The sequence below is a fragment of the Chanodichthys erythropterus genome, chromosome 11 (genome assembly GCF_024489055.1).
Source record: "Chanodichthys erythropterus isolate Z2021 chromosome 11, ASM2448905v1, whole genome shotgun sequence".
Classification (NCBI taxonomy): domain Eukaryota; kingdom Metazoa; phylum Chordata; class Actinopteri; order Cypriniformes; family Xenocyprididae; genus Chanodichthys; species Chanodichthys erythropterus.
In genome coordinates, this window is record NC_090231.1 from 40,227,554 (window position 1) to 40,290,402 (window position 62,849).

General features: G+C 38.7%; 3 protein-coding genes across 7 annotated transcripts; 2 read left to right on the forward strand and 1 right to left on the reverse strand.

The window, feature by feature from the left end:
- Positions 1 to 3,898: 3,898 nt before the first annotated feature.
- Positions 3,899 to 18,207, forward strand: vangl2 (VANGL planar cell polarity protein 2). 4 transcript variants are annotated; one of them, XM_067400998.1, is made up of 8 exons: positions 3,899 to 3,997; positions 9,635 to 9,889; positions 12,539 to 12,662; positions 13,120 to 13,727; positions 13,958 to 14,094; positions 14,986 to 15,121; positions 15,309 to 15,552; positions 16,496 to 18,207. In XM_067400998.1, exons 2-8 carry the CDS (start codon positions 9,819 to 9,821, stop codon positions 16,754 to 16,756), a joined length of 1,581 nt encoding a protein of 526 aa, XP_067257099.1. In that variant the 5' UTR covers positions 3,899 to 3,997; positions 9,635 to 9,818; the 3' UTR covers positions 16,757 to 18,207. The 4 variants fall into 4 exon arrangements, with proteins under 4 accessions (XP_067257099.1, XP_067257098.1, XP_067257100.1 ...); XM_067400997.1 differs by lacking the exon at positions 3,899 to 3,997 and adding an exon at positions 4,225 to 4,342; XM_067400999.1 differs by lacking the exon at positions 3,899 to 3,997 and adding an exon at positions 4,326 to 4,415.
- A 4,915-nt stretch (positions 18,208 to 23,122) lies between these two features.
- Positions 23,123 to 30,931, forward strand: si:cabz01074946.1 (SLAM family member 5). Its single transcript, XM_067401000.1, has 6 exons — positions 23,123 to 23,328; positions 23,577 to 23,891; positions 24,193 to 24,465; positions 30,087 to 30,215; positions 30,303 to 30,354; positions 30,447 to 30,931. Exons 1-6 carry the CDS (start codon positions 23,283 to 23,285, stop codon positions 30,532 to 30,534), a joined length of 903 nt encoding a protein of 300 aa, XP_067257101.1. The 5' UTR covers positions 23,123 to 23,282; the 3' UTR covers positions 30,535 to 30,931.
- A 13,056-nt stretch (positions 30,932 to 43,987) lies between these two features.
- Positions 43,988 to 58,502, reverse strand: si:cabz01074944.1 (natural killer cell receptor 2B4). Of its 2 annotated transcripts, none has more exons than XM_067401002.1 (7): positions 58,054 to 58,502; positions 56,772 to 57,077; positions 48,877 to 49,131; positions 46,991 to 47,110; positions 46,837 to 46,901; positions 46,557 to 46,631; positions 43,988 to 46,267 (listed from the first exon to the last, which is right to left on the reverse strand). In XM_067401002.1, exons 1-7 carry the CDS (start codon positions 58,115 to 58,117, stop codon positions 46,181 to 46,183), a joined length of 972 nt encoding a protein of 323 aa, XP_067257103.1. In that variant the 5' UTR covers positions 58,118 to 58,502; the 3' UTR covers positions 43,988 to 46,180. The 2 variants fall into 2 exon arrangements, with proteins under 2 accessions (XP_067257103.1, XP_067257102.1); XM_067401001.1 differs by having other exon boundaries at positions 48,871 to 49,131.
- Between the last annotated feature and the right edge of the window lie 4,347 nt (positions 58,503 to 62,849).

Sequence of the window (62,849 nt, forward strand, 5' to 3'; positions counted from 1 at the left end):
CTCATTAATGTACACACAGCACCCCATATTGACAGAAAAACACAGAATTGTTGACATTTTTGCAGATTTATTAAAAAAGAAAAACTGAAATATCACATGGTCCTAAGTATTCAGACCCTTTACTCAGTATTTAGTAGAAGCACCCTTTTGATCTAATACAGCCATGAGTCTTTTTGGGAAAGATGCAACAAATTTTTCACACCTGGATTTGGGGATCCTCTGCCATTCCTCCTTGCAGATCCTCTCCAGTTCTGTCAGGTTGGATGGTAAACATAGTTTGACATCCATTTTTAGGTCTCTCCAGAGATGCTCAATTGGGTTTAAGTCAGGGCTCTGGCTGGGCCATTCAAGAACAGTCAGAGTTGTTGTGAAGCCACTCCTTCGTTATTTTAGCTGTGTGCTTAGGGTCATTGTCTTGTTGGAAGGTAAACCTTCAACCCAGTCTGAGGTCCTGGGCACTCTGGAGAAGGTTTTCATCCAGGATATCCCTGTACTTGGCCGCATTCATCTTTCCCTCGATTGCAACCAGTCGCCCTGTCCCTGCAGCTGAAAAACACCCCCACAGCATGATGCTGCCACCACCATGCTTCACTGTTGGGACTGTATTGGACTTAGAATTAAGGCCAAAAAGTTCTATCTTGGTCTCATCAGACCAGAGAATCTTATTTCTCACCATCTTGGAGTCCTTCGGGTGTTTTTTAGCAAACTCCATGCGGGCTTTCATGTGTCTTGCACTGAGGAGAGGCTTCTGTCGGGCCACTCTGCCATAAAGCCCCGACTGGTGGAGGCCTGCAGTGATGGTTGACTTTCTACAACTTTCTCCCATCTCCCGACTGCATCTCTGGAGCTCAGCCACAGTGATCTTTGGGTTCTTCTTTACCTCTTACCAAGGCTCTTCTCCCCCGATAGCTCAGTTTGGCCAAACGTCTTCCATTTAAGGATTATGGAGGCCACTGTGCTCTTAGGAACCTTAAGTGCAGTAGATTTTTTTTTTTTTTTTTTTTGTAACCTTGGCCAGATCTGTGCCTTGCCACAATTCTGTCTCTGAGCTCTTCAGGCAGTTCCTTTGACCTCATGATTCTCATTTGCTCTGACATGCACTGTGAGCTGTAAGGTCTCATATAGACAGGTGTGTGGCTTTCCTAATCAAGTCCAATCAGTATAATCAAACACAGCTGGACTCAAATGAAGGTGTAGAACCATCTCAAGGATGATCAGAAGAAATGGACAGCACCTGAGTTAAATATATGAGTGTCACAGCAAAGGGTCTGAATACTTAGGACCATGTGATATTTCAGTTTTTCTTTTTTAACAAATCTGCAAAAATGTCAACAATTCTGTGTTTTTCTGTCAATATGGGGTGCTGGGTGTACATTAATGAGGGAAAAAATGAACATAAATGATTTTAGCAAATGGCTGCAATATAACAGAGTGAAAAATTTAAGGGGGTCTGAATACTTTCTGCACCCACTGTAGGTTGAAAACATTGTTTGGTATTTCAGATACATTTGTCTAAGTTGAGCATGAGAAAAATAAATGTAGAAAAAAGAAATAAAATGTAACAATTTTTATTTTTTTATCAGTTTAGGATAGTCTGCATATGGCATCAATATAGAAAAAAATCAAGCAATTGAGATTTGATATATAGTAAATAAGTATAAATTATGTAAATGTATAGCGTAAATGCACATGACACTTTTTTTAACATTGCAAAATGTATCAATATACAATAAATGAGGCAAAATTGAATATAAATTTAATTATTTTAAATACAAATAAATGGTAAAACTGATACAACAAAATCTAAAATGCATTTATACAAATCCATATGTATATATACATATATACACATTTCGTTAGCACTTAATTTATTTTACAGTCCTGTTCCCCATGTAGTTATAGTAATTACAATAACTGGGTAATAACCAGGTACTAGACTTGAACTTACCCCTAAACCTAACCCTTGTAGTTACCTTATATTAATCATATAATCTAATATAACATACACATACTATATTGCCAGAAGTATTGGGACACCCCTCCAAATCATTGAATTCAGGTGTTCCAATCACTTCCATGGCCACAGGTGTATAAAATCAAGCACCTAGGCTTGCAGACTGCTTCTACAAACATTTGTGAAAGAATGGGTTGCTCACAGGAGCTCAGTGAATTCAAGCATGGTACTGTGATAGGTTGCCACCTGTGCAATAAGTCCATTCATGAAATTTCCTCACTGCTAAATATTCCACGGTCAACTGTTAGTGGTATCATAACAACGTGGAAGCAATTGGGAACAACAGCAACTCAGCCACGAAGTGGTAGGCCACATAAAATCACAGAGCGGGGTCAGCACATGCTGAGGCACACAGTGCGCAGAAGTCGACAACTTTCTGCAGAGTCAATAGCTACAGACCTCCAAACTTCATGTGGCCTTCAGATTAGTGGTGTAAAGCACGCCATCACTGGACTTTAAAGCAGTGGAGACGTGTTCTCTGGAGTGACGAATCACGCTTCTCTGTCTGGCAATCCAATGGACAAGTCTGGTTTTGGCGGTTTTCAGGAGAATGGTACTTGCCTGACTGCATTGTGCCAAGTGTAAAGTTTGGTGGAGGGGGGATTATGGTGTGGGGTTGTTTTTCAGGGGTTGGGCTTGGACCCTTAGTTACAGTGAAAGGAACTCTTAATGCTTCAGCATACCAAGACATTTTGGACAATTGCATGATCCCAACTTTGTAGGAACAGTTTGGGGATGGCCGCTTCCTGTTTCAACATGACTGTGCACCAGTGCATAAAGCAAGGTCCATAAAGACAAGGATGAGTGAGTTTGGTGTGGAGGAACTTGACTGACCTCAAACCAATAGAACACCTTTGGGATGAATTAGAGTGGAGACTGCGAGCCAGGCCTTCTCGCCAACATCGCTGCCTGACCTCACAAATGCGCTTATAGAAGAATGGTCAAAAATTCCCATAAACACACCCCTAAACCTTGTGGAAAGCCTTCCCAGAAGAGTTGAAGCTGTTATAGCTGCAAAGGGTAGGCCAACTCCATATTAAACCCTACGGATTAATAATGAGATGTCATTAAAGTTCATGTGCATGTAAAGGCAGGCATCCCAAAACTTTTGGCAATATAGTGTGTGTGTGTGTGTGTGTGTGTGTGTGTGTGTGTGTGTGTGTGTGTGTGTGTGTGTGTGTAGGTATAGGTATATATACTATATGTGTATATGCAAATTGGAAAGATATTAAAAGATAAAATAAATCTCAAATAAATAAATAATAAAAATAGTTAAAAATTAGATCCTTCCTGCAGTTTCCAATACATAAATAAACATGTTCAAAAAATTGGGTCATTCATTTGGGTCATTTATTTATTTTTGATTTCTTTTTTTTTTCTTTTTTTTTTTAAAGAGGTCATTACTGCAGTTTCAAACAAACAAGCAAACAAACATCTTTCAAAAAATGGTCATTCATGTAGTTTCAAATTAAAACAAAACAAACATGTTCCGAACATGAGGTCATTCCTGCAGTGTCAAATAAATAAATAAACAAACATGTAACAAAAATTAGGTCATCCCTGCAGCTTCGAATAAATTAATAAAATAAATAATTAAATATAAGGTAATTCCTGCAGATTCAAATAAACATATAATAATAAACAAAATAAAAAAATAAACAAAAAATTAGGTCATCATTCCTGCAGTTTTATATATATAAACTACTTAATCTAATGGCATCCTCATGACTCGTGTATTGTGTGAAGGGTGTGATGATGGAAGGCGGAGCAGGAACGTGGGGGAGGTCGGGTCGAGTCGGGCTTCCATTCGGGGCGTGTATCAGCTCAGGTTTGAATGGAGACGGAAATATGTGAGTTTCTGTGAAGGAAAAAAAAAAAAAAAAAACACGGACGCAAAGTAGAGCCGCAGGCCAGAGGACATATCACCTTCATTTATCCGGAGCTCTTAAACAACAAGAAGAGGATTTTACTCATCTGCAAACTGTGAGTTTATCAAGAAAAGAGGATTTGGTTTTCTTTTTTGTATCGTGTGGATTATTGTTCTGGTGAGAAGAGATACAAAAACACGAGTGAAAGTGGTTGCTGCATGTATCTTATTGGGGATGCAGAGCGTATCATACTTCCGTTTTTGAAACAGTTTCTCATTAATGTCTAATTTGGATGGTTTCCTACCCGGACAGTCTATTATATTCAGTCTGGTGTTACATGATACATTTAAAGTAAAACAGTTGGCCGTGAATCTATCGTGGACTTTGCAATTAAATACACTGGAAAGGAACCTCAAGATTCGCTTTCATTGTTTTCTGTAAACTGGGCATTTGAATGAAGGTTTGTTTCAGAGCTTCTTTCGGACTCTTCTTTGTGTTCAGAGACCCACAAAAGCGCACGATCGGAAGAAAAGGTACGCCCAAAATAGCCCAAGACGATGTATGTTTTGAATCTTTTTGTAAGCACAATTAATAGTTTTAAACTGAAAGAAAGTGTTGGTTTTTCTGTTTAGTCTTATCTCGATGTAGTGATATTTAGCGTTATGATTCATTTTAGCGAATCGATTCGCTTCATAAACCGCTTCGTTTGAGTCATCGTTAGAATTCCCTCCCAGAAGCATTGCCTTTTTTAAACTTCCATTTAACTCTTTTTAAGTGTTATTTTGACATGTTTTCATGTCTATGAATCCAACATGTCACCCGCCTCACAGTCGAGCTATTTACTGATAAGAAGCGAATCGTTTCGACTGATTGATTTAAAAGGATCCGGTTCAAAAGAACGATTCGTTGGCAAATCGAGCATCGCTAGTGATATTTATTCACTGGATGCTGTTACATTTGATTTTAAGACAATGCAAGTAATGTAAAAGTGATATAAAAACATCCATAAATGTAACTTTGAGAAATATTTAGTTTATTTTTAATTGTCTGTGCTTTTCTCGAAACTGAACTCTAAATGCATACCTTTTTGCGTCTGAGCTTAGTGATTTCAACATTATACTTGCATAATTACGAGTTTGAATTAAATTTTTCATTCCATACACGTTTTAAACGTGATTTGTCATTGTTGTTTTATTTCGCTCTCAAGCACAGCAAGACCTCCCTAAGTAATGGTCGTAATATATACTCTTAAGTTTTTGTTGAATAAACCTTTTCTACTTGCATGCAGAACGTAAAAAAAAACGACATTTTTTCCTTAATTTTGTTCGTTCACGTAGTATTGAGGTTACTGTATCACGTCGAGTGCGGTTGCATGAAGGCCCGAAAGCCTCCGACTCTCGTAGGCGCGGGCGGCGTGAGTGTCGCGCATGTCACGCGGCGGTGATTGACGCCGCCAGTCCGAGGCTTTGAGGCCCGTGCGGTTCAATGAGCTCAGATGTCTCCTGTGCCGTCTCCTAGGAGATTGTAACCCGAGAACGAGATTGAAACATTCAATAGACGCACATTTAAAACATTTTGACGTTACAATATGTTTTTGAACCTTCATAAACGAAAGTGCAGTGTAGTTTATTTTTTTAGACTTCAGTTAGTACCTGTAATGTGTCTTGTGACACTTGAGCATGTGTGTTTGTTCAACTGTGTTGTTGTTTTAAATAGGTCAGATGAGACCTGGAATAATGGGTAACTGTATATCCAGGCAGAATACACACCTGGGACCGGTGTCTTCGTTCATAAATCACAACTGCCACGCCTAACCTTCACACACACATTACTGCAGCTGCTGAATGCACTGAATACCAGATGAACTTGGTGCAAAATCTAGTCATGCTGTCCTGGATTTATATTCAGTTGCTATGTTGTAGGATGCGGACCCTTATGTTGGTATCATGGACTTGGTCTTGAGGTCTGTCTACTTATTTTAATGATGTCTCATGTAGCTGTGCAGATTTAGTTTTTAATTTAGTTTAATCATTATCAGGTATCAATCTTTACTTTTGTATATTATATTGTTGTGACGTCCATTTTCTCTTCTATATTCACTATATAATCAGTCCTTTTAGTTAGGCTATTGGTCATGACATTAAAATGATACTTAATATCAACCAAGTTGAGCCAACATTTCTACATTTATTTATACAGCCAATACGTTTTTTTGTTTGTTTGTTTGTTTTGTTTCAGATTCTTTTACTCATCACACCTGTAGCTGAAGTGTTTACGAGCATTTCCCACATAAACACGAAAGTGTTTGCAGCTGTGTCCCAGGTGTGGTCACATTAGCGAAAAAAAAATGCTCCATTGTCTATAGTCAATAGTGTAGGTGGGATATATGAAGCACAGCTTGCACAAAATTCACTCTTGAACCAAGCGTCTTTTTTGGCTGGTTAATATGGTGAATCCGCTCGACCAACTTGAACCGTTGCGAAATCTGCAAGGGGATCTTTTGCCCTCACACACAAATTCCCATTTGTGTGGTTTCTGATTGAAATGACAATTTTGCCAGTGAAAAATTTGCTGAATGACGTAAATGTGACCACAACTTAAGACTAAAAGTATGTGAATGTCTAATAGTGGGAATCTTAAGGAATTTAATGGTTTGATTCATAATTCCACTTTTATGATTTCATGAACAATTATTTCATAGGGGTGTCACAATATATCGCAATACAAAAATGCAACAATATGTCTGGTGGATAGTGACAATATGTATTGTGCAGGCTATAGTTCACCCAAAATGAAAATTACTGTGTGAAGGGAAATAAATCAAGTTTACAGAGTGCTACATTGAACTACTATATATAATCTTGAATATAATGTATAATAATTCAGTGGGCGAATATTTGTGGGTCCTGAAAATGCTGTCTTATGGCACCAGTAAAAAGTGGCCTACATTATTTAAAATATATCTAGTCAGTGACAGAGTGGCTTATTCTTTTAAAATAATTCTGTATTTTCAGCTTCAGAATCATGGATATTTTTATTCTGGTGTGCACTGGGTTACCAGCACCAAGTCAAAGTCCCCAGTGTAATACTAAATTTAGCATTTTAATCAGCAGTATGTTTTTTGTTAACCTTTTACCATATGTCTTTATTATTGCAAAGTATCGCAATAATATCATATCGTGAGTTTAGTAGCATGATATGTATTGAATCGTGACATGAGGGTATCGTTACACCCCTATTCTTTCAGTACTTTTAAGCCAGGCAAGTAATTACCGTGTTTACCCCTGGTTTCACAGACAAGGCTTAAGCTATAGATTAAAATACATGTTTGAGTTGTTTTAACTGAAAGCAACTTGTACTGACATATCTTAAAATATGTCAGTGTCATTGTTATGTCTCAAGATGAACACCAGTAAATTGTACATTTATAAAAGACACTTAAATATCCTAATTGAACTAAGACCTAATCCTGGCTTAGTCTAAGCCCTGTCTGTGAAACCGGGCCTTTATAGGAAAAAAGTTGCATCTGAATACAAGTCGTACTGGGTCAAATTTGCATTATTGGGAGAAAAAAGAAACACAGATAAGTCTCATTAGTATTTTATTTTAGTTCCCCTCACTCTGCAAAACAAACAAAAAATACTTAAAATTCAATATAGGCTACAGAACAAAAATGATAAATACAAGTATAAAATAAACATACATTATAGTGGTTTTCCTTATAAACAACATTTAATAAGCTTAAATTTAAATTAAATTACTGGTGTGTGAGAAATGCGCTTTATACTGTAAATAAACTTGCCAATGATTGGCTTGTTGCATTAACCAATATTTACCATCATTAACTGAATTTGAAAAACAAAAAAAAGATTAGTTTGATTTCTGTTAGCAATGCAAGAACTGATCTGTTGTGTGTGAATATTTGGTATTAATTCGCTTTTGGAATATAAGAGGTTAGTTTCAGTTTCCAATTCCCAAATCTACTTGATTCCCAGTTTGGTTCTGAAGGACTGTGGTCTAAAGAAGAGCAGCGTCCCTCCTCAGACTGATGGGTGACACATGTTCTGAATCCGTCCTGGACAAATGGTGTCTTATCAGCTCTGTAAACAACTCCTGACGGCCCACACACACTCAGCATGTGTGTTTGTGCTTGAAGAAATGCTGTCTGTCTCGTTCTGTCTCACATGAGTCTTGTTAGGAGACACAAATGTGAGCGAGAAGAGCAAAAATAGATGCCACAGTGCCGGCTCTTATTTAGATAATCGAATTGAGCCTGTTACTTTAGAACGAGCAAAACACATCGACTCGTTTGTTGCAACCATGCAAAAATAGACTTATTTCCTAATACTGGTTTAAATTTCATACTTTCATATATGGGTGTATGTGTAAAGGTCAGGTGGCTATAGAAACAGAGCCCTTCACCCCTCTTCTGACCCATCACACATACCCCCACATTCATTCCCATAGTAACAGCCAAGCTCAGTTGCTGTGGAGATGACAGGCGATGGCTGGGGAATGTGTGTGTGTGTGTTATTGAGTAATGGGGTTTTTATGGAGATGCTGATCTCCTTGTGCAGGACGCTTGGCGGAGCTTAGTTACAAAGTGTTTTTGTTGTTCTTAAAGCATTACAGAGTGTTTTAATGTCACCTGTTTATCTCAGTAACATACTTGAAGTCATTTTGAAATGATTAGGAATGCTATTATATATGTGTGTGTATATATATATTCCTCTGAGATGTTTGAGTACAATGGGCTTTATTCATGACATGAGCAGAACGAATTTCTGTGGAAAATCGTTGTTGCTTAAAATGTTGCGTTTAATTGAACGAGACAATTTTGGTGAGAATGATTTAAGAACAATTTCCACATCCCTTGTTTGACAAATGAGGTTAAGTGTTTTTACATAAAGGTCAAATGTGGGGTTTTGGGTTTAAATATATGTAAATTAGGGCTTTGTTGGGACATTGATGAAAATATATACGATAACTTACAAAAAAATTATATAAGTGTGTAAAATCAATTTAGATTATATTTGTAAGAGTGTTTCCTCTTTGCCGATCATGATTTGCATGTTTTACATGTAACTTGAGTCTTTTAGAACCCAAAATACAAATATAATTGAGGTGCTTCATTGTTTTGGCAGAAAATTGTCAACTAACTGTCTAATACCATCACTTTCTGGGAAATTGGCACAAAATATCTGTCATAAAAATGGAAGATGCTCCAATCAGGGAAGAAACTGGCTCTTTTTTTCCTACTTCTTAAAAGACTTGCACCTGAAAGCGGCAGGTGAAATGTAATGCTGCTTGGTGTTTGGGAATGCAATTGTGAGACACTTCTGGGAAGGAATTAAATCAAATCATTTTGATGACAGACTTTGATTCAGACATTTCAGAAAGATCAAAACAACATTTGAGATGCTGTGTGATGGGATTGGTCCGCTGGTTAGTCCAGTTATCCAATCAAATCCTCTGAGTTTTTTTGTTGTTGTTGTTGTTGTGCATTGAGGGATTTATTCTGTAAATGTGCTTCTATTGTAGATTATGTGCATGTTTTCTTATTCTTTTTTTTTTTTTTTTTTTTTAATGTAATAACCCAAAATGCACAACACAAAATGTGTAAACTCAAAACTTTGGCTTTTTGTAACTTAAGTATTAAAATCATATTAAAATTTGGTCAATGCAAGCTGTTGCGATGTATGTTGATCATTTATTGTTAATTTATGGTAATCTGTTACCGTTTTCTTCGCAGGTCTGTCCTCTCCTTTCCGTCAGGCTCCAAGATAGATTCTCTCAGGAGTAAGGTGGAACTGCTGAAGTTGCCATTGACTCTGTCATCCAAATCCATCTCGGAGCGCAAGACTCAGCTGGGCGGAACCACAGAACGCTCCAGGGGCGGAGCTGGGGCCCACAAACCCCGCCCACCAGCCCCAGACATGGACAACGAGTCGCAGTACTCGGGATATTCCTACAAGTCTTCCCATTCACGCAGCTCTCGCAAGCACAGGTACATGCAAATCCCATATTCATTTCAAATGTACATCATATAGGGGTGGGCGAAATACCGGAGACTATCATCGTTGCTGTGCTGCGCGGTCACTAAAGCTTATCGTTTGCATGTGTTTTTCTAGCATTGCAGTTTAAAAACAAGTGATTTTAAACAGTTGAAACACAATAAGCAGTGAAAAAGAACTCATTTTGCTATATGCGCACACTGAGAGACGTTATATGCGTTTCTGAGAGCTGTCTGAGAGATGCTCGCACATTGTCGTGGAGAAAAGTCTTCTCTTTCTTGCCAATGAAGCTCAAGAGGCAGAGTTCCAGAAGCCAAAATAAGACTTTATTGGACAAAGCAACAAAGCCAAGATGCCTGCAGGACATCTGAATTTGTCTCTGGCCAGGGTGGCTATAAGATTTTCTTATCTGTTGCCTTTCTCTCTGATTGTGGAATCCTGGCAGTTGATAATCAACCCTTTCTCAGAGGCAAGATGCCTAAATTATCTTTAATTTAACATTTTCTAAGTACTATTCAACTCTTGAAACCGCTGGTGTTTCTGACGTCACAAACTACCTTGTAACCAATCATGTCAACGTGCCGGCAGGCTTTAGCATATCATTAACTGACCGCCCAAGGGAGTCTCAAAAGAAGGTTATATTTTTCTGTTGATATGTAAAATCATGTAGATTTAGCAATATAGAGCCTGTATGACACCTATTACGATGTTATGATAAACTATATGCCTTTCTCCACTGACGTTCTGAGTTGTTCAAAACGTTTCTAAGGATACTGATTGTCTGACTCGTGAATGTGAACATGGTTTGTGTAACATTAGCAAAACATTATTAGCTGTTTGATAACATAGTCAAGCGAAAGTACATAGTAAAGAGCGATACCATTGTGCAGCATTTACCTCAGTAGGTTGACCGAGTGGATCTCGTCTGAGCTTGCACGAGTGAGTGGAGGCGGGGCTAATTATCATATTCATATATCCATGTATATTAAATGAGGCAAGGGTTTAGAGTTTACAGTCAAGTTAAGGCATTAAGATTTTTTTTCACAGGAAAAAACGTTTAAATATGTAATTTTGGAGTTTTAAGGGATAAAATTATTGACTACAGGGGAACTTCAGTAGTGGTTTTGATATCTCCCTTGGTCTTTCACAGCCATCTTTTGTTTGATGGAAATTTGCAAAAACTGCTCAGTGGGCCACAAGACTTTCTCAGAGACTCAATTGCATCTGACCTTTGTAATAATTATTTCTCACTGCTTCATAATACTTCTGCTACATTTGTTTATTATATACTGAATAAAAATTCTCAGACATGAAGCCACTTTTTCTATACATTTGATAATTAGCTACTTTATACAGTTTATTTGAGCTAGTGTTTTTTTTTTTTTTGTTTGTTTGTTTTTTTCTAGTGCTTGAAGTTTTTCAGTTAGTTCAATTTCTTTGTTTTATTGTAGATTGTCCTATTGCTTGTAATTGGTTTCTTTTTTATTTTATTGTTTACTTTTATTGTTTACTTTTTATTGAATTGTTTGCTTACTGTTCACTTCAGTAAGCTTGAGTTTTTTGTTTTTTACGTAGGCTAGTTTTAGTTTTTATGGAAGTTTGTTTCTGCCACAAAATAAAAAATGTAAAAGATAATTGTGACATTTTCTCAAAGTTCTGACTTTTTTTTTTTTTTCTCAGATTAGGACTTTATAACTCACAATTGCAAGTTTATAACTCGAATCCCCCCCCCCAAAAAATCAGAATTGAGAGATGTAACCAGTAAACGCTTAATTGCGAGAAATTAAGTCCGTATTGCAAGATATGATCCTGGTTTCACAGACAAGGCTTAAGCCTAGTCCTAGACTAAAATGCATGTTTGAGCTTAATTGAAAGCAACTTGCACTGTCACATCTTAAAATATGTCAGTGCCATTGTTTTGTTTCAAGATGCACACCAGGAATTTTTTTTTCTAGTGTACATTTATAAAAGTTACATAAATATCCTAATTGAACTAAGGCCTAATCCTGGTTTAGGCTAAGCCCTGTCTGTGAAACCGGGCCAGAGAGTATACCTGATGGCAAATTTAAGTGATTTCGATGTTTACAGATAAATCCTAAAAGATTCCTGTAATCCTAGGCTAAAATCTGTAGTCTTTGATCACTAGATTGACATTGACAGCCGATTAATGACCGTTGCTATCAAATTTTCCTCTGATGAAATTCTGGCAGTGTCAGAATTCTCCTACGACAAACGTCAAATTGTATTCGTTTTTCAAGACAAGCCATGATCAAATTAATGGCAGAGATTTCTTTGTTGGCCACCATTTCAGTGCCGTGTGTAATGCAGTTCACAGTCACCGAACGTGTTTGGGTTGATGTAAATCTCCGGACAAGTTTTCATGCACTTTTGTTTTTACAGTCTGACAAGCAACAATCGTAAAGGACTATTATAAATAGCACAGTGTGCATCTGGCAGAATTGTAAGATAATTCGCAATTAGCCTACCTTTTTTTACTCAGTGGCAGAAACAAGCTTCCATATATAATATAATATAATATAATATAATATACTGTATTTTTAATTTTTTTTTTTCTGCTGATTGTGAAGGACAGTGCTGTATTATGTCAATTTGTAACTCTACCCTTTTTTTTTTTTTTTTAGGGACAGGAGAGACAGACATCGCTCTAAAAGCAGAGACAGCAGCAGCCGAGGAGACAAGTCAGTCACCATCCAGGCACCTGGAGAACCACTGCTGGATGCCGAGTCCACACGCGGAGATGACCGGGTCAGTAGACCTCATCAGATAATGTCTGATCTCTCTTAATTTTATTTAATTTGCTAATATTTATTTTTGTACAGCATTTTTGTCATTTTGTAGAAAGTGCAATAAACTACCATAACATCAGTCCATGTTACTAGTGTTATTTATCTTTGTATTTATATACTATTCAAGTATTAATTCATATTTTGAATTAGCTCTTGTATTGTATTTTCAGCTTTGATTTTTAACTTTTAGTGATTTTATTTGCTTTTCTTCTTCTTTTATTATTATTAGTATTAGTAGTAGTATTTGTTTTAGCTTTATTTTTTTATGTTAGTTTTAGTAATTTTAGGACTTAAACTAAACTTAATGCTCTATTCCAAGTCTTCTGAAACAAAAGTAACAGACTCATATTTAAGATGTTCCCGCTCCTCTCAGTGTCTCATTGTCACTCACAGACTTTCTCTTGATTTCCTGTCAGGATGATAACTGGGGCGAGACCACCACCGTTGTCACTGGGACATCCGAGCACAGCGTCTCTAATGAGGACCTCACGCGGGCATCTAAAGAGCTCGAGGACTCCTCACCCCTGGAGTGCCGTCGTTTTGCTGGGCCCGTCCTGAGCGGCATTTTGGGCCTTTTTGCCCTCCTGACGCCTCTGGCCTTCCTCCTGCTCCCTCAGCTTCTATGGCGAGACACTCTGGAGCCCTGCGGCACGCCGTGCGAAGGCCTTTATGTCTCTCTGGCCTTCAAGCTCCTCGTTCTCCTCATCTCGTCCTGGGCTCTGTTCTTCCGCCCTCCGCGTGCCACGCTCCCACGCTTCTTTGTCTTTCGCTGCCTCCTGATGGCGCTGGTCTTCCTCTTCGTGGCATCCTACTGGCTGTTCTATGGCGTGAGGGTGCTGGAGCCCAGAGAGCGCGACTACAGGGGCATCGTGGGATACGCCGTCTCGCTGGTGGATGCACTGCTGTTCATTCAGTATTTAGCGCTCGTGCTTCTGGAGGTGAGGCACCTCAGACCAGCCTTCTGCCTCAAAGTGGTTCGCACCACTGACGGAGCCAGTCGCTTCTACAACGTTGGACACCTCAGGTGAGAGCGCTAACTGAGTACAGCTCACAACTACATTAACAGGTTAAGGGGAGGATTACTGTTGTAGCTCATTGCAAAGGGCTTAAATTATATTTAGATCAAAATTTCGACTGCTGTTTAAAATGCAATGTTCATAATAATCATAATTATTAATAATCATATAGCCCTAGAATATAGCAGTAATAATGTGAAGAATCATGATGTTGTAAAAGGTGTGTGTTTTTTCTCAGTATCCAGCGAGCGGCGGTGTGGGTCCTCGATCACTACTACACCGATTTCCCAGTGTACAACCCTGCTTTACTTAATCTACCCAAGTCCATCCTGTCTAAAAAGATGTCTGGATTTAAAGTGTACTCCCTGGGAGAAGGTACACACCTTTGTCATAGTTTTTCTCCATTTTGTGTGCATTTTTCTCATCCTGGCATTTTCCCTTTGTTTTACTTTCCAAAGTGTCTGTTTCAAAAATCCACTTTTAGGGTGCGTTCACACTTGTCATGTTTGGTTCGATTAAAACGAACCCTGGTGCGATTGCTCTGTTAGTGTTCATTTGAACATATGTGAACGCTGCCATCCGAACCCTGGTGCGCACCAAACAAGTGGACCGAGACCGCTGAAAAGATGGGCCAAACGAACTCTGGTGCGGTTCGAATGATATATGAATGCAACACGGACCAAAAACATGTAAACGGACCAAAAATAGGAAGACGAGACCCTAAAAAGGACAGAATCCTCACGCATGTCAGTTTTTCTTGACATAGACGCGAGTTTGCCCATCACAGGCATCAGACGCGCGTCTTCACACAGCAGATTGTTTGTGTGTGTGAAGGATGGATTCCCACCGCTGTTTTGACTACTTTACACGTTTTATAAGCTCTTCACGAGTTCCCAGCTGGCCAAAATACCATCACATGCAGGCTACACACCGCTACGCACACACAACGAGCACATTTACCTCAGCACACAGCATTGTTTTGGATGTTCAGTAAGTTCCGTCTCAAAATAGGCAATACGTCATAAAATTCGACCAATCACGTTGTGAATGTATCCCTATGCCTTAAGGTTCGGTATCTTTTGGTTCGGTGATAAAAATGCCAGTCTGAATGCTAATCGGACCAGGACTAAATGTTTTTTTTTTCTTCTTTGGTCCGGACCAAATGAACCGAACTACAAGTGTGAACTAAGTTGATGAAACAATCAAGTACTAAATTGAATTTGTGTTTGTATTTCCATTTGATTCTGACTAATTTTTCCTACCCAGAGAACAGCACCAATAACTCGACCGGTCAGTCTCGTGCGATGATTGCTGCCGCCGCCCGCAGAAGAGACAACTCTCATAACGAATACTACTATGAGGAGGCAGAGATGGACCGCAGGATCCGAAAGCGCAAGGCCAGGTCAGAGTCCTGGAAAACACCTCAAAAGACGTAGTTCTTGATAAAGTCACAAATATCTGAGTGAATCTCACATTACAAAGAAAAAAATGTTCCTTCATGTAACAGCATGCTATTTCTGAGGTTCCTGACTCTTAAATTGAATTGTCTGTGGAGAACATTTGCTCATAGTTGCGTTTTCTCCTCCCAGACTGGTGGTGGCAGTAGAGGAAGCATTCACTCATATCAAAAGACTTCAGGACGATGAGGCCGCAACGTCGCCCAAGCACCCCCGTGAGGTGATGGACCCTCGAGAGGCGGCCCAGGCCATCTTCGCCCCAATGGCACGAGCCATGCAAAAGTACCTGCGTACGACACGCCAGCAGCCCTACCACAGCATGGAGAGCATCATCGCTCACCTGCAGTTCTGCATCACTCACAACATGACACCCAAGGTGATTAAACATAGCAAATATACCTTTCTGCTACTTGGAATCTTCCTTACTGCAACTTTACTATAATTCACTGTTTCTGCATGATGTGCAGTGAGGATGTATGCAATACCCAGTCAACTTATTACATTTCCCAATATTTGCAACATATAAGCAGACTTCACTGAGTACTATATCTCACAAAGCAACTGTCTCAACATGACTTTCCAATGCTAGAATGATTTTTCTCTATCTCTTTCTTGACTCCTTATTTTAGTTTTAATTTAAACTGCCAAAACTTTAGACATTTTTTGCACAAACACTGTAAAATGATTTTAAAATGTTAAAAATAAATTTAAAGAAAATATTAAATATTAAAATAAAAATGTTTTTAATCAAATATTTTTTTTTTAAACTAATCATCTTGATGAAAATTGAAAATTGAAACCCAAAAATGAAAATTATCCCATGATTTACTCACCCTCAAGCCTTCCTAGGTGTATATGACTATCTTCTTTCAGACAAACACAATCGGAGATAAATTTTAAAATATCCTTAGTCCTCCAAGGTTTATAATGGTTGTGAATGGGAACCCAAATAAAAAAAAAAAAATGCATCCATCCAAAAAACAATGAATCCATATGGCTCCAGGGGGTTAATAAAGGCCTTTTGAAGCAAAGGGATGCATTTTTGTAAGAAAAATATTCATATTTATAAATTCAAATGAGCTTCCACCGAAAGACCGTATGCATACTGCGCACGTTGATTTGGCCAGAAGAGCAACCTTTGACCACACGCAATGACGAACGCAGAAGAAGCAAAACAAGACACCAGTTATGAATTAGAAGTCTAAAATGAGAAATTTTAAAGGGAAATGTCAGAGGATTTCGATATAAGAGAAGAGTGCTGGGCAACAAACTCATAGTTCTTTTTCCACTGGTCTTTAATCTATCTGTCTGTCCATCAGGCTTTTCTGGAGCGGTACCTGACCCCAGGACCCACCATGCAGTACCAGCGTGAGAACGGCAGGGGGCGGCAGTGGACTCTGGTGAGCGAGGAGCCCGTGACGTCAGCACTGCGTCAGGGACTGGTGTTCTCCCTGCGTCGCCTCGATTTTGCCCTGGTCGTCACAGTGACGCCCCTCCCCTTCCTCAACCTAGGAGAGGAGTTTATCGACCCCAAGAGCCACAAGTTTGTGATGCGACTTCAGTCAGAAACCTCCGTGTAAGAGGAAAGTGAGACTGAGACAAGGGCAGTACAACAGGACAGAGGGACAGAACCACTCGTTTTTCTTTTAGATATCACTTTTACACGACTGTTTGTATGTCTTTTTTTAAACACTACATGAACTACTTGGATCTAGAGACTGTCAGGATGACTCTAGACTGACTAACTCTTACGCATTTCAGCTGTGAATAATGATGTGTGTCATGATCAAATACAGTTCCACAAAACGGTCTCTGCGAGATGCACAATCCGGACCATTCTCCAGCAATTCCAGGTACCATAATATGGCTGCCCTTATCAACTCTACACCCACGTTTATGCTTCAAAACCCATGAGAAGTGATAGAAACACTATAAGATTGTAGCTGATCAATGCAGAGCAATCAAGTGCTTTACTATTTTATGATTGTGGATCAAAAGCACATGAGAAGCATGTTTGTAACTCTACTCGGCCTTGAGCTCTGTATCTGTTGTGAATGTTTTTAAGATGTCGTATGCTTCACGTTTGCAGTACTTTATTCTTTATCCTAAACAATCGAGGGGCCTTTTATATCATTCGTTTACATTGTTCTGTACACCAGCAAACTCATTGTCCATACAGCGTGGTTTTCTTCGAAACACAGTCATGGTTTTGTTGTTTGGTATGTACGTCTGTCAATCAAATGTGACCTTTACATGAAATGCAAAAACATGAATGTGTGCCAAATGTCATAACTGTGCCTGGTTCGTGCTGTGACTACAGAGCTATGCAGACATACAGAGCTGGCCGTATCTGAACCGGCCTTGGATTTCTAGTGGTTTGAGGAAACGAATGATCTCGTCCAACCCGTGACCCAATCGACCTCCCTGCTCTTGCCAGCTTTGGGTCATTTGTAGTTTTTCCCCCTCTTTCACATCATGTACATAACTCATTCTCTTTTTATACACGCGTGGACGTCAGTGAAAGAGGAATTTGACTTGATGTAGGTGGTTGATTTTCAGAACTGACAGTTTCATTATTAGGCCTGATGCATGGATATAGGCGATGCAGTTTTGTACTTTGGTTTTTTACTTTTTATCATTTTGTATGAAAGTTAAGCTAATCTTTTAACATTTTCCCTTTAAAAAAAATGGTTTGTTGTAAAGAGATTTGTAGATTTTCGGTTATTGTGTGAAAACCTTTTTGGCAATTGATAATTTTAGAACTAAAAATGTTGCAGCCTTTTTTTTTTTTCTTTTTTTTTTTTAATAAAAGATCAACTCGACTCTACTTTGAGTTTGGCTCATGTTTTGATTATATATGAAGCTTAATGTCTGATTACAGAATCTGTATTTAAAGTGTATTTTCAGCAGTGGTTTTCATCGTGTTGCAATTTACGAAATTTATCGAGCCCTAATTTTGCTTTCAAAGCTTATTTTAGTCCATATCTCATAGGCTTGCTAGTGTTACGCTGTGTTTGGCCGTACATTGATTATACTTGCCTGCCGCGGAACTGCCCCTACTGTTTTTTTGCTTTTTTATAAGAATAAAAACCATTTAGTTCAGGAAAATTGGAAAATGGACGCTACAGCTATAAATTGAAAGCGTCTGCTCTACTCCATACAGCACGAGCTGCAGCAGGAGTCAGATTTCACTTATTACATGTCATGATGAGAGTAAGGAGAGATGACTGACAGGATTCTGAGCATCACATAATGTGTGGTCAGCACCTCTGCTCTCTTATACGCATTATAGTGAATATGAAATTAAAAAAAAAAAAAAAAAAATTTCAATGGCCTGCATATTAATAGCAGTTTCCTGATGCCTGCAAATTATATGTTCATTTTCATTTGAAAATTAATTTTGAAAATGCATGTCGTTTTAAGATCATAATAATTGATGTGAGTTTTCCAGGTCTTGAAATCTCACTTTTAAAAATAAGGCTTCTTCATATATTCAGGTTTAAATATTTTTTTTTTTTAGATTTTAGGAATCCTGGAGGACGAAAAACAAGTTTAGGTTGAATTGAAATAAGAAATATATTTTTAACACTGTTGTACAGCTTGTTTGGTCTTATTGTAAATAATTTTAAGTTACCTTTTCTTAAAATGTCTAATAACCGTCTGCTTTAAAGTAACAACTAAAAATGCCATTAACTCGCCCTCGTGTTGTTCCTAATCTGTTGTGGTTGGGTTGGTGCTAAAACTAAGACTCATGTGATAGTGTTTGATATTTTGAGAAACATCCGTGTTCGAACAAGCCATTATTCACTGAAAATCTTACATTTTGCCAGTTATTGTTTGCCTGCATTCTAATATGGAGCCTCAAATCAGAGCCTCATTGGATGACAATTATAAATATCATTGGATTTCTTTACTGGCCTCAAATCTGGCATCATGTAGCATGAACATACAAATAGGAGTTGTGTTTGTTTTATTCAAATAAAAAAACAACTTTGATTCCAGAAGATTTAGGAGCTAATTAGTGAATTTACTTCAGTGGTTTATTTACTTGGTAAGGATTTTTAAAAAATGTTTTTAACTCTTATCTGGCAGTTTTTGTTTAAGTTGTCAGCCACCGACAGCATTTTTTAACATTTTCACAAATTTTCATGGCCCCCAGAATATTGTTATATGAATATCTGAACATGCAATATATCAAATGAAAGATATGACTCATCCTGGATCGACATTTCATTCTGTAACATTAGGCAGTTTTGATTTATATGCGTTTAATGTTGACGATCGCGTTATTTTACATCTGCATCTGCTTACATATGATATCACTTGTTTCTGCTTATTTTTCGCTTGTGTTTTGATCAGGAGATTCAGTACTCTTTCAGAAGATGTGTAATAACGTCACCTATAATATCACAGTGAAAACACGAAAAGCAAGAAATTTCCGTCAACGGCGACGAAAAAGTTATTTTTTCCGACATCATTTTCAACTAAAATGGAAAACTTTTTTGTGTTTTGGCCGTTGATTTACACGACAACGGCATTTTGGTGGCCTGAAAGCATTTCAATATGAAAGTTTAAAAAAAAAATAATAATAATAATACCATTATCGTCTCTGTGTAAACAACAAAAACACGAATCTGTGAAAATGGCGACATCATGCACATACGTATTACGTACGTATAATGTTCAATCTAGGTAGTGTTTTTTGTTTTGTTTGTTTTTTTTGTCCAAAGTGACATCGCCAACTACCAGCCAGGCAGCAGAATATTAAATAAATTTATCTGTAAGCGAAAAATTTAAAGGAAAAACGTTTCTGTTTTTTGTACGTTGCAGTTGTGTAAACATACTCTTAGAGCTCTGCATATCTTGTAAAATTAATTTTCAAAATGCATGTCGTTTTAAGATCATAATAATTGATGTGAGTTTTCCAGGTCTAGAAATCTCACTTTTAAAATGAGGCTTCTTCATATATTCAGGTTTATATATTTTTTTTTTAGATTTTAGGAATCCTGGAGGACAAAAAAAAAGTTTAGGTTGAATTGAAATAAGAAATATATTTTTAACACTGTTGTACAGCTTGTTTGGTCTTATTTTAAATAATTTTAAGTTACCTTTTCTTAAAATGTCTAATAACCGTCTGCTTTAAAGTAACAGCTAAAAATGCCATTAACTCGCCCTCGTGTTGTTCCTAATCTGTTGTGGTTGGGTTGGGTTGGTGCTAAAAGCTAAGACTCATGTTCTATATTCCAATTCAAAGGTCATATGATAGTGTTTGATATTTTGAGAAACATCCGTATTCGAACAAGCCATTATTCACTGAAAAACTTACATTGTGCCAGTTACTGTTTGCCTGCATTCTAATATGGAGCCTCAAATCAGAGCCTCATTGGATGACGAAGACCTTAAAAATATAATTGGATTTCTTTACTGGCCTCAAATCTGGCATCATGTAGCATGAACATACAAATATGAGTTGTTTTTGTTTTTGTTTCCTGATGCCTGCAAATTATAGGCTATACACAGAGAGTATACCTGAAGGCAAATTTAAGTGATTTTGATGTTTACAGATAAATATAGCCTACTTGTGTGCAAATCTCCTGTCTGTGACATCCCTAATATCTCCTTTCTCTCTTTATTAAAAAATTTACAATTATTCAAATAAAAAAAAACCCTTTGATTCCAGAAGATTTAGGAGCTAATCCGTGAATTTACTTCAGTGGTTTATTTACTTGGTAAGGATTTTAAAACAATGTTTGTTTGTTTGTTTGTTTTTTTTAAGTTGTCAGCCACTGACAACATTTTTTAACATTTTCACAAATTTTCATGGCCCCCAGAATATTGTTATATGAATATCTGAACATGCAATATATCAAATGAAAGATATAACTCGTCCTGGATCGACATTTCATTCTGTAACGTTAGGCAGTTTTGATTTATATGCGTTTAATGTTGACGATCGCGTTATTTTACATCTGCATCTGCTTACATATGATATCACTTGTTTCTGCTTATTTTTCGCCTGTCTTTTGATCAGGAGATTCAGTACTCTTTCAGAAGATGTGTAATAACTTCACCTATAATATCAGTGAAAACACGAAAATTAAGAAATTTCCGTCAAAGTTATTTTTGGGGCCGTTTACACGACAACATTTTCAACTAAAACGGAAAACTTTTTTGTGTTTTGGCCGTTGATTTACACGACAATGGCATTTTTGTGGCCTGAAAGCATTTCAATATGAATTTAAAAAAAAAAAAAAAAAATACCATTATCGTCTCTGTGTAAACAACAAAAACACGAATCTGTGAAAATGGTGACATCATGCACATACGTATTACGTGTTCAATCTAGGTAGTGTTTTTTGTTTTGTTTTTTGTACAAAGTGACATCGCCAACTACCGGCCAGGCAGCAGAATATTAAATAAATTCATCTGTAAGCGAAAAATTTAAAGGAAAAACGTTTCTGTTTTTTTGTACATTGCAGTTGTGTAAACATACTCTTAGAGCTCTGCATATCTTGTAAAATTAATTTTCAAAATGCATATCGTTTTAAGATCATAATAATTAATGTGAGTTTTCCAGGTCTAGAAATCTCACTTAAAATGAGGCTTCCTCATATATTCAGGTTTATATATTTTTTTTTTATTTTAGGAATCCTGGAGGAAGAAGAGAAAAAAAAAAAAAAGTTTATCTTGAATTAAAATAAGAAATATATTTTTAACACTGTTTTACAGCTTCTTTGGTCTTATTTTAAATGATTTTAAGTTACCTTTTCTTAAAATGTCTAAGAACCATCTGCTTTAAAGGTGCTCTAAGCGATGTCACACGTTTTTAGGCCAAAACATTTTTTGTCACATACAGCAAACATCTCCTCACTATCCGCTAGCTGCCTGTCCCCTGAACACACTTTAAAAAAAACGCTGTCTCTGTAGTCGCCAAAAGCTCCGAAAATGGCAATAAAAACAAACTGGTGCAGCCTGGACCATGAATCGTAATAAACATGCTCCAGTCAATAACCGACAAGAATGATTTTAAAATGCGCGTTAATGACTGTTTCAGGAAACACGGAGGGGAGGGGGAGGAGGAGGAGGATGAGGAGGAGGAGGATGAGGAAGAGGAGGAGGAGGGAGGGTCTAACTAGCCTCTGTTTTGTTTGACAACACTTTGAATGTCAACAGAAAGTTACTCCGCCCAGGATCACTTAGAGCACCTTTAAAGTAACAACTAAAAATGCCATTAACTCGCCCTCGTGTTGTTCCTAATCTGTTGTGGTTGGGTTGGTGCTAAAAGCTATGACTCATGTGATAGTGTTTGATATTTTGAGAAACATCCGTGTTCGAACAAGCCATTATTCACTGAAAATCTTACATTTTGCCAGTTATTGTTTGCCTGCATTCTAATATGGAGCCTCAAATCAGAGCCTCATTGGATGACAATTATAAATATCATTGGATTTCTTTACTGGCCTCAAATCTGGCATCATAGCATGAACATACAAATTAGTTTTTTTTTTTTTTTTTTTTTAAGCACAACAGATATCATTTACAGAAAATGTATGGCAAACATGTTCTGCAAAACATCTTTTTTGCTCCACAGGTTCGGAACGACATGAGGGTGAGTTAATTCTGCCAATTCCTTTAAACTGCTGCTTTAAAAACAGATGAAGATGTTGTTTGTGATGGATAAAGGTCGAGTTCAAAGTTTCAGTTACCAACAGGCATCAAAAACATTTAAGTTGTGCATAATGCGGGTGATGAAGAGGAAGTGTCTCGGTTCGGGGATTTTTTTAGGCCTGCTTTTTTTATGCTAATTTACAATGCTAGAGTCATGACATTTCAAAATGCTGTGATGGCCATTACACATGAAGAGAAGATCTCTGTTTTCTTCCCTATGTCCCCCAAAACACTGGCTTCATCGTAACACTCCTTTTTTTGTACTTTCCGTCAGTTATCACAAGATATGCAGTGAGGAAACACGTGTTTCTCACTTCACTTCCCCATTTCCTTCAAGTCATGCATTGTTGGAGGACTCTCCCACTCTCGGGGGCGGCGTGAAGGCCAACAGCTTCGATATCAAGGACCTGTTGATTTACGTCGACAAGCCAAGTAGCAATGAGTCGATGTATAATTGTGCTATTCTGTATCATGTGTATTCAAGGTAAGTTTACTGGATTTTACTCTCATTGTTGTATCGTGTAGAGTTTGTTGTGCTTATGATATATAGTTTGGTCCTTTGGACAAGATTGTTGAAGATTTATTGGAAAGAAATTGATTGAGAAATTAAGCGAGTCTGAATTCTGCTTTACTGGAAATAAGGTGTTTCCCTTTTCTGCGAAGCAACAAAAATGTTCTTATGACATGTTAGTGTGTTCACACAAATTGACTGATCTGTGTTTGTTTTTGCAGTGTGCTGTAGTGAGGTACGTATTACAGGTTTCCTTGGCCAATCAGTAGTCCTAAAATCTGGAGCAGAAAGATCATGGAACCTCAGTAAAGTTCAATGGTCCATTTATCAGAACACAACATACATTGCAAGTCTGAAGGATGGCGTAGTGACTATATTCAAGTTTTGGAGACATGAGGGTCGACTTGACCTCAACTCCACAACGGGAGATTTAACAATCAAAGGTCTGAATATGGACGACAGCATGATATACACTGCGGCCCTGGTCAACTCAGATGATACTAGGAGAAACGTTAAAGTTCATCTCATAGTCCAAGGTAAGGATAAGATATTTTGAACAGTCTTCAGTGTAGTAAACCCACTGTTAAAAATAAAGGTTCCAAAAAGTGATGCCATAGAAGAACCATTTCTTCTGCAAAGAACCTTTCAGGCAAGAACTACTGCATTTTAAAAATCTAAAGAACCTTTGTCCACTATAAAGAACCTTTTTTGCATTGGAAAGGTTCCATGGATGGTAATGTTCTTCATGGAACCATATATACTAATGAAGAACTTTTTAAGAGTGTAATGACTTTCAGCCAGATTGAATAACTGATATGATGTTTGTCCCAACTCCAGAAAAACTCAAGAAACCAACAATCCAGAAAATGTTAGATTCCCACAAAGATGGCCAATGCCATGTGGCCCTTAATTGCACTGCATCTGGCCAAAATTTGAATCTGTCCTGCACACCTGATGGCGAGTTCGACGGATCGTATATTTCTGGAAATGCTGTCGACTCTTCGTTGGTTCTTTTCATGTCATTCAGTGGCAACGGAAAAGTTACACTCAACTGCACTGCCTCCAGTGGTCAACAGACAGAGACCCAACAAATGACAGTGGGATGTTCAGGTGGGTCTTATTACCAGAACGAAACACTGTAAGGTTTTAATTTCTTTAAGATGCTGCATACTATGGCCAGGCCCGGATTTTTTTTTATTATTATTATTTTTATTTTTATATTTTATACAAATTTCATTTTATCAAATCATTTTATCCACACTAAATATTCCATGCTATTTAACATATTTTAAAATATATTTAACATATAAAATATTTAACACATTTTAAAATTGTATTGCATATATTGCTGACACAATAATTCTTTCCTCTGATTAACACAAATAAACTATTTTGAAGAATGTGGGTAACCAAACAGTTGATGGTCCCCAGTGATTTCCACATTATATATATTTTTTTTCCTATTATGGAAATGAATGGGGACCAGCAACTGTTTGGTTACCCACATTCTTCAAAATATTTTCTTTTGTGTTCAACAGAAGAAAGAAACTCATTCAGGTTTAAAACAACTTGAAAGTGAGTATGTGATGACAGGATTTTAATTTTTGGGGTGAACTAACGTTATCCCTTTAAGGACAAGGGTCCGCATGCTAAGTATTAGGATGCTGTCACTTTAAGGTCGTGTGTCCACCTAAGTGTTTTTTCCAGCTCCGAGCGTACTTTTTCAATTGTTTTCAATGGGAATGCCGCGTTTTTTAAACGCCGAGAGCGTAACGAGGAATGTTCAACTGAGTAAAACGCTGCGCTCATCACTGTCACTTTTTAGCCAGCCGTCCAATCAGAGTGAAGGAGGGGCGGGACAAATACAACACTTTCTTTCTTTCATTCTTCAACTCGAGGCGACCTGTAAAAAACGCCCAGCTCTCAGCGCTTGAGCGTGAAAAAGACGCTCAGCGCCTCGTTACGCTCTCGGCGTTTAAAAAACGCGGCGTTCCCATTGAAAACAATTGGAAAAAGTACGCTCGGAGCTGGAAAAAACGCTTAGGTGGACACACGGCCTAAGACCTGCACGCGTCCGATTTTCTCAACTCACTTCAGACATAACCAACTGTGTTTATGTAAACCTGTTGTGTATTTGACAGTATTATAGCGCAATCAGACGCGAAAGATGAAGTCCAGTGGTCAGGTGCTGTTTGACAGGCTTGTGTGCACGCTTCGGGTGTATGGGGTCAGAAAAAGCGCATCTCAGAACAGCACACGAATGACATGTTTAACTGGCAGGGCTTTAAGCACATGCAAATAAAGAACTTTTGTGATTGCGAATAAGTGCAGTGTCCCGTGAGTAGCTCTACCGCTGTGTTAACGTGTGATGTGAATGTGTCAAAGTCGAGTTGTACGGATGCGGCACCAGAACTGCAACTGATAAAATGTGCTTCAAAGGCAGATAGTGGAGACAAGTCACTCAACATTGGTGCTCGTCAAAAAACATTAGGAACGTTAATTCGGGATTTTTACACGGGTGATGATGATGAGAGAAAAACACTGACATTCTGAATTCAAACGGCAATAAAATCAATCGACTCGTCCCTGTAAATGTTGAAAACACCTTACGTTTTAATGAGAAACAATTACTATCCGAATGGGGCTTAACTCGTAATAAAAATAATAACTTGATGCAGCTGCTTTCTCCCCTTTTTCAACGTGTAAAGCACGCAGATCGGCGACGGTGTCGGCGGGTGAAGATAATTGTGAGCTGCCGCTGCACGCGGGGTCTTCCACTGGCTCGGATGTTTTATGTGAACCGAAGCAGTTAGTTTTGTAATTTTTGCTGTAAGATTAGCATCCCTTTTCTCCCTTTCAAGCTTATTTTTCCTTTTTTGCGCACCACTTTTCACTTTTCCCAATCACTTTTTTTTTAATCATTTTGAACACCAGCGAGGCTGAACAAGCAATAAAGGCCAATTTTCTAGTCTACATGCGATGCGATAACATAACGCAAAGAGGCGTTTCCCGATGTCATGTCGCGAATTGTAAAGTGATTTTGATTGGACGGTGATTTATCAGTCAGGCACATTTTCCAATCATTTTTTCTTGTTATTTTATTAGACACAAATCAACCACCTTTGACTTGTCAATCTCATTTCCTCCAGCCAATCACGGGCCCCCTCTACCCGCGGGCCCTGGGGCTTCAGCCCCACCTAGCCCTTATGTTAATCCGGCCCTGACTATGGCCGAATCTCAAATAGCAACCTTACGTACTGCACTTACGTGACGTAATGCCGCTTTGACTGCCGGGTAAAGTCCTCCGCATAGCTTGCGGGCTCAGCTGAAGTGCGCATCGAGGGTGCATAATGGCCGCAAAGGTTCGCAAGCGCCCTTCTGAAACCTAAAATGATTAATGGGACACCCTACGGTCTCGTGGACTTAACGGACAGGCGCACATGGCAGCCATTAAAGGATTAGTCCGCTTTTAATAAACTTTTTCTGATAATTTACTCACCCCCATGTCATCCAAGATGTTCATGTCTTTCTTTCGTCAGTCGAAAAGATATTAAGGTTTTTGATGAAAACATTCCAGGATATTTCTCCATATAGTGGATTTTAGTGGCCTCCAGACGGTTGAAGGTCAAAATTACAGTTTCAGTGCAGCTTCAAAGGGCTTTAAACGATACCAGACTAGGAATAAGGGTCTTATCTAGCAAAACAATCTGTCATTTTCGAAAAAAAAAAATACAACTGTATATGCACAAACACAAAATATCGCCTGGAACATACTTCCGCTTTCAGCATTCTTCAAAACGCTTATGCTGTATGTTCTACGCCTTCCCTATTCTACTTACAGAACGTACGCGGCGCCAGTTTCGTTTTTTTACATAAGTAGAATAGGGAAGGCGTAGGACATACTGCGTAAGTGTTTTGAAGAATGCTGAAGGCGGAACTACATTCAAAGTGATATTTGTGTTTATAAAGCATATACAGTTGTATTTTTTTCGAAAATGACAGATCGTTTTGCTAGATAAGACCCTTATTCCTCATCTGGTATTGTTTAAAGCCCTTTGAAGCTGCACTGAAACTGTAATTTTGACCTTCAACCGTCTGGAGGCCATTGAAGTCCACTAAATCCTGAGAAAGAAAAAAAATCCGGAGAAAAATCCTGCAATGTTTTCATCAAAAACCTTAATTTCTTTTCAACTGATGAAAGAAAGACATGAGAATCTTGGATGATATGGGGGGTAAGTAAATTATCAGGAAAAGTTTATTTAAAAGTGGTCTAATCCTTTAAGTCCACAAGGCCGAATGTGCATAGAAGTGTGCCATTATGTATGCTTAGCATCAGGCCTTCAAAACGCAAGCATATGTGCCAAAATGACTTACACACTGATTTGTAGATACCTTCACAGAAGGCATGAAAGGTTGCAAGAAAGTTTCAAAATTTTATTAACCAAAGTTTACTTTGGTTTTTACGTGTATGCTAGGGTACGCTTACAATGTGCATGAGGTAAATATTATTAGCATAGTAGGTTATGTGTGCAGCTGTGATTTTTGCACGTAAAGCAAAAATTAATTAATGCGTCACATATCATCACCAGCATTAAACACATTTTTCTGAAGCCAAAGTATAGAGGCACCGACAACATTTTCAACTAAAAATGGAAAAAAAATTTTATGGGTTTTGGCCATTCATTTACATGACAATGGTGTTATGGTGGCCTGAAAATACAAACCTTTGAAAACGCGTTTCAAGTGCAAGGTTTTGAAAGTGCTACCGTTATCATCTCTGTAAACTGCAAAAATGCAAATGAAAACCGTTTCATCATGCACAAGCATATTAGGTACTTATTAGGTCTTATTTTTCAATGTGTTTTCTGTGAATGTGCGAGACTTCTGAAGCAGATGTGTGGTGTCCTCAGGCGTGTAGTCTTTCTTTACAAAGTGACATCGCCAACTACTTCTGTCTGTCATGCGTAATACAGCAGGGTTCCATTTTTAGTACATCATTGTCGTGTAAACGTAGCATTAGTTTTTAATGCATATGCTAACGTAAGGCTACATCTAAAGTGCATGATGTAAATCATCATCAGCACAGTACACATGTACACTGTATGCTCAGCTCACGTATACAACTTGACTTTTTTTTTTTTGGACCACAACATGGCAACACTGACCCTTTGTTTCATTATAAAAAAAAAAAAAAAAAAAGGAACTTGAGACTGAAAAAAAAAAAAAACAGACACCATGTTGAAAAGTGCTTGTGTGAGAGGTTAAAGTCACCATGAAATAAAAATTTATTCTTGTTTTATATGGAATATTGCAGATTTTATTTATGTTCCTCCATAATGTTGTTCAAAATAACTTCCCTTCCGTTTTGCAGCAACATCTCGTCTTCTCTCATAAAGTTTACTAATATGAGGGCGGGACAACCTGTCAATCACATGCGATCTGCCAATAGCAAACTATCCAATCAGTTCCCCGTGGACAAAAATCAAGGCTCTCCCTACATTTCCCCTGGTTTAAGAATCCATTTTAGACAGATATACATCACAACAGCGGAAAAAAAATATCACAACTGCTGTTTCATACTGCCTTAAAGAGGCACACACAACTTTAGTTTAAAAGTACAAAGAAATTTTAATAGTCATAACTTCTGGAGAGCAGTATGTGGAGAAAACTTGACACGGGTAAAAGTTTCTAGTGCATGCGTGTTGAGTGCTTTGAAAGGCCGTGAGTTCCGGCTGTATGCACTGAGCGTTCCTGTCAAAACTGAAGTGTGGTTTGGACTTAAGTTGTGCAGATGTAAACAGTGAAAATAATGAATGTAATGAGGTGACATCTGTTTGACTTTAAAACACATTCAGTTTCAAAGCTGTTGCTAGGCTTTCCATTTTTAATTTTCTATGTAGTGAAATGCTTTTTTGCCATACATTATCCACACAGAATTTTAGCCTCTTCCATCTTTATTTGATATTCGCCCATGTATTGATAAAAGTCATGTATTGATGTATTGATAAAAGCCCATGTATTGATAAAAGTCAAAGTTAAAAGGTTGAGCATCACATTACAACATTTAAAGCCAGCATTGAGCAAAAGTTGCACTAGTCTTTTCTTCCTTATTGTGACACATATCTAAGTGAAATAGCTTCTGGAACAGGAGATATATATATACAGCTATGGAAAAAATTAAGAGACCACTTAACATTGATTTCTGAACTTGGAGTGGTCTCTTAATTTTTTCCATAGCTGTGTGTGTATATATATATATATATATATATATATATATATATATATATATATATATATATATATTTTTTTTTATATATATATTTATATTTATATTTATATAGGCTGTCAGTAAACACTTCAAAGAAGAAAGAAGTCGCTGCAAGAGTGAGAGGAAGTTATTTTGATTAAAGATTACAAGGCACATGGATAAAAAAATATTGTGTGTTTGGATAAACCGATTAGAATAAATATTGCGATATTACATTAAAAAAATCAATATTGATTTCATGCTGACTATAACATATGTGCAGTAAAGTAATAAATACAGTTAAATGCACTGAAGAATCATATGAAAAGGTATTTTAGAGCAAACAAAGAGACATTATTGCTCCTGACAGAAGCAGTTTTACAGCCTTTAACTTCATAGCACTGATGTTTCCACAGGGCAGGTTCAGTGAATAGAGAGTCTACATAAATGTAAATGAAGTATTCTTTTGTTCTTTTCTTTCTAGAGGAGAAGCAGAGGTGTGAAGTCTGCACCATTTGCAGTTCGTGCAGTTCATGTGCTTCGTCTGTGACATGGGCTGTGGTTTTGGTTATAGCTGGGGTTTTTGCTTTAGCATGTGCATATAAACATAGAGGTAACAAAACACATTTATAATCAGCTTTACAATACAACATTTGAATGACTAATATTGTCTTTATGAACTGTATTTTATCTTTCCTAGATAGCATTAAAGGTGCCTTCACTGCCTTCCTCAATTTCATCCAGAGTCTATGGTAATATACCACAGAGATCACACATGTAATGGACTCAGTGGTTTATAGCAATACTTATAAAGTTTTTATTTTTCTGCTGGTACCTATGACAGTCCTGAATCCTGTGGTGATGAAGGCAAAATGACACGTGACCAAAAGGGACATGACATGAAGACGGACAAAAAAACTTCTTTGGTATAAGAGTCAACTAAACAATGACCAGCATGCTAATTCATAGAAAGGAGCAGATTTGACATTGTATTCCACAAGGAAATAGTTATAGAGAGCATCATGAAGCAGATGCTCCAGTTTCAGCAAATGATGTACGGAAGTCGTGACTGTTGGTTTGACCTCATTGGATTCTGTGAGTGAAATGCACTGGTGTGAACGATGATTTCTGTACTTTAGACAACCGTTTTATGAAAGTATGAAAGATAAAATGGATATATTCAAAATCCATTTGACACAAATATCTGAAGGCTTGTGCTCATTCAGTTTAAATGGACGTGATGCTTCTGGTACTAAATGCCTTTCTGCCTTTACTTGAAATAAACAATGGCAGCTTTTTTTATTTAATAAACTGTCAAGCTTCTTTGTTCAACAATGTGTGGTGTTGTTTTTTTTTCTATGTAAGTTGGAAACAAGGACTGTTCTGATGAATTGTAGCAATGAAACTTCCTGTATTTAGTTCCCGTTTTACTTTTTTTTCACCATAGTTTCCCTAGTTAGTTTCCAAAGTGATCATTAAAGGTGCCCTAGATTCAAAAATTGAATTCACCTTGGCATAGTTGAATAACAAGAGTTCAGTACATGGAAATGACATACAGTGAGCCTCAAACTCCATTGTTTCCTCCTTCTTATATAAATCTCATTTGTTTAAAAGACCTCCGAAGAACAGGCGAATCTCAACATAACACTGTTAGTGTTCAGTAACAGTCGGGATCATTAATACGTACGCCCCCGATATTTGCATATGCCAGCCCATGTTCCCAACATTGTGGCATGTGTAAGAACAGCCCCCCTCCTTCACAGCTCATTTCAAAGGAACGCCTCCCAAAACTCGTGCAGGAGTATTGGAACACGAGTGTTTACCACCGGAATTCGCTGTGTTGTGTTTTTTGGATTCATTATGTCGGACTCACCGCAGGTAACTCATAATCTGCAGTTGTTATTCCTGTCTCCTGACAAAAACATTGCATACAGCGCCTGTGGAGTGTGGAAAGTTACTGGAGCGTGCAGCCGCACTCGTCTCTCACAAGGAACGTCACGGCAGTGATTGACAAGCCAGAGGGCCAATCGTTTACGCGATGATCGCGTAAACGATTGGCTGATGTTTTTAAGGCCCTACCTCGTGTACAGATGATGTTTGTTAATATTATTACTTTCAGTGCACCTAATAAATAGTCTTTTATCAGTTAGTAAAGACAGTTTCAAGAAATATTGCAAAAATGTATAAAACAAAACATCCTCTTTAGCACCTTTAATGTGCTTTGCATTGCGTTTTGAACCATGGTAAAGATATCTGTAGGTCTGTCAATACCAGAAGAGGAGCTTTCCATGGAGACACACCCATGATCTGCTTTATTAGACAGTTTTCTAAAGAAAAGAATGAACGATTTATTAAAACTATCTAAAAATCATAATACAGCATTATTCTTAAATCTATGCTTACACATGATAATACATATAAAAGTTTAAACCCTCGCTCTGTCTTTGCATGTTTGATGTAATTCTTGTTAAAGAAATTACAGTGGCATTTCTATCAAAAAAAAAAAAAAGGTGTCTGAATATTATTTTTTAACTAATAATATATTTTTTAAATTGTGGTTGTTGGCTTTGATCGTGGATTTGATTGTGCTGTGCTGTGTAACTACAAAAATCAGCAGGCTTTTGGCGCCCCCTGCAGGCATTTGTTATAATATATATATATATATATATATATATATATATATATATATATATATATATATATATATATATATATATATATATATATATATATATAATGTATTTATAACATTTCAGGGGAAAGAACTCTTGATGTGTTTAAATATACAGATTAGCTTGTTTTGGTTAATTTAGAAGAAATCTACAGATGCAAACAGATGGATGGTAGTAGGCTTAAAACAAACTCCATCTAAATGTGTAGAGTTAGGGTTAAGTTTTCTTTCCATTAGAGTAAAAGACATGGCAGCAAAAATTAACCAAAATCTTAAAATTGTCCCCTACATGAAATAAGTATTCCAATAACACCAAAAGAATTAAAACGATTTATTGATTTGTGCAAAATAAACATTAGTGGATCTATGTCCCTCTCCTTGGTGCAGTCATTTATTCTATAGCTACTTGAAAATAGTTGCTGTTGCCTGCTCTTATGATAAACCTAGTGAATTCTAAAGAAGAACATGGTCTCTGTGTGAAAATTTTTGTAGAAATCAGTGGAGTATAAAACAATTGTGTGAGTGTAAGGGAATTAAAATAAATTGGAAAGGAAGTCAGAGTTGTCTTAATATATTTAAAGGTTTATGTTTTTTTTTTTTTTTTAATAAATAATTATGAGAAGTGCCCTTTTTTCCACTTGAGCCCATGCCACCCAAAATGTCTGTGTACGTCCCTGCATAAAAATGAAGTATAATTGAAATAATGTTGTCAATAACTTGCTAAAGCCTATGTTAAATGTTACTACTAAAATCATTAAGAAGCGGAATAAATGGACAAAGAAAGGGTCCATTACCATGTCTTAATGATGATCTATTGCATTTGACCATCATTTTTAAAGTGGGTTTCTGAAACTTAGCGTTCATTAGCCCAGGGCCCTGTGAAGGCTTAATGCGGCACTGCCTGTTCCTTGTTGGTCCCTTCTTTTCCTGTGTATTTATACCTCAGTGTTTCCTTTGGTCCCTTGTTGTTTTCAGTTCCGCCTTGACCAATGTCTGGATTTATTCTGTTTTTGCCTGCATCTCCCTTAGCCTGGATTTACTCGTTATGTTTGTTAATAATTTTTTTTTTTGATGCAGTTTGTTCCTACTCTGTCTTTCTGAAACACCCACAGTAGTAATTGTAATTATGATAATTTTGTCATATGATGCATCATAATTACTACTACCCAAGTTACACAGGTGCTTCATAGAATATTTTAGGGGTTCCCATTATGGGATAATTTTATGGATTTAAGGTACGTTTACACAACAACAATGTAATAAAAACATAAAAGTGTTTACTTTGCATTTTTCAAGTACAGATTGCTGTCAAAACGATTCCCATTCACACATAGATCGACATAAAACAAACAAACAAAACAAAACAAAACAAAACAAAACAAAACAAAAAAAAAAGACTAAAATGCTGTATTCTGCTGCCAGGCCAGTAGTTGATGATGTTACTTTGTAAAGAAACACTACGTGCCACCTATAGACTGAACACATAATTTTTTTCACAAATTCATGTTTTTGTAGTTTACACAGATACAATGTCAGTATCAATACAATAAATGTGCCCCCAATTTTAGGCCCCCAAAATGCCATTGTCCTGTAAATGAACAGTCAAAACACATAAAAAGTTTTACGTTTTTAGTAGTGATGTCAATGTTAACGCATGTGTAACCGGTGGCTCACGATGCCCAGCACGATGCGCGGCCAGCAACACCAGTTATTAAAGTACTTTTCTGCATTGTGAAGTTTGACACAGACACGGGACAGCAGGCAGCAGTTTTGCTGGATCATTTAATCTCTCTCCTGATCGACACAGAACAAATAAGCAGCCTCTTAGATTAAATGGCCCTTATTGCGCTCTATAAAACAAATGTGTTGTACATTCATCACCATGTGTTCACTTCCGAATAAGACAAAAATATAACTCAAAAAATGTAAAATGACAAAAATAATCACACAAATAAGTAAAATAATATTATACACAAGTTTGAGTGAAAATATAGATATAAAAGCAATAATTAAGATAAGGATTAAATAAAATGATCAGGAAATCAAAAGAAACATACCTCTCCCATTAGATCACATTACAAAAGGGAAGAGGAGGAGACAGAACAGGAAGTTAAGACATCTTGTGATCACACAACACTTAAAGGAAAATCACTCATTTTGATCAGGTAACCACATAAGACGTATAAATGAACAATTTTATGTGAATTATACTCAACACATATATATTTAACAGTCATTTCTATACCTGTTACACATGCAATTAATTTTTTTCCGGTTTAATACGTTAAAAATATTACACAATTAATGTGGCATCACATTACAATATATGATCATACTCTTATTCATGCAAATGCTTTTAAACCGTTCAGGCGCGCCAAAAGAGAATGCGCTGTATGTGAATGTCTTCAAACACAACGTACAGAAAGACGCATGCCAGTATCATACATACAGACAGCGCACCAGAATCGAGTTTAATTCGAACTTGCACAAACACTAAAACACACAATAATACCAAAATTGTCAGTTTAACTCATTCAAGGCTGCTCTTATTGGGATACTCGACATTGTTGAGTATCCCGATAAGAGCAGCCTTGAATGAGTTAAATCAAGCCTTAAACAAAAGTAAAGAGCTGTGAGAAAGTGGGATGCATGTGACACTGCATTCACACTTCTGTTTACTTTGAATGGGTAACATCATACGTTGCCGAACTGAATTGTGGGTTCCGTCGCGTCGCTTCACTCGCAGCAGAAGTTGAAGATTTCTCAACTTTTCAAGCACCAACGCAGGCGTCAGCCAATCAGATCGCCTTATGCAAACACTCTAGAGCAGTCGCTAGCCAACTGTGTTCATGCAACACCAGAAAGTAATATGATTGGCTGTTATCACTATAACGGTCACGTCAACACAAGACACAAGACCTCTGTCAAGTGTTAACGCTGACGCCCCGTGTGAATGCAGCATGAGAACCGCGTCATGTGCAGCAGTGGCAGATCTTAAAGTGACAGCAGCCAATGCTGTCTGTCATTGAAGATAATCAAAGAACAGGGTAACAAGGTTCCAGAGAAAATTGCTCACTGCTTTTGGCTAAAAAACTTTTGTAGTTTTAATAAGGATTAATATATGTGTATATATATATATATATATATATATATATATATATATATATATATATATATATATATATATATATATATATATATATAATTTATATAATATACATATAATTTATATAATATACACATAATTTAGGCTAAAACTTATGCAGTGCAGACTGTTTGATAACTTCAATTTCTGTATATTTCCTATCTGTTAGACATGTAGGAAATGCACAGGTATATATGACATTTATTATGAGTTTATGTGAGGATTACTTTAAGTTCACTTAAATTAAATGTTATATTTTTGAAGCTTAATAAATGTAAAATAATTGATAGCTTTCAATTACACTGTAATGCTGAATGACTATAATTCATGCTTAAAATTGGGGGAAAACAAATTTCATTCATCAGTAGCTGTATTAGTATCAGTGATACCTTCATTCATAAAATAGGCCTTCATTCATAATACTGTCTTTATGTTGTTTCTACATTAATTTGGAGATTAACTGAAATTATTATATTATAAACTATATTAAAATGTATAAAAACATCACGATTAATCACAGAAAAAAAAGATTAATCGATTGACAGCACTAGTTTTTAGTTGAAAATTGTATGTATGTAAATGGGCCGTCAGTTTAAATTAATTTAGTTTTAATCATTTTTATTTTGGAATTTTATGAATTAAACATCACTAGAAACAATTATGAACAACATGAAAGTATTATGCAATCATCTCCTTATATAGAACCCTTTTGGCATAAAAGGTTCTTTAAAAATAGAGTAAAAAATCCCAGGTTTCTACATAGACTGTAACAGTCAGGTTCCTGAAGTAAAATGGAATGGAAATTGATTTTTAATTATAACTTTTAAAGCTTTAAAGACAGAGACTTACTGTGAGCTGCGAGGTTATTGATCAATAGTATTTGCTTCTGTTGAAGCCGCCAGCCTGCATTATTTCAGCTTATTTTTTAAAATAATCATGTTTAACAGCAGAATTCCTGGTGACATTATCCATGATGCTGTACTGAAAATTCCACCAGTCAGAGTCGAAACAAGCAAAAAGCATAAAAAGAGCATAATTTTATCTCCACCCACTCCAATGAAGCATCACAAATGATGTAACTGAGTCGGTTTCCCTATACTCCATCAAAATACTTGAATATATTTGAATATATATGCATATTTTACAATAAACATGAAATATTGTCTTTATTTACAAAAGCAACATTTTTAAATGAGAAATTCCTCCATTGATTCCTCCATTTAATTTGATTATGCTGTTTGCAGTGCTTCGTGGGATTGTAGTTCTTTCCCTCACTAAAGCTGTTAAGTTCACAGTCTTGTACCTTTGTGTTTTGGCTTGGTTCATGACTTAAAATTCTTTACAGCAGATCAGACATATCAGACATTTTTGGAATCCCTATGGGAGAAATTATTGGAAAAAATACTTCAGAAACCAGCACCTCTGAAAAAGTAAACAGTCAAACACTCTATAAAACCCCACTAAGCCCTAGAACCGTAAGAGTGAGTATATGTGCACAGTGTCACAGTATTCTCAGTACTGACACGTCTATTTTAGGTCATTGTGAGGGCTGTCTGTCTCCTAAATGGGAAGTGGTCAACTTTGGCCAGAAATGGAGACATTGTTATCTCAGCAGATCTGCATATGAGTAAATTCTTCAGAAATATGGCTCCTAAAAAAGGACATTCCACTGAAACATTTATATTTCAACAAACTTCCCAGTGATGTTATTTCAGCATTATTTTATCCCCACTCAGTGATGCACCCACTGAGAATCCTGTTGAAAGTGCCCTAGTTATTGGCGATGTTATTACACGGAATGTGAAAATAGAGACACCAGCCACCATAGTCACATGTTTGCCGGGAGCCAGAGCACCTGAAATCAAAGCAAATTTAAAAGTGCTGGCTAATGCTAATCGTAAATACTCTAAAATTATTATTCACGTCGGCACTAATGATGTTCGAGTTCACCAGTTGGAGATCGCTAAAATTAACATTAAAGAGGTGTGTGAATTCGCAATTTGCTCTGGTCCCCTTCCTGTTCGTCGGAGTGATGAGATAGTTAGCAGATTATCATCACTCAATGGCTGGCTGTCTAAGTGGTGTCCGCAGAATAATATAGGTTTCACAGACAATTGGAAATGTTTTTGGGGCAGACCTGACCTGTTGAAAAGAGATGGTATTCATCCCTCCTGCGATGGTGCTGCTCTTCTCTCTAGTAATATGGCACATAGTCTTAGAACTGAAACATGACAAACTGGGGCCCAAGTCAGGAAGCAGACAGACTGGCTAAACCGACCGTCTGCTAGCTGCCTCACGTTACAGAAGTCAGATAATTCCAAACACATAGAAACTCTTACTCTCTATATTATCACATAGAGACTGTGTCTGTACCCCAAATTAGTAAAAACAAAAAACTTCCAAACCCATTTAATGGTAAAAAATTTTATTGATGTTAAACAAATAAAAAATAGAGATAATAATGATAAACAAATGATAAAGCTTGGGTTGTTAAATATTAGATACCTTTCTTCAAAATCACTTATTGTAAATTATATTATCACAGACAATAATCTAGATGTGCTGTGTTTGACAGAAACTTGTCTAAAACTGGACAATTACGTTACTTTAAATGAGTCTATTCCTCAAGGTTATGATTATCGACACAATCCTCGACAGAAAGGAAAAGGGTAATTTATAGTAATTTTACAGTATTAGTCAAAAGTGTTTCAAATATACCTACCGTATACAGGCCACCAGGACACCATACAGACTTTATCAAAGAATTTGCTGATTTTCTATCAGAGTTAGTACTAGCTCCAGATAAAGTCCTTGTTTTTGGTGATTTTAATATCCATATAGATAATAAAAAAGACTCATTGGGATTGGCATTCGCAGACATTCTAAACTCTATTGCTGTTAGACAACACGTGTCAGGACCTACCCATTGTCGTAATCATACTTTAGATCTAATATTGTCACATGGAATCGATATTGATGCTGCGGAAATTCTGCAGCAGAGTGACGACATCTCAGATCATTATCTAGTCTTGTGTATACTATATTTAATCAAGGTGGCTAAACTGCCTCCCTGCCATAAATATGGTAGAACCATCACTTCTACCACTAAAGATCACTTTATAAATAATCTTCCTGATCAATTTCATTGCTTTAGCATACTAGACAGCTTAGAAGACCTCGATGTTGCAACAAAAACTATAGCCTCTGTCTTTTCCAGCACATTAGACTCAGTCGCTCATTTGCGTTTAAAAAAGATTAAGGAAATTAATCCAACGCCATGGTACAATGAGCACACTCGGGCCCTAAAGGTAGCAGCCAGAAAAATGGAGCGCAGCTGGAAGAAAACAAAACTAGAAGTATTTCGCATTGCGTGGAGAGAAAAAATGATTGAGTACAAAAAGGCCTTAAAAACTGCTAGATCTGCCTATTTTTCAAAACTTTTAGAAGAAAATAAACACAACCCTAGGTATTTATTTGATACAGTGGCTAAATTAACAAGAAATAAATCTTCAACTTCTGATGTTTCCAAAGAGCACAGCAGTAATGACTTTATGAACTTCTTTACTTGCAAGATTGATAATATTAGAGAAAAAATTATAACCATGCAACTGTCTACTACAGTATCGCATCAGACAGTGCACTGTAGTGTCCCTGAGGAAAAATTCAATTAATTTACTGCTTTAGGAGAGGAAGAATTTGTTAAATCATCAAAATCAACAACATGTATGTAAGACCCTATACCGACTAAGCTATTGAAAGAGATGCTTCCAGAGGTCATACATCCTCTTTTTAATATCGTTAATTCATCTTTATCACTAGGATATGTACCAAAAACTTTTAAGCTGGCTATTATTAAACCTCTTATTAAAAAAACACACCTTGATCCAAGAGAATTAGTCAATTACAGGCCGATCTCAAATCTCACTTCTCTGTCAAAAATACTAGAAAAGGAAGTATCATCACAACTATATTCCTTTTTAGAAAGAAATAGTACCTGTGAGGATTTCCAGTCAGGATTTAGACCGTACCATAGTACTGAGACTGCTCTCATTAGAGTTACTAATGATTTGCTCTTATCATCAGGTCATGGTTGTATCTCTCTATTAGTGTTACTGGATCTTAGTGCTGCATTTGACACTATCGATCACAATATTCTTTTAAATAGACTCGAAACTTTTGTTGGCATTAGTGGAATTGCATTGGCATGGTTCAAATCATACTTATCTGACCGTTATCAGTTTGTAGTAGTAAACGAAGAGACGAAGAGATGTCATATCGATCACAAGTTCAATATGGAGTACTGCAAGGCTCAGTACTAGTACCGTTGCTTTTCACTTTGTACATGCTACCCTTGGGAGATATCATTAGGAAGCATGGCATTAGATTTCACTGTTACGCTGATGATACTCAGCTCTATATTTCTGCGCGCCCTGACGAAACTTACCAATTCACAAAATTAATGGAATGCATAGCTGATATCAAAAACTGGATGACCAGTAATTTCCTACTACTAAATTCAGAAAAAAAAACAGAGATTCTAATTTTTGGACCATAAACTTCCTCACGTAATAACCTAGAATACTGTCTAACACTTGATGGCTGCTCTGTATCAGTTAGGAACCTGGGTGTGCTCTTTGATACCAATCTTTCATTTGAAGGCCATGTTACTAGCATCTGTAAAACCGCATTCTTCCATCTTAAAAATATATCTAAACTATACGGCATATGCTCTCAATGAAAAATGCAGAATAGTTAGTTCATGCGTTCATGACCTCAAGGCTAGATTACTGTAATGCTTTACTGGGTGGTTATTCTGCTCACCTGATAAATAAACTACAGCTCGTATAAAATGCAGCAGCTAGAGTTCTTACTAGAACTAGGAAGTATGACCATATTAGCCCAGTTCTGTCAACACTGCATTGGCTTCCTGTTAAACATCGTATAGATTTTAAAATCTTGCTAATTACTTACAAAGCACTAAATGGTTTAGCTCCCCAGTACCTGAGCGAGCTCTTAAAGCATTATAGTCCTTCACGTCTATTGCAATCTCAGAATTCAGGCCAGCTGATAATACCTAGAATATCAAAATCAACCGCAGGCGGTAGATCCTTCTCCTATTTGGCACCTAAACTCTGGAACAATCTTCCTAGCATTGTTCGGGAAGCAGACACACTCTTTCAGTTTAAATCTAGACTTAAAACGCATCTCCTTAACCTGGCATACACATAACACATTATATATTTATATTTTCAAACCCGTTAAAGGATTATTAAGCTGCATAAATTAGGTAAGCCGGAACCGGGAACACTTCCTATAACACCAGATGTACTCATTACATCAGAAGAAGAATGGCATCTACGCTAATATTAGTCTTTCTGTTTATCCCGAGGTTTACCGTAGTCAACCAGATCCAGGCCATATCCAGGTGAGACCAAGGACCTGCACCTCGACATGACCACAACGCAGCCCTGAAGTATCAGCAGAGATTGAGTCAACTAGATCATTCATCGTGAAGGCCTCATCAACACGACAACCAGTAGCACAGTTCCTCAACAACCGTCCATACCGGCGTGATGAATACGATCCTCAACTGGATGGAACTGAAATAAATACTTTGAATGATGCGATTCTATCGGACTTATGATAGCAACTTGAATCGTAACAAAGTGCTGTTCGCCAGAGGAGAACTAGCCCCCCGACTAAGCCTGGTTTCTCCCAAGGTTTTTTTTCTCCATTTTAACACCTATTTGCTACCTGTTTGCCACCTGATGTCACCTGTTGTAGTTTGGGTTCCTTGCCGCTGTTGCCTTTAGCTTGCTTAGTTGGAGACATTTGACATTTGACTTGACATTTGATAATCAGTGCTTTGATCTGCCTGCATTGACAGTATTCTTTAAGAGCTGCTGTGCAGCCGAAATTATGTACCAGTTATCAATGTAAAGCAGCTTTGACACAATCTACATTGTAAAAAGCACTATATAAATAAAGGTGACTTGACTTGACTTATTTTATTTATTTACATTGTGCTTCTCATAGCCTCAATGTCGCTTTACAGAAAGAGTATAACAGATAAATAAATACACAACGTATACACAAACAGCAACTCATACATAACTGGCTATAGTAAAACAAGTTCCAAGTACATTTTTGTTGCCAGACATTGGAACAAATATGAAAGTGACTGAAATGCAGTCCATTTGGACAACTTTTAGCTAACAATGACTTCCAAGCTGCTGCTCTGTGCTAAAATCCTGGTTCATAATCGAGATGGGAAAACAAGACCTCACACTTGTCTCAGAAACTAGATAAGGTTTGTTTCTGAAAAGTCCCTAAATCTAGCGAAGATGAGCATTGGAGTGACGGTGTCAAAGATGAGAGAAGTGATCATGTGGAATATAAGTGATAGAGCACAGTCAAGGTAGGAGGCAGGAAACGAGTTGTGAAAGAAGTAATGGTGCCAAAGGAAAAAGCAATGTTATTTTGAGCAATTAAGTGACTAACCTGTAAATGTCTGACAGTGACGTTAATATATGGAGAGGAAGTGACTCTTTGCTGACCGATAGCAAAGGCTACATACTCCTACGCAATTAAAAATAAAGTTTCTTTATAGAGTGCATTAATGCACGTCCACTGTTTCAGTGGTGTTGGTTCCGGAAGGTTAAAACTTTCTAACCCATGAACCAAACCTACTTGCGAAGTGAATCACAACAATATTGTTTTGTATTTAAGAATTGGATACAAACACAAAAGGTACAAGACTATGATCTTAATGGCTTTAGTGAGGGAAAGAACTACAATCCCATGAAGCAATGCAAATACCATAATCAAATGAAAAATGGAGAATTATAAAACTGGTGCTTCAGAAGAGCAGGCAGAGTTAGGCTGAATCCCAAATGGCACACTAAACCCTCATGGTCTTCCTCTGAGACCGCACTTTCGTGACGCGAGCACCCTTCTGAAACCTAAAATGATGAATGGGACTCTCTGGACTTAACGGACAGGTGCACACGGCAGCCATTAAGTCCACAAGGCCAAAAAGTGCAAAGAAGTGTGCCATTAGGGATTCGGCCTTAGAGCTCTTCTGCCGCATTTTGCTTGTTTCGAGTCTGATTGGTGGAATTTTCTGTGCAGCATCATGGGTAACTATGATCATTTTAAAAATATGCTGAAATAATGCAGCCTATAGCGCCTTCAACAGAAGCAAATACTATCAATTAACAACCGTCCACATTAAGGCTGTCTTTCAATGGTGTAATGAGTTTTTACTTCCGGAACTGACTGTTGCACTCTATTAGCATTGACGGAACCCTTGCCATTCTTCAAAATCTGCTTTACAGTGGAAATATTTTCTTTAGATTTTTTAATATTAAAAAAATGGTTCTTTTAAAAGGTACTAGCAGTTGAAATGGGTTCTGAATTCCAATTCAAAATTTTGGAGGGAGTTATTTTCCCTGCCCCCGCCTCCACAGACTCGACACTAGCATGGGTTACCAGATTGAGGACACACAACAAGAACAACTGCAACTGACAATGCAAAGCGATGAACCTTACACTGCAAGTTGTTCAGCTAATGTATCTGCATTTTAAGAGCTTTTTAGATGGATGCCAAGGCTTTTTAGGTCAGGTAGAATCTGTGATCTCTGACCCAATTTGTTTGCTGATTTCCATGGATGCATTATGCATTGTTTTCTGCCAAATGGCAACCCCGTGTGTCGAAAAACTATTGGGTAAACTGGGCGGGATCACACCGACCAAAACAAAAACAGACATTCTGACAGGGAACACTCGTTTCAAAGTAGAATAACTGTTCGTAGCACTGATTTTCGGAGAAACAAGTATGTTAACTTAGAATGTTCCCTAGATATTTGCAAACATATTATGGTATTTTTATGCTTTAGTAAAAATTACATACCATTCAGTGGAAGGTTATTTGAGGAAGCAAAACTGCTTCCAAGGCATCGCTATGAAAACCTTTTGGAACCTTATTTTTAAGACTGCATTTTAAGCAATTAAGTGACCATTCTGTAAATATCTGACAGTTAATTCTACAATGATTCTCCATTGTATCTTCAACCTGACTCTTTGCTTTGCATCTTAAGAGAGCAGGCAGCTGATCGATACTTGAACCAGATGATGACATTTAAATCTTTCTCCTAAACCAAGGACACACAAAGGATCCTGCTGAACAGCTAATTGGATCAATTACAATATTTCAAATGCCATGAAATACCATCAACACATGCAGAAACAATACATATTTATTTTTATAGTGCTGATTCACTAGAATTGTAGAAATGACAACTGTCGAGTGTGAAGATATGATCTGTTATTTTAAGAAAAAAAAACTTCAAAAATAAAGCACTACTGAGTCATGTCAAAAAATCATTCACACATCTGTGAGGTTTGATGATTTCAATCATCACTGAACTGTTCTTGGTCCGTTTTGTCTTTGATCTTAATATTATTGCTTTACATATGATTGTAATGCCTATCAATAGCTGAAAACGAACCAAATTAGAGTATTTATCATATTTAGAAAAGGCAGAAAGTCTTTGGTTATGGTGAGCTTGCAACTTTATTATATGAAACAAAAGTGAATGAAATTCCACTGTAAGTTAAATTAATTCGATATTACATATAATTTGGTAGTAAAACACACATTTTATTGGTGCAAATATGAGTAGGGTATATGCATTTTGTACAACATTTGCAAATGCTTTATCACTTAATTAGAAGCACCACAATTTTAAAATTGTGTCATCTGTTAGTTACATAGCAACTACTGAACAGACATTTAGAAGTTTATTTTAAAATGCAAAGAAATGGAAATAAAAAAGCTCTGTAAAGGGTGTCCCATCGGGTAATCAAAAGTTCTTTACACACTTGTGGTCTTTATGCCTTACACTAAATATATGCACAATATTAGCTTATGCATTATATTTACTTTAACTGTTAGTAATGTCTTAATTATTTAATTTAATTATTTATTTCAGAAATATTTTAGAGTTATAATTTTACAATTATATTTATAAGTTAATACAAAACCTGCCTTGTGTGCAATTTACATTTTTTTATATATATATTTGAGTTATTGTTATATCTCAAAATAAACGGCAAATTAATTTAATATAGTTTGGGCGCTGTTTTTTAATTGTAACCTTTAATATTATAGTACGATGCAAGAAAGTGCTCCCTCTATATACTTTAGAGCATTAGCGGAGATTTCTCTTCTATCCTTAAGAAATGTTAATTATAACTGAATATATTTAAAGAGAGAGACATAATTTGTTCAATAAACCACTGTTTAAAAAAAAAAAAAGAAAAAAGAAAAAGAAGAAATTTTATGTTTAGTTGTCTCCCCTTTGCTGTACGGAACCTGTACCAAAATGCGACTTTCAATACCGAAGTACGTACTGAACCGCCATGTTTGTGTACCATTACACCCCTAACACATACCATTCAAAAGTTTGGGATCAAAAATATTTTTTTAAAGGAATAGTATTATTCAGTAAGGACATATTAAATGGATAAAAAAGGCATATATATTGTTGCAAAACAGTGCTCAAATAAGAATTCAAATAAAAGCTGTTCTTTTGAACTTTTTTTTCATTTAAGAATAATAAAATAAATAAATAATAATAAAATGTAGCAGTTTTCACAAAAAATAGGAAGAAGTGCAATTGTTTTCAACATTGATAATAATCAGACATGTTTCTTGAGCAGCAAATCAGCATTAATGCATTTATTTTGAATGATTTCTGAAGCATCATGTCATGTGACACTAGCTCTATGTTTCCAAAATTGAAATACCACATAAAGCATTTGCGAATAAATCAGCGTTTCCATCACAGGTGTTCAAGCGAACAAAAAGTGTCACTTCCTGGGAAATTGGCAAAATATATCTGTAATGAAAATGTAAGTTTCTGCAATCGGGGAAGAAATGATGGCTGTTTTTTCCTCCATCATAAATGACTTGCGTCTCAGAGTGGCAGACGCAATGCAATTAATGCTGTCATGGTGTTTGGGAATGTAATCGTGTGAGATGTTTCTGGGAGGGAATTAAACCAAATCATTCTAATGACAGATTTTGGCTCAGATGTTTCAGAATAACTAAACCAGCATTTGAGATGCTGTGATGCAAATGGTCTGCTGGTTATTCCAGTTATCCAATCACATCATCTGTTGAGGCAAAGTCACCTGAGTTTTTGTTACGCATCGAGGGATTTATTTAGTAAATGTGTTTCCATTGTAGTTTATGTGCATAAAAGGTGGTTGGAAACTGAAGACTGGAGTAATGATGCTTTGATCACAAAAGAAATTACTTTAACATATATCATTACAATAGAAACATTTTAAATTTTAATATTTCACAATTACACTTTTTACTGTATTGTTGAGCATGAGAGACTTCTTTCAAAAACATAAAAAAAAATAATAATAAAAAAAAAAAAAATCATACTGACCTCAAACTTTTGAATAGTAGTGTAATATTGTGGCCCAGATTCAGCCCACATCTGGTACATGTGGATTACACATGTGGGCCGGATCTGGGCTGACAATATGTTGCTGTCAGGGGGTGCATTGTGAACTATGCTTTTTACAAAGACAAGTGTCCTTCATACAAAAAGTGTTTCAACATGAAATATTTAACACAGTACATTTAATGCGAGACTTCAAAGATCAACTGACACATATGGGAGAATGGTTAACCAAATCCAGAGATGACAAAACAATACATGAACTGTCTGTCTGTCTGTCTCACTCACAGGACTTCCTGGTAAGGGGAGGAAGTGTTGGCGCTGACCGCAGGGTGACGCTGATAGTTGATTTTGTCATACAGGGTTTGGGGCTGCAGAGGGAGTAAGAGAGTGACATTACAACAGATTCCAAAGAAATGCTTTGCAACAGTGCAGTCAACTTCTCTAAACATGCAGCGAAGCTCTTCGTGATTACCCTATTTGTTTTGTCTACTGTTGGTTTTTGCATGATGCTCTATGCTACTTCAAAAAACAACATGAATCTATTAAATTGTAAAGCATTTTTTTTTTTATTTTGCCTGTAAATATTATGAACCCATTTTATGAGCAAAAAAGATGACAACAATATTAGATGCATTCATTATGCATGCAAGCACTCACCAAGTTTTGCGTGACTTTCATGTCGTCCACCGTTTCATAAATGGACATCCCGTTTACAACACTTCCAGGTCGTTTCTGTAATATAGGCCTAGATTAAATCTTATTAGCTGCTGAAAGTATATCCTCATTTCTATGCCATTTCTTTGGTTTGTGTGCATGTAAAGTAGATGTGCTTAAGCATGCAGTGTCCTAAAAAAAGTCATTTAAAAACGTTGCACACATCCACAGGAACCTGAAAAGGTGGATATCAAATTCATAAGGGCAGAAATGAGATGCTCACCTTTGCAATGCCATCAGTGTTCACGTCTTCATAGACTGTAATACCCCCTTCACTTTCTCCTTGTCCTGAAAGTATGTGAAAACATCTGTTAGACCATGAATAAAATGCTATAAAACTTGTTCTGTGTGTGCATGTTCACAATTGTTCAACACACCTGTTTGGTTCCTCCACCTGCAGCACGCAGCAACAGTTCCACTGAATATGACAATAACGATGATACTGACACCTACTGCGATCAGTAAATACATCTGAGGAAAACCTGCATTACCTAAAACTGTAAAATCAATACCACCAAAGTTAAGATATAACAGTTATTCCAAAGCATCCATAATAATTATTTTTAAAAAATCTGCAAATAATCTGTGACAGCATTTTCTGCAGTGTTCTCGCTGTAAACACTTTCTATTTTTCCTTTTGGCTCTGATGCTTTTAAAATATCAGATTCCATGTTGAATGTTTCCTGGTGGTCTTTATTTTATTTATTTATTTTTAAGTTTAAAATTTGAATCATATAATTGGAACACTTTACACTATGGTTCCATTATCTATCATCAACTAACAGTCAACAAGAAATACATTTTTGTTACAATGTTCATTAATATTTGTTAACTTTAGTTAAAAACACAACCATTCATTGTACGTTCATGTTATCTCAAGTCCAATAATGTTAACCGATACAACTTTTGATTTTAATAATACAGGCAGAGTACATTAATGTAATGTAATGTCAGGAAGACTTTGGACTCCAATGTCGGTCTAATGTTAAATTTTGGTTGAAAATGAAAATCAGGTTATCATCTAAACCCAATGTTTGTTTAACGTCAAGCTTCAATGTCAGACAGATATAAAAAACTTGGTTGGAATAAACACCACACTGTAGTAAAAAAAAAAAAAAAAAAACTGTGAAATGCATGGCAGTACATTAACGGAAATAACAAAGACCATCAACTGAAGTAACATGTTTAGAGTGCGAAAAAGAGATGAGCAGAAACACAAGAACTACAACAGTCTTCCGACCGCAGCCTGAAATGAAATCAACTATAGATAAAAGACGATTAAATCTCTCAATATCTCAGCAGAGGATTAAACATCTCCACAAACAGCATTACCAGCTTCACTTATTACTAACCAGTTTGACTTTATTTCTGCCATAAATTCACAAAAGTAACTGAGAATCAATAACTTTTTTATGTTATTTTATTGAAAATAATTATGGCGATCAGTGTTTGCTTTAGTCAGGCTCTTGATCCTTGCCTTTTAATGTTAGTTTTTCACTGGCTGCTGTAACTGTTTGTTTGTTATGGCAAACTTAAGAGAAAATATGATCAAATGATACTTGATAAATATATAATCATCATATAGTGGTCTGATTCACTGATATCTTTCAGAGTCTAATTTAAAGATGTTATTCATTTTTTTTAAATCCTTCAGATTATGATTAAAACAATGCATACTTACACAGGACTATTATAATCAATAATATGAAAATAATAATATAACATCTATATAACCAAACAGATTCACAGAAACCAGACCACTAAATGATTATATCATAAACATCAACAAGTATAGCCAACATCATCTGATCACATTTTCTTTTGCTGTTCTTACCATAACAAACAGTTACAGCAGCCAGAGAAAAAGTAATGTTCGAAAGTCAAGTTTATAGTCTTTTTTACAGTGTGGCATTTACTTCAATCAAAAATGCCCAACACTGGAATTTGATGTAAAGACTACATTAGGTTTTTACATTAAATCATTATGAATTTTCAACCAAAATTTGACATCTGCCCAACAGTGGAGCTTGACATCAAATAAATGCTGCATTTAGACGTCAACCTGATTTTCATTTTCAAACTAAATTTGATGTCTGTACATTTAAGTTCACGTCATAGTGCCTGCTGGGAAGATTAATAAATGCATTATTATTTCATGTTAACTAATGTAGTTAACTAATGTTAACAAATGGAACCTTACTGTGAAGTGTTACTATGACTATACTAAGAATTTAAGCTATTCAATATTTTAACAGACCTGTACCAGATTGCTCTTTGCACTCTACAGTCTTAGTAGTATGCTTGATGCTGACGGTGTTGTTGGCGGTGCAGTTGAGTGTAGCACTCTCTGCTGGATGGAGGCTGATATTCAGGTTCGGTCCAGTCTTGACCAGATAGCCGCTCCAGCTGTAGGAGGGATTCGGATCGCCGGACGCCTGACACCGAAGATTAAATATGCAGATGTTTTTTGACAGCAGCCAGGAATCATTGAGCTCAATCTGTACATCTCTGATGAGATCTGTAGGAGAATAATATGCATAAGTTAATTATATTTACATTTTGAAAACAAAGGTTGTTTTTTGGCGTCATTGGTTCATCAATGAATTTTTTCACATCCATAGAACTTTCCATTGTGTGTGTGTGTGTATATATTAGTGGGAAAAATTTCTTCAAATTATTGAAATGTTCTTTACACTAATAAAAAAAATTTTCTTTTAAGAACTGTTCACTGGAAGGTTCTTCTATGACATCACTGTGAAAATTCACTTTTGGAATAATTATTTTTAAAGGTGTACTGTTTTCTTCATAAAGGAACTATTTAACTTACAGGGTTAGTTCACCCAAAAATGAAAATTCTGTCATTAATTACTCACCCTTAACCATTCTACTGATGTGTGAGTTGATGGATATTTGATGAATATTTATATGTGAATAAATGCCTAAATTCAATCTGTTCATCATATAAAGTGATCATGTCTCTTCAGAAAATTTGGACTAACCACTCAAATTCATATGGATTAGTTTTACGATCTCTTTACGAACAAAGTGTCAGTTGCGGAGCTGTCTGTGGAGGGACAGAAAGCTCTCAGACTTCATCAAAAACGATCTACATTTGTGTTCAGAAGATGAACGAAAGTCTTAAGGGTTTGGAACGACATGAGGGTGAGTAATTAATGACAGATTTGTCATTTTTGGGTTAACTTATTAAGGTGAATGGCTATGGACTATGGCATGAAAAAGTTTGTGAACCCCTTGCAAAATATGTGAAAAGGAGAATTATTTTATACATAAAAGATGTTTGCATTTAGTTCACAAGACAAAACAATAGCTGAATTTGATCCACGACTGTTTTTATGTTTTGTGATTGTTCATGAGTCTCTTCTTTGTCCTGAGCAGTTAAACTGAGCTCTGTTCTTCAGAAAAATCCTCCAGCTCCTGCAGATTCATCAGTTTTCAAGCATTTTTGCATATTTGAACCCTTTCCAGCAGTGACTGTAGGATTTTGAGATCGTACTCGGTTACTAACGTAACCTCGGTTCCCTGAGATACGGAACGAGTACTGCGTATGGGGAAAGGTCTCCCTTTTTCCCCGCTGCTGAAGCCTTTTTCAATAACGCAGTGTAACTGCACCGTCATTGGTTCACTCATAGACAAGTTGTTGAACCAATGGCGGCGCGGCATAGCTGCGCGGCCTATGGCGACAAAGCGCGCGAATATTCCCGCCGAAATGGGCGGGGTATAGGGCTATATAAGCAGGCGTTTCGCCATAGGATTTCAGTGTCAATCGACTGAAGCGACGACCCTGAGCCGCAGCCTCGTGGAACGGCAAGTGACGCAGTACTCGTTCCGTATCTCAGGGAACCGAGGTTACGTTAGTAACCGAGTACGTTCCCTTTCGATACTCACTCGTACTGCGTATGGGGAACGAATTCAACCACGCCGTGCCACGGCTGGGAACGATATAGCTTGCATTTGGCCACCCAGAGGGGGGCAAAAAGGACAAGCGGAGGCAAAGCCTAACCGAACCCATGGTTACACTGAAGGAAGATACTTCCTATGGTGGCGTGAAGCGGGACCTGTTGGAAGCCGCTAATCACACCGACAGGACCCGAGCTTGTAAGGTCGGGACATCGAGGTGATAGAACCTGACAAAGGTGGACGGCGAAGACCAGCCGGCCGCCTCACAGATGTCTTGGATGGAAACTCCGTTGGACCAAGCCCACGAGGAAGCCATTCCTCTAGTGGAGTGGGCCCTGACTCCTATGGGGCAATTAGTGCCCAGTGAGGAGTAGCACAGGTTAATAGCATCCACTATCCAACGGGAAATGCGTTGTTTCGAGACCGGAGACCCTTTGGTGCGGCCGCCAAAACAAACAAAGAGCTGATCCGACAGTCTGAAAGACTGTGATCGGTCTATGTAGGTCCTCAATGCCCTGACTGGGCAGAGTAGCTGCAGCTCTGGTTCGTCCGCCGAGGGAGGAAGAGCAGAGAGCGAGATGACCTGAGCTCTAAACGGAGTTGAGAGCACTTTAGGGACGTAGCCATGCCTAGGTTTCAGAACGACCTTAGAGTCACCAGGCCCGAATTCGAGGCATGCAGGGTTCACAGAGAGGGCCTGCAAATCGCCAACACGCTTTACCGATGCTAGTGCTAGTAGCAGAGCGGTTTTAGTGTTAGGGGCCTGAGGTCGGCTGAACCCATTGGTTCAAATGGGGCTCCTTTCAAGGCCCTGAGGACCAACGAGAGGTCCCAGGAGGGAATAGTGAGAGGGCGAGGAGGATTCAAACGCCTAGCACCTCTCAAAAACGGATCACGAGCCCGTTTCGTCCCACCGATTGGCCAGCAATAGGAGCGTGGAACGCTGCAATGGCTGCTACGTAAACCTTAAGCGTGGAAGGGGAGCGCCCCATTTCCAAGCGTTCTTGGAGGAAAGACAGTATGGAAGATACGTCACTCTCCACAGGGTCTATGTTGCGTGTTGAACACCAATCAACAAAGACTGACCACTTCTGGTCGTAGAGGCGCCTCGTAGATGGGGCTCTAGCCTGAGAAATGGTATTTAGGACGTCCTCGGGGAGGCTAGTCGGCTCCCATCGAGGGACCAGAGGTGCAGAGCCCAGAGCTGCGGCTGTGGGTGCCAGATTGTTCTGTTTGCCTGAGAGAGGAGGTCCCGTCTCAGGGGAATCGGCCACGGGGCTCTTAGAGAGAGCCTGAATAGCTCTGAGGACCAAACCTGGTTCCTCCAGAGCGGGGCCACCAGAAGGACTCTGTGCTGGTCTTCTCTGATACGCCTGATGACCTGGGGGATCAGTGCGATCGGAGGGAAAGCATAAAGGAGCGTGCTGGGCCATGTGTGGGCCAGAGCATCTACTTCCTTCGAGAAAAATGTTGGGCAATGAGAGTTGTCTTCTGAGGCGAAGAGGTCTACCTCTGCCTTCCCGAAGAACTCCCAGATCGTGAGGACCACTTGGGGGTGGAGCATCCACTCGTCGGAGGGGATGTTGCTCCGTGACAACATGTCCGCACCCAGATTGTTCCTGCCAGGAACATGAGTCGCTCTGAGCGACTGAAGCCTCGGAAGAGCCCATTCCAGCAGTCGTTTCGCCAGAGCGCATAAGCGGCTGGACGAAAGACCGCCTTGGTGGTTCAGGTATGACACCACCGTCATACTGTCTGACCGAACTAGAACATGACGTCCCGTCAAGTAAGCCTGAAAGAACTGAAGGGCTTTCATCACTGCTAGCATCTCTAGACAGTTGATGTGTAGATGGCTTTCCTCGTGGCTCCACGAGCCGAAGGCCGGTCTGCCCTCGCACACAGCGCCCCAGCCCAAGTTGGAGGCGTCTGTTGAGAGCACCGTCCTCCGTGAGACCGCCTGTAAGGGGACTCCGCGTTGGAACCATACTGGATCCATCCAAGGTTTCAGGGCTAGAAGACAGGCCCGATTGACCTTGAGACATAGGCGGCCGTGCCGCCATGCGCTGGGAGGAACCCGGAACTTCAACCAGTACTGAAGAGGCCGCATCCGAAGAAGGCCTAGCTGCAGCACCGGGGAGGCGGAAGCCATCAGCCCTAGCAGCCTCTGGAAAAACTTCAGAGGGAGATAGGCTTTGTTCGTGACAGATGCCGTGAGCTGCTGAATTGCCAGGGCGCGCTCTGGCGAGACTACTGCCGTCATACGGACCGAGTCGAAAACTGCTCCCAGAAACGAAATTCGTTGAGTGGGGCATAGCGAGCTCTTGGCTAAGTTGACCCTGAGACCCAGGCATTGTAGATGGCTGAGGAGCACGGATCTGTGGCGTTCCAGCTCGTCTCGCGAACGGGCTAAGATGAGCCAGTCGTCGAGGTAATTCAGAACCCGGATTCCCATCTGTCTCAGAGGGGAAAGCGCCGCGTCCATGCACTTGGTGAAAGTGCGGGGAGCCAGAGACAGCCCGAAGGGCAGGACCGTATATTGGTATGCCACCCCTTCGTATGCGAATCTCAAGAATCGTCTGTGACGGGGGGCTATCTGGATGTGAAAATACGCATCCTTCAGGTCCAGCGAGCAGAACCAGTCCTCGGGGCAAATGTGCGCGAGGATCTGCTTCAGCGTCAGCATTTTGAACTTCCGTCTCATGAGGGAGTGATTCAAAAGCCTGAGGTCTAGGATGGGTCTGAGACCGCCATCCTTTTGGGGACCAGAAAGTAGCGGCTGTAAAAGCCTGTCTCGCTCTCTGACGGAGGAACCATTTCCACAGCTCCTTTTTCCAGCAACGACATGACTTCGGCCCGGAGGACATGAGCGTCGTCCGGATTGACCGATGTTTGAAGCACCCCGGCGAAGCGGGGGGGCCGTCGTGCAAACTGGAGCGAGTAGCCCTGGTTTACGATCCCCATGACCCATTCTGACACATCGGGGATGGCCTGCCAGGCCTCGGCCCGAGTGGCTAGGGGTTGAATAATGTTGGGTGACAGACCGCCGTTGAGAGGGTCGTACACCGCGAGGGGTGGAAGAGGAAATTTGCTCTTTTTGTGATGAGGTAAAAATTTGTCCGCCGTGAAAACGGCGTTTGGAGTGGGCGCAACAGGTGTGGGCCCAGCTGTCACTTGGAGTATGTTTCCCACGCCCGGAAATAAACGAGGCGGAGGGGAAATTACCCGTGGGAGCTTTTGGGGTGGTCCGGTCGTAACGGGACGGTCCCCCATCCTCTTCCTGTCCGACGAATCAGGACGACTTCGGAGGCACCGGGTCCAGCACAATCCTGGGCCGGGGTCCCTGGCGCCTCGGGAAGGGAGGGCGCTTCGCAGGGCGCGAGCGCTGGCGATGCTCCTGGGGCGGCGCTGCCTGTGTTGCAGGTGGGGCTGGTTTGTTCTGCTGAGCCGGCGCAGTCCTGGGGCGGCTAGACGCAGAAGCGGAGCTGGAGCGCTTAGGCAAGAAATGCCTCATAGCCTGAGACGATTTCTGCGCGGCAGTAAAGCGCTCAGTGAAGCCATCCACTGCAGGCCCGAAGAGACCAGAAGGCGAGACCGGGGCGTCTAAGAAGGCCGTCTTGTCTAGGTCTTTGATCTCCGTTAGGTTGAGCCACAGGTGGCGCTCCAACACGACCAGGCTGGCCATGGAACGACCGATGGCCTGGGCCGTAGCCTTCGTAGCTCGCAGGGCAAGATCCGTGGCGCTGCGGAGATCTTTGAAGGCTGGCGCGTCGATTCCAGACTCATCCAGAGAGCGGAGGAGTTTGGCCTGGAATGCTTGAAATATGGCCATGGTGTGGAGCGCAGAGGCAGCTTGGCCCGCCGAGGTGTAAGCCCGTCCAGCCAGAGTAGAGGTGGTCCGACAGGGCTTGGAAGGAAGGGCCCTCTTCGTCTTCCAACCCACAGCCGCGGGAGGACAGAGGTGAGCAGCCACCGCTTCATCTAGGGGTGGCAAGCGCTCGTATCCCTTCTCCTCGGCGCCGTCGACGGCGGTGAGGGCGGAGCGGTGCGTAGTGTGGAGGCGGGCAGAGTAAGGAGCGCGCCACGACTTCGTCAGCTCTTCGTGGACCTCAGGAAAGAAGGGCGCTGAACGCTGGCGAGGTGCTTGGCGGCGGCCTGGCAGAAACCATTCGTCCAGGCGGCTGCGAGACGGCTCCTCTGGAGGGGCCCACTCGAGGTCCAGCTCTTCAACGGCTCTAGACAGGATGCGGAAGAGCTCGGCATCCATGCCCTGGCCATGCTCGATGGGTTCCAAGGGAGGCGGTGGAGCGGGGTCTTCCGGCTCGCCAGCCCATCCTTCCGCTTCGGAAGCCGCAAGAGACATGGAGTCGTCTTGTTCGTCGTCTGTTCCCCCGAATGAGACGAGGTCACTCGCTTCTGCGGAGGGACGCTGCTCAGGGCGAGAGAACAGAACTGGAGAGAGTTCCCTGGGAGGAGAGGGCGAGGCACGCGGGGGCTGGGCCGGCGTGAGCTCGCTCAACTCCTGGCGCTGAGTCGCTCTACCCCGCTGTCTTTTCCTCGCCGGACCGCGGGAGGAAGGAGACGGGAGGGCGCGAGCGGCGAGATCGCCCTCAGTGAAGAAGGCGACCCGCGAGCGCAGGGAAGCGAGACTCATACACTCGCAGTGCGGGCATGAGTCTCCAGCGAGCGCGCCGTCTGCGTGGGGCTTGCCCAGGCAAGCGACACACTCGCTGTGTCCATCGTCGTCGTGCAGGGGGGCCCTGCAAGTACCACATGAGTGGCGGGGCATCGTGAGACGCCGCTGCCGTGAAAACGGCAATTGGGTGGCTCTTTTAGAGCGGCGAGGGCCGCGGAAGCTCTTAAAGCGGTGAAAACCGCTGGAAATCGCTCTTTTAGAGCGGCGTTTAAGCCGCGGATGAAGCTCTCAGGCGGCGCGCCGGATGGCGGCAGGGGACGCACAGGAAGCGGCCGGAAGCGGGAAGCGGGAGGCGGCGGCTCGGCGACGGCGCTAGAAGCTGCAGTCCGCGAGGGCGCCGGCGCTTTCTTCCACCGGCGAGTCCAGGCGAGTCCGCTGCGGGAGCCTCTTCAGACGGCGGCGAGAGCAGAAGGCGGCGAGCTTCTTCGGCTTCAGGCGGAGATCAGCGAAGAGAAGTAGATGTCGTCGCTGAAGGAGAAAACACTGAAATCCTATGGCGAAACGCCTGCTTATATAGCCCTATACCCCGCCCATTTCGGCGGGAATATTCGCGCGCTTTGTCGCCATAGGCCGCGCAGCTATGCCGCGCCGCCATTGGTTCAACAACTTGTCTATGAGTGAACCAATGACGGTGCAGTTACACTGCGTTATTGAAAAAGGCTTCAGCAGCGGGGAAAAAGGGAGACCTTTCCCCATACGCAGTACGAGTGAAGTATCGAAAGGGAACTGAGTTTTCATACTGAGGACAACTGAGGGACTCAAACACAACTATTAAAAAAGGTTCAAACATTCACTGATGCTCCAGAAGGAAACACGATGCATTAAGAGTCGGGGTGTGAAAACTTTTGATTTTATTTTGTTTAAATATCGTTTTTCATTTAGTACTGCCCTTCGGAACCAACAGAAGATACTTGCATGTTTCCCGGCAGAAAAATTAAGTACCATTTACCTTGATATTTGAATTCAAAAGTTCCCTCAGCTCTTAATGCATTGTGTTTCCTTCTGGAGCATCAGTGAATGTTTGAACCTTTTTTAATAGTTGTGTTTGAGTCCCTCAGTTGTCCTCAGTGTGAAAAAACAGATCTCAAAATCCTACAGTCACTGCTGGAAAGGGTTCAAATATGCAAAAATGCTTGAAAACTGATGAATCTGCAGGAGCTGGAGGATTTTTCTGAAGAACAGAGCTCAGTTTAACTGCTCAGGACAAACAAGAGACTCATGAACAACCATCACAAAACATAAAAAAAAAAAAAACAGTCGTGGATCATCAGGTCACCACACACAGTATTGAGAATCAATGGTTCACATACTTATGAATGGGGTTATTTTAATAAATTCAGCTATTGTTTTGTCTTGTGAACTAAATGCAAACATCTTTTATGTAAAATATTACATGCATTTTTTATTATCCCTCTTATTTTATTAAAATAATTCTCATTTTCACAGATTCTGCAAGGGGTTCACATACTTTTTCATGCCACTGTATTTAACTTAAGTTCTTGAATGTTTACATCCTAACAGCATAAATATCAAGTAATTATACTCACCATGTACATGTAGCTGAATTAATTTTGTTGGATATTGAATAGAGCTTGTTCCTGCAACAATAGATAGGATTCCAGAATCCTGAAGTTTCAGGTCTTTCACCGTAATACCAATATTGTCCTCATTCATCTCTAACCTTTTGTAAAATTGAGATTTCAGCAGGATTAACTTATTTTTAGCATACTCAGCCAAGTCAGTCTCATTAAGTTTCCACTTTACTTCAAGATCTTCTTTTGAGAAATTAGCAATTAAATCCAGCGAGTCTCCGACAGCTTTGTGCACCTCAACAACTGGATCAGTACATGAACCTACAATACACAACAAACAACTTTGGTTACGTATTATTATAAAATCATGTCACATTTAAACCATCCAAAAGAACATCACAGTATTTGAGTTGAGAGTTTTCTGTCAGACCCTCTCACACTTCTCACTTTTTCACTTTTATCTTCTTGAGAATGGCACCACAGCACAGTCAGGCTCAAGACTTTATTCCCACCAGATCTGAATTTCAGACATAGTGCATGTCCTGTAATGGTTTGTAATGTATATTTGCACAATGACTCCTGATCTGTGTCTGTATTTTCAGCTCATCAACCCCGTGACCATTCGTGCTCTGCTAAGGAAGTGTTTCACACCTCCTCCTCTGCCCACCAGACTGCACTCTTGCTCTTTTATTTTATTTATTTACACAGCACCACATCACCACAACAGCAGCCTATTGTTTAATAAATGTTGCACATTTGAAATACTGTTTTTCTTCCATAGCACTGAATGACAAGTGAAATTAAAACCCTGAAATAACATACTTTTTTAAATCATTAATACTGGTTGCAACAGAATAACGGTCTGATACATTCGGCCACATTATCTAAAGATAAGGCTTGAGGTTTCCTGAGCTGAACTTTTCTCTTTTCTCAAAGATGAAACATGGATAAGACTTAAACATAACATGCATGATCATTTGCCTCAAAAATAAAGGTAAAAATACATTTCAATTTAAATATAACCATTTTAAACATGCACTGCATTAAACATATTTAGTTACATATTTAATAAACATTTAATGTCATTTACTTCAAGTTACTATGTCACACACACACACACACAAACGAACGTATACAAACTCATAAATATACATCTACATATGTAACCAAGATGTGCCTGTATATGGAACCAAGAGCAGTTTTTCAGATGTAGCCTATATTAATTCCCGATACATACCAAATACAAATAAGGTAGTGTCTTACAACCTTTAACTGAGATGTTTTTAAAGGTACTCACTCTGAAGAAAGAAAACCAGTAGAACTCCTAAAATGGAGCGCCAAGACTTTTGAAAGATGTTCATGTCCGGACGTTTAGACGACAGACTGAGGCATCTGAGACCGCAGATATCGCTAAACAGAAGAGAGAAGACGACTTCCTTTCACCGACTGCTTCGAGTATCTCAGTTTGTGTACATTTGCCCACTCTTCTGTGGCTGTTCTGACACTAACAAGTGTCAAACATTAACAAGTGTCTAACACAAATAACCAACACACAAACGGACCTTTGAGAGACGCCTCCTGAAAGATGCGCTTGAGGTTAAGGGGCTTTCTGGTCTCTAATTCGGTTTGCACCTCCCACAATGTTTAGTGCAAGAGCACAACAGTTGCATTATCCAGCACTGTTGCAGGACATGAATATGGAGATGAAGAGTTTAGATGCGTGTTAGCTACTGTAACGTAAGTGAACAAAAGTACTGGCACCTCATCAGGGAGCGAAAGTGAAGTGAAATTCCAGTCGGAATAAGGAAGTCAACTTAAAAAAAGAGACTCTCTACTCTCTAAGTGGTTAGCGTCCCTGTATATCTGTTTGCGTATACAGAAAGCTTGCTTATGTCAGTGAAAGAATATTAGTTTGCACATGACGGGATACATCAAGCTGGTGAACCACAAAGTAACCTTAACCACACCATTGCTACCTGCCAGAGATAAGCGACTTGTCATTTCGCAGCATCTCACACGTCTTTCCCCAAAGAGAAGGCATACAAAGTATACATTTGTTCAATGCATATGAGCAAAGACGCAAACGTTGTTTTTTACACATCAGAATAAATAATTTTAGGTAGTGCAGGACATTGCAGAGCAGCTAAACAGAGGAAGTGAAACTCACATCGACAGAGGTTTTAGTTCTAATGGAAAGTATTACTCAGATCATGGTCAGCAGAAGAGTTGGGCTCTGTCAGGAAAACTTACTTAGGCTACTTACTGGAAACAGGTTTCAGCACAAAAACCTGGAAATTGCAAGACATTGAAGACATTACACTGAGCAGTTCATTCTAACTGTCCATTCAGGCTTTAGTTCATAAAGAATTAAACTACCAATACTTCAAGAAAGAAGCGTGCACCTGATGTGGCCACTGCACCATCTTGTGATTTGATAATGAACAACATCATTCAGCAGTTAACAGAAGTCCAAAGTAGGGCTCGCTGCAGCATGAGGTGGACATCCAACTCCGCCCACAGAACGTCAGAAGCCACGCCCGTGATGGGAAGTTCGGATTACTGACTGATTACTTTGAATCTAGTTCATACAAATGAACGCATCTTTTTTTCAAGTAATTTCGTTAATTTCAGCAGAATATAATCAATGTTACATGATGATAGCCAAATTTCCCAACACATCAACTTACGTGATATTTATCACATTTAAAAAAAAAAAAAAAAAAAAAAAAAAAAACCTGCAATGCAAGGACAATTAATGAGAAACAGCAACGATTAATTCATTGCTTTACTGCAGGGGTCTGAAACTGCCATTTACGGCCCCGGCACCCCCTCCACCCCGGCCCGCAACTGACCTCAAAAATAAAACATAATCCGGACGCTAAATTATTATTATTATTATTATTATTATTATTATTATTATTATTATTATTCTCTAGTTGTCTACCATATTCCATATGCAAAAAAAAAGTCTCAATTCTAAGGGGCCGTTCACATATCGCGTCACATAAGCGGCGCCGCGCCGCTTTCTCCTTTCCAAAGCGCTTGCGCTCCGTGGCGTCTGTCGTTGCTATGCAACCATGAACTGCGCTCTCCACGATAACGAAGGTTCAGCAAAAGAAAACGGCATCTTGGGCAAATGTGGCTCAGCTGTGTGAGCTGTTTGGCAAGAAATAGAACAGTGTACAAACACTCAAAAAAATAACTTGTTGGTCTAACTTAATTCAATTATGACACCTATTTCCACACAGTTGAACTGATTTATTTGAACTTAAGCTAGGTTAATTGTACTGATGAGTAAAATTCATCCTAATTGAATGAGATCACACCAGTTTCATTTGACGTATTCTGTGAATGTTTCCTGAACATAATTCATTCTTGTTGATCCAACCAGTGCTATTGCAATTCAGACTGGTGCCCTTGTGCAGTGTTGCTCAAGTTTTCTGCACTTTTAAGGAAATGGAAAGACCTGTTAGTGTTTAAGTGTTTAATGTTTAGTTATTTTGAACATTTAAAAGAGTTTGTAGCGTAATTTTTTTTTTTTTTTTTTTTTTTTTTTTGTTACCATCGTGGTGAAGATGTGCGCTTGTGCTTAGGTTGTGAATAGCTGTTGTACACAGACATACATGTTTCATGACCGTTGAGAGGAATAAAGCTGATGACCATATGTAGACTGTGTAAATTATGTGCTGGCCCTCAAACTAATTTATTTATATTTCTATAAAAACTAAACTAAAATAACACTTTTTCATATGCTAAGTAACATTTATAGCATGCAAGTAATGATCAGGTAAAGAACTTCTCATCACTGGCTTTAGCACAGTTAAAGCTTGTTGAGAACAACATAGATTTATTTCATGTAGCCACCCAGAGCCTAACCACAAGGTCTACACTTCAGCATAATGGTAACCTCAAAAAAATCGACATAAAAACTCTTTTAAATGTCAAATATAACTGAACATCAAACTTTAAAAGGTATTTCCCTTTACTAAAAAACACATTAAACAGCACTTAAGTTCAACATTTACTGTCCTGATCTTTCCCTACGCAAAGCATGCTGGGAACTAGAAATCCACTGCCCAGTTTCAATCAATGCAACATAAATGATTCATGTCGTCCCAACACAAATGGTTTAGGTTAACATAACATTTTGCAAATTTAATTTCATTTAACATAATACAATTGAGTGCAAATGGCAATTAAGTAAAAAACTAAAGATTTGTGTTGGTTCAGCTTATTTTATTTAAATAAACTGAACAAGCAGCTAGAATCATTTTTTTGAGTGAATGTATTCAGGGATTGCAGTACAGTGTTGTTCAGTGCAATATTTTGATGTTATTTAAGCTTAAATGAAGTAAGGGAAAATATTTGCACTAACTGGTATGTAACAATGATACTGCTGTTTCAATTTTTATTATGGCAAAACTATTTTAGTAATGAAATTTGAAGTCGAAATAATGCAAATGAAAGTACATTTTCAGAAATGTTGCTTTCTTGTGCTTGAATTTTAAAATGGCCCTCCTATGAGGTGTCAATCACAGCAACGGCCCCAGCCAATTGACCCTTCGCAAAGACCCACACATTTTTTTAAGAAATTCGAACAACAAATACAGTTTTGTGGCTCTTTAATGTGTCGTGACAGACCACTGTAGCACCTCAGGTCAAGCAGCTCATGAACCGATCATCTCTTCCTACAAGTTAATTTATAGAATCAAATAAACATGAATGAACATGAGAAGAAATGCTGTTTCAAATGCGTAAAGATGTCAGTGCACACCAATTATCAAGTTCAAGTCCACCGAAGTTAATCTTCTAACTCCTGACTGCTTTGTCGGACAAAATGGTGGATTCAGCGTTATGATTGGTTAGATCGCTTGTCAATCAAACTCTCGGTGAAGGGTCAATTTGAGTTTGTTCAGTTTAGCAATCTCTTATGTTCACCTGACCTCCCGATCTGAGTTGTTCGTTCATCCTGTAACATGATGGATGTATATCTTATGGTCCCTGTGTCGCCCTGGAAACCCCTATTTGTTGTATAGGTTTCCGATTGAAAGGGTTTAATGTAACCTCCCTTTAAACACTTTGGTCAGTTCAAGAATAATGTATGCAATTTTATATTATTTATTTGAAAGAATTAAAAGAACAGTTTCATGTCTATCCTTGTATTGTTCAACTGGTCGAGGTTGATATGAGATTTAGAAAGTAATTACTAATAAGTAATGGAATAGTTTTTAGTAAAGTAACCTAATCATAATGTCGAAGATGCAATTAGTAGATAGTAATTAATTTTCTTTTATAATAACTTACCCAGCACTGTGCATAAATTGTTAGGAGATTAATGTTTTAAATATAACAGTTTTAATGTAGAAATATGAATTGGTTGGAAAAAGGCTACTAAAACTGCCAGTAGGTTTTATTAATGAGTGGGCTGAATCCTTCAATCCTGTTCAAAGTGCTAATTTATTTAACTTGAATGGGCAGCCTAATTTAATCATTTATTTATCTGTTTCTTTGATAGAGCAAAAACAGAATGTGTCGAAAGTGACCTGTTTTTTATTGAACTGTTATATTAATGTGCAGACTAACGTGCACATAACCTGTTATAGTAACGTGCAGAAAGGGCAAAAAAAAAAAAAGGCTGCTAGAGTAGGGCCCCTGAGAATTTGCTTATTGGCATAACGTTGGCTCCTTAGCACTGACCCTGCATGGGCAGCCCTCACTTAGTCCCCAGGAATCCCTCACTGGGCCCACACAGTGCCCACACTATTAATCTACAACAATATTTTCATCATTCTTCAGAATATCTGATTGTCACAAAAGTGTTGGATGTCACTCTATAATCACATGGTCATTAGCTCAACATTTAAATGTATTAATAATAAACCTCACTTCTGATCAGTGATTAGACTTCAGATGTGATCAATGAGTCAGATCACTTCATGATGATGTAACCTGATTTTATTATAAAAATATCTCCCTCTGTCGCATTAAGTGTTTTTTGAACAAACCTTTAAACAACCAAAGAAGGCAACACTTATCACTATGATGGTGACTTCAAATGTTTGTTCTTCTGTCTTTCCTTCATTTACTCATTTA

Bases quoted from the DNA above. Each gene is read 5' to 3' on its own strand.
- vangl2 (XM_067400996.1), top strand. The intron at 14,095-14,985 runs GTACACACCTTT...TTTCCTACCCAG, and splicing joins AGTGTACTCCCTGGGAGAAG to AGAACAGCACCAATAACTCG. The intron at 15,553-16,495 runs GTGATTAAACAT...TCTGTCCATCAG, and splicing joins CTCACAACATGACACCCAAG to GCTTTTCTGGAGCGGTACCT.
- si:cabz01074946.1 (XM_067401000.1), top strand. From the start codon at position 23,283: ATGAGTCGATGTATAATTGTGCTATTCTGTATCATGTGTATTCAAG. The intron at 24,466-30,086 runs GTGGGTCTTATT...TTTTCTTTCTAG, and splicing joins AATGACAGTGGGATGTTCAG to AGGAGAAGCAGAGGTGTGAA. The intron at 30,216-30,302 runs GTAACAAAACAC...TATCTTTCCTAG, and splicing joins ATGTGCATATAAACATAGAG to ATAGCATTAAAGGTGCCTTC.
- si:cabz01074944.1 (XM_067401001.1), bottom strand. From the start codon at position 58,117: ATGAACATCTTTCAAAAGTCTTGGCGCTCCATTTTAGGAGTTCTACTG. The intron at 47,111-48,870 runs GTCTGTTAAAAT...TTGATTTTACAG, and splicing joins CAAAGAGCAATCTGGTACAG to TTTTAGGTAATGCAGGTTTT. The intron at 46,902-46,990 runs GTGTGTTGAACA...ACATACTTTCAG, and splicing joins CAGGTGGAGGAACCAAACAG to GACAAGGAGAAAGTGAAGGG.